Source organism: Salmo trutta, chromosome 34, assembly GCF_901001165.1.
Source record: "Salmo trutta chromosome 34, fSalTru1.1, whole genome shotgun sequence".
Lineage (NCBI taxonomy): Eukaryota > Metazoa > Chordata > Actinopteri > Salmoniformes > Salmonidae > Salmo > Salmo trutta.
Genome location: NC_042990.1, coordinates 37,101,460 through 37,171,594, shown reverse-complemented (window position 1 = coordinate 37,171,594; position 70,135 = coordinate 37,101,460). Strand labels below are relative to the sequence as shown.

The following is a 70,135-nucleotide window of genomic DNA, read 5'->3' as shown; positions in this document are numbered from 1 at the left end:
TATTAAAGCACTATCACATACATTGTTATTAGATCTGGGTTATCTGGATGTATTGTTCCTTACATGGGAGCATCAACAGGCAGTTTTAAATGTGGCTTATTATAATGCTCTATTCTCTTACATTGATCTCTGGGGTGAAGAAGCCTTCTTTCTCCCACCACTGGTACCAACTGGTCTCCACATACTCAGGACTGTAGGACGAAGGGAAAGGCACGGTGGTGTCTAAACAAGGGATGGTCAGGGTGAATAAGAAGAGAGGAATTTATTTAGTGAGAGAGTGTGGCAACGGGAGCAAGCGAGTGCTTGAAAAGACTACTTGCTGTATTATTCCAGTGAAACCAGCCTGATCTCTGCGTTCATGATAGGACTAGGGTGTAAGTATTTTAGGACTAGGAATTGCCAGGGACCTCACGGTACGATATTATCACGATACCTTGGTGCCGATACGATATTATCACGATACCTTGGTGCCGATACGATATTATCACGATACTTTGGTGCCGATATGATATTATCATGATACCTTGGTGCCGATACGATATTATCACGATACCTTGGTGCCGATACGATATGTATTGCGATTCTCCTGATTCTATATGTATTGCAGTTCGATACTGTGATTTTCATTGAGATTTGATGTTACAAACATATTGCTCACCATATGTCTGCTGGAGAGAGACAAGACAGAGACATGAGAACGAGTTTTGATCAGTCACGGAAATAAAAGTGCTGAAAACACATTGGCTCCCTATTTAAAAAGAAGATGGAGAACAAACTATGAAGGAAAAATACTGGAGTTTTGCCAACTAGCGCAAAAATATTATTGCGATATTATCAAAACGATACAATATACATCTTCAAAAATAATATCCCGATATGTAACTGTATCAATTTTTTTCCTCCATCAATAAGGACATTCATTACCTTTCTTCTCCCCAGGAGGTGTTGAAACACTGTACGCTATCCTCTCTTTCTCACTCCATTTCATTCCTTGATCTTCAACATTCTGAAAATGGATTTAACTTTCATGTAAAACAAACAAGTCCATGTCTTGGTTTGTTATGTGTAAGAGTTCACTAACTAGGAGTGAGGTCACCTACATTGTGTTGACTGCTCAGTATGGCCTTCTCCTTATCTCTCCTCCGCCTCTCTTTCTCAGCCTGGGTCCGGAGAGCGGGAGCTGATTGAGGAGGTTTTGCTGCATTGTGAGAATAGAGCCTACTTAAACATTTTCTGTGTATTGCCCTCTCTGCTGCCCTCACAGAGAGGCCACAAGCAGACCTCCACATCTCCTGCAAAACAAATCAAGAGAAAATGAAAGTAAAGCAAATAAGGCAGCCACTGATTTCTCATAGACTACATGAGTCTATGAGCCCCTTCATTGGAAACTTTTGAACGACATTTTGAAATCCATTCCAATCATCCATTTCAAACATTCCATGGGTCTAGGCATTTGCTTTCTGTTTGCTAATCACGCTGCCTGGATAAGTGCATGAATGATAATTGTAGCTAGGTGATACATTGGGGTAAAATAGACTCAAGAGAATAATATTTTAAATGCACCTCTTCAGAGACTTCTGTCACTTTGCTACGTTGCTTTTTTATAGCCATAATAATATATGGTGATTGAGCGCTGTTAACTACATTATTCCAATGAATGATAAATAATATGTGCTCTACCTTCAAGATGATGTGCTCTTGGGCGCCGACATGTTTAACTAGCTGCGACCTTTCAACTACGACCTAACGGAGAATGAACTCATTTGTTCACTATATCTTAATTGTAATTTGTTTGACACTTTATCAAACACTTTATGAATTATGTAGAACTGATAACCTAAACAGATTTTACAGTTTCTCATTGACTAGTTATGTCTTTCGTGTCACAAACATAGCAAAAGTGCAACAAGCTCTATGTTTCCCACCGGACTCGTTTGTTCGGAGAGCAACCGGAAGTGGTCCGTCTGGGAATTCCTTCCCCAAAAATCTTCTCGTCGAACATCCAACGACTAGTCAGAGTATCTCGACAGAGTTGATCACGTTTAATTCGACTCATCGTGTCGGATTGAAGAAACAGAGTGATTGTTGTTGATAAAATAACGTCAGTTGACATTTCGCTTGTTGACAGCTGGTTTGAGCTCAAAACCGACAGGTTAATATCAGGATGGCGGAGGCGCCAGGTTCTTCTAGCGAGACGATAACGGAGACCGTTCAAGTTGACACACCGCCACCGCCCCAGCAGGTAAGCTAGCTATAGAAACTGCTATAATTAGCGAATGATATGATGAAGAAAGATAACAACTAGGTTGATATGCATCGTGTGGCCGCACCAAAGATTGGAGTTAACGTTAGCTAGGTATTTTAACTAACTACAGTTAGCTAGTTACCATTAGCACCACAGCCATTATAACCGTTAGCTAGCTAGAATCATGGCGAAATGATTTGATCTTACTTCACTTGATCTAGCCTAGCTGTCAAGTTTAGTACATTGCCAGTAGTACACGCAAATGTGATGTTGACTGGTTACGTGACCCTGTTGACAAGAGAAACACCCAATGCCTGTTATGTGTATGAAGGTGAATCTCAAACACAGGCTCCTCTCTGCGTGTCTCTCAGGAGGGACGTAGCCTGACCATCAAGCTGAGGAAGAGAAAGACTGACAAGAAGGTGGAGTGGTCCAGCGACACAGTGGACAATGAGCATCTGGGAAGGAGGTCCTCCAAGTGTGAGTGTCCATTTCCCACCTGTTTCCCAACTGTTTAGGTGCAGTCATCTGTTCTGTCATCTTCCCAGCTGGCTCTCTGTGATAGATACCTGGGGGTGATGTTATCAACACATAAACCTGTACATTTTGCAGTTCTAGATATTATTGGTGGCTGATGACTGAGTATTCTTGACACCCCCCCAGGTTGCTGCGTCTACGAGAAGCCCAAACAGTTTGGGGAGTCCTCCTCTGAAAGCGAGGGAGATGATGGTGACGAGGGCTGTGGAAGTGCACACTGCATTCTAGGACATGGGAAAGACGGCAGGCATGGACACAGAGGAGGGGGTGGGGGGAGTACGGTGCCTCCGAGCTCTGGGGGATCACATGCCCACTAATGATTAGGAATGGTGCTGAGGGAGGAATGGAGCGTAGGGGTTCTTCAGTCGATGACAATGACACATTATACTGCTACACACACGCTCTCATTTAGTTCAGTCACTGCAGTACTGAGAGGAAAAGGACGAGACAGATATAAATGAGGGGGGGAGAGAGCCTATATTTCTGTCAGTATGATAAGAAAAAGGGTTACAATCATTTTCCTTATTTTTATAAATAATAATTTTCCTTATTTATTGATTTGTCGTAATACTTGATTTTACTTAATTATGTGGCAGTATCTTAGCCTGAGTGCCATACAGTGTTCCTTCTTGTCAAACAAGGATTTGGAAAGATGATTATGTAACGTTGTAGAGCGCATAAATAGTCTAGTACCCAGGCTACCACTAGGTCTGTGTCCCAAATGACACCCTGTTACCTATATAAGTCCCTGGTCAAAAGTATTCACCCTTGTCATTTTTTCCTATTTTGTTCCATTACAACCTGTCATTTAAATGGATTTTTATTTGGATTTCATGTAATAGACAAACACAAAATAGGCCTAATTGATGAAGTGAAATGAAAAAAATTACTTGTTTCAACAAAAAGAAAACATAAAAAGTGGTGCATATGTATTCACCCCCTTCGCTATGAAGCCTCTGAATAAGATCTGGTGCAACCAATTACCTTCAGAAGTCACATAATTAGTTAAATAAAGTCCATATGTGTGCAATCTAAGTGTCACATGATCTGCTGAGATCATACACCTGTTCTGAAAGGCCCCAGAGTCTGCAACACCACTAAGCAAGGGGCACCACTAAGCAAGTGGCACCATGAAGACTAAGGAGCTCTCCAAACAGGTCAGGGACAAAGTTGTGGAGAAGTACAGATCTGGTTTGGGTTAACAAAAAAAATATCAGAAACGTTGAACATCCCACAGAGCACCATTAAAATCATTATAAAAAAATTGCAAGAATATGGCACGACAACAAACCTGCCAAGAGAGGGCTGCCCACCAACACTCACAGACCAGGCAAGGAGGGAATTAATCAGAGAGGCAACAAAGAGTCCAAAGATAACCCTGAAGGAGCTGCAAAGCTCCACAGCGGAGTTTGGAGTATCTGTCCATAAGACCACTTTAAGCCGTACTCTCCACAGAGTTGGGCTTTACGGAAGAGTGGCCAGAAAAAAAGCCATTGCTTAAAGAAAAAATAAGCAAACAAGTTTAGTGTTTGCCAAAAGTCATGTGGGAGACTCCCCAAACATATGGAAGAAGGTACTCTGGCCATCAAAGAAAATGCTATGTCTTGCGCAAACCCAACACCTCTAATCACCCCCAGAACAACATCCCAGTGAAGCATGGTGGTGGCAGCATCCTGCTGTGGGGATGATTTTCATCGGCAGGGACTGGGAAACTGGCCAGAATTGAAGGAATGATGGATGGCGCTAAATACAGGGAAATTCTTGAGGGAAATCTGTTTGTCTTCCAGAGGTTTGAGACTGGGATGGAGGTTCACCATCCAGGAGGACAATGACCCTAAGCATACTGCTAAAGCAACACTCGAGTGGTTTAAGGGGAAACATTTAAATGTCTTGGAATGGCCTAGTCAAAGCCCAGACCTCAATCCAATCGAGAATCTGTGGTATGACTTAAAGATTGCTGTACATCAGCAGAACACAACAAACTTGAAGGAGCTGGAGCAGTTTTGCCTTGGAAGAATGGGCAAAAATCCCAGTGGCTAGATGTGCCAAGCTTATAGAGACATACCCAAAGAGACTTGCAGCTATAGTTGCTGCAAAAGGTGGCTCTACAAAGTATTGACTTTGGGGGGGTGAATAGTTTTGCACGCTCAAGTTTTCTGTTTTTTTGGTCTTATTTCTTGTCTGTTTCACAATGAAAAATATTTTGCATCTTCAAAGTGGTAGGCATGTTGTGTAAATCAAATGATACAAACCCCCCAAAATCCATTTTAATTCCAGGTTGTAAGGCAACAAAATAGGAAAAATGCCAAGGGGGGGGAATACTTTCGCCAGCCACTGTATAAGGCCCTGGTCAAAAGTAGTGCACTTTATAGGGAATAGACTGCCGTTTGGGACTTAAGCTTCTGTTGTTGTTTTTTCTATGTTTCAAAGTAATGATTTTAAAAACCTCCATTAATACTTAAACAGCAAACACTTCTTGTTTTATGGACACGTTGTTTTACATAAACAGTAGTCTATCGGTAAACATTAAAGATGTTTAGGGGAGTATTTAGGACAGTTTTTATTTATTTTTTATATGTTTTTTGTGGGACACTGTTTTAAGGAGAAGTTTTGAGATAAGCTGGTCTTGTTTTTCTTATTTTCACGTGAAATTGCTGTAGTCATTACGTATCACCTTTTAGTTGAGTGCAGTGGAAATGTGTTGATGCAGAATACACTGTCCATCCTTTACAGACAATCCTCAGGAGTGTTGAGCATGTCTCAGCACTTCAAATAAAAATAGAATTGGTGACAAACTGCCTTATATTCTGAGATGTCAAATATTCTAAAAATGGTTCAGAGAAGATGTTGAAAGGATAACATTTTATTTTGTATTTATGAGGTTGAGATGAGATATGTCAACTTCTAAGAATCAGAAAAAGCTCACAAATCACACATCCTTTTTGGTCATTTAATGAATTATCACCCCTCTGAGAAGGAATGCACTAGGGCAACGTTGGCACTAACTAAAGCTGCATGCTGATTAGTTATGGAAAGAAAGTTGCCTTTGGAAATTATAGGCTTTGCATCATACCTATTGCGCTTTATCTGCTGTGATCAGCAGAAGAAAATTATTTTTTTTCAATGAGATGAGATGATAAATTGAATTTATTTGGTGCTGCTGCGTACATTCCGTAGTACACTGAACATATATTAAGTCAGACAACACATGGTATACAGTCAAGGTTCTTCCCAGGATTCTTTTAACAAAGTGGTGCTGCTGAGTCCGTTTTTTTTTTTTGTTGAACACCTGTAACTGCCATTTCCTGCAATCAAGAACAAAAACATGCCCTTAAATGATAACATATTGGATAACCCTGTATGCAGTAGTCCGGATCAGACAGTTCAACTAAAGGCATGGCAGAGATAGTATTTTATTGAATAGGGAGAAGGTGCATGATGAATTGCTCGCTCAGGCTGTGTTCATGAGTGTCTCAACTGACAACATTTCACTGTGTAGGGCTTCATCCTCCGTTGTTCCAAACACGATACTACTACTACTACTACTACTACTGTGCTTGATCTGTGACAACATAACCTATGTATAAAGCATTACACACTATCCCACCACAGCCACCATTTTCTATAACAGATACACACGTACAATGTTACTGTATTGGTGAAACACCTTTCTGTACATAAAATTAATCATATGAGAGCAGATTTAATGTGAATAAAAAAAGGTTTGAACTGTGTTGAAATCGCTTTGTCCCAGTGTCTTACGTGAGATGAACACGAGATGTATGTGCATGTTATAGATTCTTACATTTACATTTTAGTCATTTAGCAGACGCTCTTATCCAGAGCGACTTACAATAGTGAATGCATACATTTCATACAATTTCATACATTTTTTTCTGTGCTGGCCCCCCGTGGGAATCGAACCCACAACCCTGGCGTTGCAAACACCATGCTCTACCAACTGAGCTACAGGGAAGGCTGTAGGTTGTAGCTTCTTCAAGGCTGCATGAAAATGTCAACATTGGGTTTATTATTCTATTAGTTGTGGACCTTCTCCCAACAACCCCACCTACAGTACTGAGATATTTCAGGCCAGGGGTATATTCACTAGGAACCAAATGGGAGCAAACAGGCTGAATGGGGGAGAGACTACCAGAACATGTTCAATAAGAAACGCTTAATTTTCATTGCAAAATGTTTTGCTACAATGCGCACTAATGAATAAATCTCCCATAAACCCCACCTACAAGATAGTTCAGGTTTCCAGTACACAAAGTAGGTCAACACAGAGGAAGACTGATTTAGTGGTTGGTGGCCATGGAGACAGTAATAAAAATAACTAAAATAATCAGGTCAAATTCAGGGACCTGCTCTGATGGCATCAGTGAGGTTATTCTGGTGTTTCTGTCCTGCTGCGAAAAGTATGAATCCTATTGACACATGGCCTTGGATCCATCCCAAATAGCACCCTATTCCCTATAGTGTATGCCAAATAGTATCGTATTCCCTATTGTGTATCCCAAATAACACCCTATTCCCTATACTGTATCCCATATTGTGTATCCCAAATAACACCCTATTCCCTATACTGTATCCCATAATGTGTATCCCAAATAACACCCTATTTCCTATAGTGTATACCAAATAGCACCCTATTCCCTATAGTGTATACCAAATAGCACCCTATTTCCTATAGTGTATACCAAATAGCACCCTATTCCCTATAGTGTATCCCAAATAGCACCATATTCCCTATTGTGCACTACTTTTGAGCAGGTCTCTGGTGCACTATATAGGTAATATGGTGTCTTTTGGGACGTCCACCTTGTTATTAGATAGGAGATCCCCACGGTTACAAATGTGTTATGTAATGAGTACCATGCGTATTAAAAGCTAAATTAGCACACACATGGCATGGCCAATGAAATCAATTCTGAGATTCAGCGATGCCACATCTTTATTTATTTACCCAGTGGAAATATTTCAGGCTGAGTCAGTGTACAGTACAGCAATGGGTATAGACATCTAGAAGGACAGTATCAGGTCCGAAGTTTATTTTCTCAACACGTTGTTTACATTACACATCCATTCCCTTACAAAAAACACAACATGACATGGAATGGATTCAGAATGACCCGTCGTGGAACTTTACGATAGAAATACATGTAGAACAAACATGCCTCTCTGAAACGTAGAACAAGGAGTCATGGCAGCTCTATTCGTCACATTTCTATCTGCAACGTTTGATCAACTGAACGTGGCCCTGGTGGGTTTGAATGTTGTAGTGTTGCTGCCTTATCACTGTTTTGACAGTGATCCACTTGTCTTGGGAGGGGGGGCATTTGCACATTCTCATTACAAGACATCTTTCTTTATAAACAACACATGGAGTAACAAGTCAAAACATGACACTAAAACACACAAGATAAAAGGCAGAGAGGAATCACCGATGTGGCATCACTGTTTAAAGGTCCCATTATCAGTACACAATGAGTATATCATAACTTTCTGCATCCCTGTGAAGTTGTGATAGCTGTATGTTTTGCTACAAATACAAAATATCTGGAAAAGGCCATTGTAGAAACTAGAAATGTTCTACAAAGCTTTTATAATACAGGGGCATTGTGGGTGAGAAACAGTGGAGGCTGGTGGGAGGAGCTCTAGGAGGACGGGCTCATTGTAATGGCTGAAATGGAATTGTGGAATGGAGTCAAACGTGGTTTCTATATGTTTGATACGTTCCATTTGAATGAGCCTGTCCTCCTACAGCTCCTCCCACCAGCCTCCACTGGTGAGAACCCTCTTCTTACACATGCATACTGTAGATTGTGACATGCTGAGAGACAAAAATCTTGCAGGTAGAATTAGTGTTCCTGAGCATCACTGTTGGTTGTATGTGATTGTGCAAAAAACTTGCTACTGGACAATTGTAAGATATATATATATATATATTTTTAAACAGTTGTGTTTCTAAGGCTGTAGCGTACCTTTCAAACAGGAACATAGGTGTAACAAGACAGATAAATACATGTTCAATGTGTAGTTTACTTACAATGCAAATAACACTATGATTATGATGGAGAAAGACAGGGATAATATACTAAGGCGTACTACTACACATGACATTATTAAGGCACAGGAAATGAAATACAAGGCAAATAAACCTTATGTCCCAAAACTAACAGCAACACAATCTGCTTGGAATAAGCTTTGAAAGAAACCTGGGGGGGGGGGGGGGGGATAGGTGCTGGTATCTGTAAAGTAGATATTCAAAAGTTAATCTGAACAAAACAAAATGAATATAAAAAAAATAGTCTAACTAGAGGGAAACAGGATTCTGTAACAATAGAACTGTGCTAAGACGACAACAGTGGTATCATTGGGCCCCAGGCGACAACAGTGGTATCACTGGGCCCCAGGCGACAACAGTGGCATCATTGGGCCCCAGGCAACAACAGTGGCATCATTGGGCCCCAGGCGACAAGTGGCATCATTGGGCCCCTGGCGACAACAGTGGTATCACTGGGCCCAGACGACAACAGTGGTATCACTGGGCCTACATGACCAAGATTGTAGTGGATGTGCATTGCTTCAGCGCCACTGAATATCACAGTAGTGAGGTGAAGTATAAGCCTGAAGTCCTCCAGCCTCTGCCGTTCCTCATTGCAGTGTCAGCTGGGCTCAGCTCTCCTCATGCGTCTTTGTCTTTGCATTGGTAGGCTCTGGAAACAACTTCCCTCAATCCCTGCATGTCAGGCTTTCAAAACATCCCTCTTCCCTCCAACTTTCCTCCATGTCAGGCGATTGTCTGTGGGGGGAAAAAAAGCTAATGATCAGTAAACAGTTTGTGGTTCAAATGCTTTTAAATAGCCTCAAGTTAAACATGACAAAAATCACATGGGAAAGTCATTAGGATGACAACAGCAGGACAAAAACAGTGGGCCTGTAATTTTGGCCTGCTGTTGCTGCTGCTTGTTATTGCAGCACCCCTTCAGGCAAATAAAACCCCATCCTTCCTTCATACAGCACTGCTCTCTCTATGTAAACTGTAATGATATGCATTCCAAAAAAAAGCCTTTTTGATATTTCATTAGTTCAAGCTGGTTTCACACCACTGAGAGAATGTCAGTTCTTTTTCTCTGGTTTCAAGATTAAAAATAGCTCCAAGCGGAGCAGTTTGTGGTTGGCTGTAGATTAAAATATCTTCAAGCAGAGGTGTTTGTGGCAGTGGGAACATTGCCAACCTAGACAAGAACAATCTGCATAGTCTGTACAGTTGAATAACCATGGAAACCACAATAATATAACCTCATGAAACTGCGTCAGTTCTACACTGAACAAAAATATAAAAACGCAACAATTTCAAAGATTTTGCTGAATTACAGTTCATATAAGGAAACCAGTCAATTGAAATAAATGTATGAAGCCCAAATCTATGGATTTCACATGACTGGGAAGGGGCGTGGCCAGCCAATCTCAATTAGTTTTTCCCCACAAAAGGGCTTGAATAAAAAGACAGAAATCCCCCTCCCCTCTCTGACAATCCTGCAGGTGAAGAAGCCAGATGTGGAGGTCCTGGTCTGCGGTTGTGAGGCCGGTTGGACATACTACCAAATTCTCTAAAACGACGTTGGTGGCAGCTTATGGTAGAGAAATTAACATTAAATTCTGTGGCAACAGCTCTGGTGGACATTCCTACAGTCAACATGTCAATTGCATGCTCCCCGAAAACTTGAGACATCTGTGGCGACAAAACTGCACATTTTAGAGTGGCTTTTTATCGTCCTCAGCACAAGGTACACCTGTGTAATGATCATGCTGTTTAATCAGCTTCTTGATATGCCACACCTGTCAGGTGGATGGATTATCTTGGCAAAGGAGAAATGCTCACTAACAGGGATGTAAACAAATCTGTACACAAAATATGAGAGAAATAAAGCGTTTTGTGCATATGCAACATTTCTGGGATCTTTAATTTCAGCTCCTGAAACATGGGACCAACACTTTACATGTTGTGTTAATATTTTAGTTCAGTGTATAAGCATAAGCTTTTTTTCTCCCTTTCTTAATATGAACTACAACAAACAGGTACATAATGAGTGGTGAACAACAAAAACAATCATGAGGTTAGGAGTGGAGTCCTTGTACATGCTAGGTACATTTAGGCTGTAGTACAGTCAGGAAAACTGTGCACATCAGGACAGTGAGAGACCAGAAAATCCAACAGAGAGAGAGAAGAGATTGACAGAACTTACCAAAACAAACTTTCACTCAAGGATCATCTTTCCTTTTTGTAGTCAGGTACATCTCTGTAACTTCCCCATCGTCTCTCACTTCCACGTCCTCCACCTCCTCATCCCCCTCTCCTAGGATCACACTCTGCTGGATGCTGACAGAGATGACCAGTGCTTGCACGATGCCATACAACAGAGCAAATTGTAGAAGATACTCTTGGACCAACCAAAGCAGTCCCGCCATTCCAACAGTGGAGACAGAAAACATGGCCATTCCATGGAGCCACAGCTTCAGTCCTCCTTGGACCCCTAGAACCTCAAGGACCAACTTGGCAGGGGGGGACACAGTCCACAGGAAGCCCACCACCAACAGGTCAAACAGGTGGCGAAGGAGGTTGAAGCAGATCTCATAGTGTTCCGGAACTATCTCCCCATTCCAGGCGAGTGCAAAGAACCGGAAGGCTGATGAGGAGCTAGGTGTGGGAGATGGTGGAGGGGTTCCATAGTCAGAATAGTCCCCATCGTTGTCAGAGTCCCATCCTCCACCGACACACTTCTTCTGACTTAGCCCACCAGGTTCAGCTGTTCTAGGCCAGAATAAGTGTGAGGATGCCAGAACCTTATTCCACCATCTGGAGTCACCATGTTCTGCTTTCCCCTCAGCCTCCTGCTTTCTCGTCCCCAGCTCTTCAATTTCCCTGGACTGGATTTTCTCCTCACTTGCTTCCCAGTACTCGTCAATCAATGTTTGTTCACTTGTTTGTCTTTTCTGTCCGGCTCCCCAAACCCAGGTTGTTAACCCCCCCAAGCCCCAGCTGCCTCTTGCCTGCTGCTCGTCCGTCACTGGCTTGTCCCTCATGGTTTTGCCAGGTCCTTCTTTGCTGCCCCAGGGCCGGTAGGAGATAGCTGGACGCACCCACCCCCAAACTCTTCCTACTACAGCTGTCATGTCAACTCCCTTAGTTCAGCGCCCTTAATTATGTCTGGATTTTACACTAAAGGACTTAGAGACTGCAATGATGAGTTATTGAGAACGCAATAATGGGTTAAACTGTATATATCATTTCTTTCCGTTTTAGGATTTTGTTGGCGGTTTTGTTAAGACTATAGCCTAGCTATAGTACATTAGATGAATGAGTTAAATGAACTCTCCTTGCCGTGAGATCACTGGGAATGATAAAAGGGAAAGGGTGAACCACAGGACAAGTCACACCTGTTGGTGTTAAATTGAAACCAACCACTGTTCCTACAAAGCACAACACTAAACGCCCAACGGAAAATTCCAATGATGATACTCACTAGCTACATGTCGTCCTCAAGATTTTTCACCTTGCTTTACCTAATGTTGCTCTTATAACAGTGAGGGTTTAATGCTAACGTCAAACAAATAAACCATACCAAATGATTACCTTTGGTTTAGGAGTGATAGATATAGTTAAGAATCCCTAATACCCGGACATGTAGCTAATGGCTAGTTTAGTAGGCCTAGTCTACACATAACATATACATAAATGGCTAAGTATATTTAAGGTTCTTTATAAAGTACATGGCCAGCTAACATTACAGGGTAAAGACTATTGCTTAGTCGAGGAATGAAACAAGCAAATCTTCCAACTCTTGACCATGAATGTTTTTCTGGAGTTCCTCAATCTAACGAAAAGCAGAACATAATTTATCTTCAAATGTAACTGCGTGTAGTCTCTTTTCCACTTCTTGGTCTGGGGAGGGGAAACATTACAATATGAGTCGATAAATTATAAAAAAGTTACAGCTCTTCCTAAGATAATTAGCTAGCTAAGTTAATTCACCGCTAACCAGCTAGTTACTATAACTTGCTACTTTTTCCTGACATTAGCCTGGTATAGGAGCTAGAAAATCTTTGTACACATAAAAAAAAATTCTGGCAAAAGTTTGACAACTAGTCTTCTTAAATTAAGTTATTCAGTTGTCACTTAAATCAAGTCGTGAGTTGGAAAAAGCGGCACTCACCTTGGTCTCTTTAGACAGTTTGTGGCTAGCCTAGTCAGCTAGCAAAGACCTCCACCACGTAAACGTTAGCTATCGAAAAAAAACATGACAAATCAAATGAGTATCTTAACGTTGTGGAGTCATCTAACGAATCCACTGGGATAGTTTACAGGTGTCCATACGACATTAGCTAAGTAGCTAACAAACCTTTTACGTCAAACCGGCCAAGTCGCATACTGGTTATGTGCATAGCTAGCTGGTAAATGACGCTAGCTAGCTGGTAAATAACGCTAGCTGGCTACAATAGAACCTGAAACCGGAAACGGCTTCCCTACTTCCGAGATGACAGAAACAAAAAGACAAAGGGCCAAGTTCACTGCTCGTCTGTTTCAGTATAGTTTAGTCCGAACCCATTCTATCCTCTGATTAAATAACTGTCTACTGTACCTTGTGTGAAAACCAGTCTATAGCTGGTAGGAACCTAATACACATATTCCGTCTAGCTGTATTGTCTTTGTAAACCACTTAGAAGGCAACCTTTCAATATAAAGCTGGTTGCATATTCATAAGGTCACTTTCGATACCACCCCTTCCATGTGGACCTGAAAGCAACTAGCCTGTGGGATTTTAACCGAGATCATTCTTGACAGTCGAGCACATATAGCCAGGCCTCAATTGTTCATTGACTAGTACCATTCATTCTCGCTGTCGATAATTCTGTTAACAAGAACTGTATCCACTTGTTGAAATGTAGGTGGTTTCTATAATAAAAATTAAATCACAGCATTGCTGCCTGCCAGCAGTAATCTTTCAAGCAGCGATCACTAAGAAACGCAACGCATGTAAGTTCATGCACACCAAAACAAGCTTTGTAAATGCTCCCACATATGAAGGAAAATGGAGGATGCAGGCACATGGGGACTGAGGGGGGAATCTTTATATGCATTCCTTTGTACCCGTTACCCCTCTGAGTCTCCCCCTTGTTGGTCAAATATACTTAACAATTTGTAAGCGCAACCCACAACCATGTCCCCACACAAAATAGTACAAGGATGACCATTCATTCTTTATTCAAATGCTGCAATCACAAATTGCTTTATTGGTGGCAATTTAAACTTCATTATCCAAAACATTTTGTATTATTTTTTATTTTTTTCCATCAGCAGTTGTCAAAGTATTTTACTTTGGGGAACTGTAGTAGGAGGGGGTCCAGGGACAACACCAAGAATACCACCAACATTACTTGACTCTTGGCGACCAAATCAAAGTTAATTTGTCATTGGCACAAAATACGGCCAAGGATACACAGTCCACACAACGAAATGCCTCCTGGCGAGCAGGTCTATTCATGATTGAAGCTCTTCAACAAGCGTCGGCATCATCCTCAAGTCCTAAGAAACATTTTCACAACGTTACAATCACATTGCAATTTGTCATAAATTATTCATATGCACTGTGAAAGAGGTTCATAGTAAATCAGGGACTCCAGTATATTCATCACAAAAGCCACAGCATAGCTACAAGACAGTACAAAAGACAGTTCTGACTGACCTGTCAACATCCTAAAGTGATCCTGGTGTCATCTGTAGTCTCCGCAGGGGAATACCTCAACATCGCAAACCTGCAAGTAAAATTTCAGCAATTAGTACCATTACAAAGTACATATGGAATAATTCAGCAACACCTCCCTTAAGAAACTGATGCCTGAAACGTAACCAAGTCCTGTCTTTCCATTGCAAATCATTAAGGGGAGGTTATCAATGACAACTAATCTTTGCGTTAACACTACTGGATATGCTTAATTAACATCTCATGTCTGTGTACGCGCCACAAAAATAAGTAAATAATTAAGGAACCGAAATAGCAGTCATAGACAACGCTCTGAACAGCTTCTACCGCCAAGCCGTAAGACTGCTAAAAGGCTAACCAAAAGCTATGCAGATAGGGACCAAACATAAAAACATCTAATTTAACGAGCCACGTTGGCAGGTGTTCACACGGCACGCTACAGTGAGAGCATTTCATAAAAATAGTCAGAAGTGGGCCATGAGTTGTGATTTATAGCTAAATGGATGCAGCAGTAACAGTGGTTCAGCCATTTTGTTTCATATCTGGGTTTTGCACAAATATGAATCTAATGTTATCACTAGCCCACCTCACAGCAACACTGCCTGTCTGGGCTACTGAGTGACGCCAACTCACATTTCACACCAGATTATTTCTTACGCATTGAAAATTAAGGCAGCATTCAGCATGAATTTTGGTAACTGCATTAAACAGATTATGAAACCAAATGTAAAATGGATTCTATTGGGGGGGACAATGTGTTGTGTAAAGTAGGGCAGGTTTAGGCTGTCATTTTATATTCCGATTTAGTTATTGGTTTAATCTTTCAATATAGCTGATAGTCAGAACAATTCCCATGCCCTACAATGGGCTAAATTAGATATATTCGAGTTCGTCTCAGCAACACTTATTCCCAATACCCTTCCTCCCCCCCCCCCCCACTTACACTATTAGTTTATATCTGTTTGCAAACAGCTAGTTTGTCTTCTCTTAGCAAGTTGTGGCTAAAATAAATATTGTTAGCCGCTAATGCTAACCCTTGGTTAGCTGGTTTAGTCAAAGCAAACGTAGCTAGCTAATCCAGCCTGGTACTAGTCCTGGCCTAGATTAGCATGTTTGTGCAACATTATCTAAAATCAGAATAGGTGATGCATGAATATGTTCAGTACAAAGCCTGAGTAGGATAAATGTTATGCAACGTTAGGGTCCACACCTACCCTGTCACAATAACCCCTCCCTGGCTTTTTAATTCATTATCATGTCTAACACTGCAATTTAAAGTGCCCACTACAGTCCAACTTTTGTTAGAAGTTTCATTGAACAGTATAAATCCAATTAGAATGGACAAATACCCATTAGAAACAGTGTTTCCACCCTAGGTTCATGCACCAACAAAAAAAACAAATCAGAAGTGTATTATTCAAAAACCTAAATCATACATTTGAAAAACATTGATGTTATTTTGGCCTGGCTGGTCTGTTGTGGAATTCATAACATTGTTTGACAGGTTTTAAAAGCTCTTTGTATTTCCCCCCCGTAGTCCAATTAGACATTAGGAGAACACTCCTTGAGAACGCCTGAAGCTTTAACAGAGTATGGGAACACGCCCAGAAAGTGCAACATTCAACATTTATAAGAGTAGGCCTACTTAAACATGGGTAGCATTTGGTTTCTGATCGATTATATTGTGTTTGTCCCATAAAGGCATACTAAACTTGGATTGTAACTCAAAGCACTGCTTTTAAAAAGAAAATCTGAAGAAAATACTGTGATAAACAATTTAATTATTAAACAACCCTATTTAAAAAATAAATAAAAAATTTAATCACACACCTCAAGTGATGATGTACTCCTTGATCAGTCAAAAGATGGTTATTAATTGGAAATAAATAAATAGGCCTTCACTCACCCAGCAGAACTTGCTTTGCCACAATGGCAGCATGACGGCCCAGTAGATTAACATCCGCCAGCAGGACCTGGGAAGGTAAGAAACACATCCAAGTCAAGACAATTGCCACAACCCGGGGTTCAGATGATTCAACGAGGTTGCTTTATGTCTCAGATGGTAGTGCATGTAAAGTATTCTCATGGTCGTTAAACTCAAATACATTACTGTGGTAAACATCACTGACAAGCAAAAAATAGGTACTTTGATAAATACATTTATCTACGGTTTAGGGAATTATTGCTTCACGGCTAATGGTACACTGAGGCATGAAGTCACTAAACCTCAAAGGCGATTACTTTAATGCTCACCAAATATCAAGGGGGTTGGAGCCTTGCAACAGAATGTATCCATCTTCCATCCCACTTTCTGTCTACAAAGTCATGAAAAGCATTAGAATTCAATAGGAACTTTTACTTCCTAAACGGTAGGATACCCAGCATGCATTTTCAGTGCACTGTGAAGTTAACTTCATGTTGTATTCAGAGACTCTAGTCTAGGAAATCATCATTAATGCACACTGATGGAAGTAACTTCCATGACGGCTTTGTATTACTCTTCTCCCATCAATTATCTGAAAACTTACAGGAGTTCGTCATCTCATTGGGCTCCAGCCATATGTTCTTCCCTCAGGGCAGGACGCTGTAGACAAGTCTCTCTGGGAGACGGAGCACACTGTGATAGAGATGGAAAGAGTCAGCACATGACAATATGTATAACCATCTAACTTGAATGTCTAGTGTGAACAGAGGTTAAATCAGATAGCCAAGAGAAACATGACATCACAAAATGTCAGCTTAGTTTGCGAAACCATTCTCAGAATCATCATGTTTAACCCATAACTCTGTTGATCGTTAGTCATACTGATGACCACCTAGAATGCAACTGAGCTAGGAGTCAACTATTCATGGAAATGTCATCAAATACCATCCAGACAAATTGCTATGTTTGACAAACTGAATTTCTCAACACAAGTAACCAGCTGGCAACCATAAAGCAAGTGCCTGGGAACTATTTTCCCACCCAGAGATGTTAGAACTCACCATCAACGGATGCAGTTTTAGATGCACACCATTGGGACGTCATCTTGTCCATTATCCTGAAAGACAAACCAATTGACATCTTGAATGTGACGTTCACAATATGAGAACAGGAATACATCTTCAAGACGACTCAATTCATTTACTCTCGACATTTCTCACGTCAGTGTCTCAGTGCGCTGCGAGAAAGCATCAGTTTAATTCAGGAACCGAAATCGCAATCATCATAGACACTGAAGATACTAACGGCATTATTGCATCACAGCCACTTGTAATCTGAAGCATATTGTCACGAACAGCCAAATAATTTAATGCTTACCAAGTATAACTTTGGTCATCAATGGGCTGGAGTCTTACAACAGAATATATCCATCATTCTCAGTCTGCAAAGTCATGAAAAGCATTAGAACTCAATAGGAACTTCCACTTCCTAAACGGTAGGATACCCAGCATGCATTTTCAGTGCACTGTGAAGTTAACTTCATGTTGTATTCAGAGACTCTAGTCTAGGAAATCATCATTAATGCACACTGATGGAAGTAACTTCCATGACGGCTTTGTATTACTCTTCTCCCATCAATTATCTGAAAACTTACAGGAGTTCGTCATCTCATTGGGCTCCAGCCATCTCTTCCCTCAGGGCAGGACGCTGGAGACAAGTCTCTCTGGGAGACGGAGCATATTTTGAGATAGAGAAAATTAACATGACATTGTGTAACAGACCTTACTATATATAATTTAAAGTGTCTAGTGTGAACAGAGGTTAAATCAGATAGCCAAGAGAAACATGACATCACAAATGTCAGCATAGTTTGCGAAACCATTCTCAGAATCATCATGTTTAACCCATAACTCTGTTGATCGTTAGTCATACTGATGACCACCTAGAATGCAACTGTGCTAGGAGTCAGCCGGACATGGAAATGTCATCCATTACTGAGCTAGGAGTCAGCCGGACATGGAAATGTCATCCATTACTGAGCTAGGAGTCAGCCGGACATGGAAACGTCATCCATTACTGAGCTAGGAGTCAGCCAGACATGGAAACGTCATCCATTACTAGTGCTGAGCGGTTAGTGCTTTCTTATAAAAATCATTAAACGACGCATCATGTGGATTGAATGTTGTAAACAGAATAAAACCTAAGTTCCACGATGGTAGTGACCATGACCGCTTATCATTTACTAACTTCACTTTAATAACATTGTTCAGCTGTTCTATATTCCATGTGTTTTCTTTGATGACAACTATTTACAGTCCAAGTCATCTCATCTCTACAGAGCTGTTGTCCATGCGGTCAGATTAAGTCCTATTTTAGTAGTTGTTTCAAAGTAAAGGCAAACTTATGACTGCAGAAAACCAGTTTCTCACTATGTAACCCCCCCTTTGATCACACATTGTTAAGTATCTTACGTAGCAGGTGTAAAAAGTAACAGACCAGACAAATAAACGTGCGATGGATTATGATCATTGTAGTTAATTAGCATGTTTTCTGCTCTAAACTACGTAGAACATCGGCCAGCTACATCACACAGAACGGATTGAGCCGACGTCTCGAGAAACTGCAGTGTACTGGAAGCATTGAGCGCACAGAAAAAAACAAGTGAAATTAAAACAGACATCGATAAACTAGTTTAAAAACAACTGACATTTCAGTTAATCGCTCAGCACCTTGTTGATATGCCACAATGTACAAATCCAGTAACCAGCTGGCTAATGAAGTGGCTGGGAACTCGTCTCCGTCCAGAGATGTCGGAACTCACCATCAAACGGATGCAGTTTTAGAAGCACACCACATGGACGCCATCTTGTCCATTACCCTGAAAGGAGACAAAAACACACCCTTCTTAATTAACTAATTAATTAACTAATTAATTAACTTCTCAATATGAAAACAGGAATAAAAAAAATGTAATGACTTCACTCGCTAACTCTTCACATCTCATGCAAGTGTCTCAGTGCGCTGCGAGAAAGCATCAGTTTAATTCAGGAACCGAAATCGCAATCATCATAGACACTGAAGATACTAATGGCATTATTGCATCACAGCCACGCTGATGCATACAGGCACAAATATTTTGAAGATAATTTATGCTTACCAAGTATCATTTGACATCAAAGGAGTTGGAGTCTAGTAACAGAATGTACCCATCGTCCATCCATCATTCTCAGTCTGTAAAGTCATGAAAAGCATTAGAACTCAATAGATCCACTTCCTAAACGGTAGGATACCCAGCATGCATTTTCAGTGCACTGTGAAGTTAACTTCATGTTGTATTCAGAGACTCTAGTCTAGGAAATCATCATTAATGCACACACTGATGGAGCTAACTTCCACGACGGCTTTTGTATTACTCTTCTCCCATCAATTAGCTGAAAACTTACAAGAGTTTCCCATCTCTTCTTCACACAGTGCAGAACGTTGGAAGCAAGCCTCTTCTGGACCATGCTGTGTTTGAGATGGATAAAGAGGTCCATTACCTTTTGTATAACAAATGTACAGTCAAACTTAAAGTGTGTCTAGTGTGAACAGCAGTTAAATCAGATAGCCAAGAGAAACATGACATCACAAAATGTCAGCGTAGTTTGCGAAACCATTCTCATAATCATCATGTTTAACCCATAACTCTGTTGATCGTTAAGTCATAATGAGGACCACCTAATGCAGAGGGTCAAACTTGTAGTCACTGTTCCAACTGAACTCTGCTCTACCCAGAATACCCCCCTCATGTGCATTTTACCAGTAAGTCTATGGTCTAATGGGTCCTCCAGTACAGCCTGTGGATGGGTCTAGTATCCCTGGTTGGGAACCACTGAATTAATGGAACCAAACTTCCCAAGACTGTATTATTTGTCTCCCTCCAGATGCCAAAAGAACTCACCAGATGCTATAAGCCAGTTTGGAACTGCCCTCCACTTTCCTGAAAAGAGAAACCCCCCCAATGTGTTACATTAGTTTCGTTTAATATGAAATGAAAGGAATAGGTAACGTTAATTAAACATTATTGAGGGCAGTGTGTGTCAGTGCACTGTGAAAGAACATCACTGTAAATCAGAGACTCTAGTCTAGTAAATCATCATAAACACGCCCGTCTCATTTCATTATTTCAGTGCTAGTTAACAATCTCACCTTGAATACACTAAATTCCCGATCCTAGACTGCATGCTGGACGCATTTCAATGTTGGCTGATGCATCAGTCTAATAGAGAAGTGTGTGGGGGGGTAATATTAATGCAATGCCAAAACAGTTGAATGTGTACCAGCACCATACATGCAGTAATGTGCATCTATCTATAAACTGCATTGCCCTGGTATGATTTATGCAGGCAAAATATATATATATATATATATATATTTAGACAAGTCGGCACCGCATGCGCACATGGTATTTCTGCTAGGTAGCTAAGTAGTTGCTAAACTTACCTTACAAACTTCTTGTGACTTGGGCAACCTCTCAACCACATTCGCTGTCTTTACAACACATATTGCCATCCCATCTGGGTTGTACTTTTACCGACATAAAACATTTAATGCCGTTCATATTGCGCTTATCTTCTTCACCCACTCACGCAAGCGTCTTGACAGCAGAAAGACCTCAGGAACGAGGGTGCGTTCAATTTATACTGCTGGGTCCTTACAACTTTATGGCTAGCATAGATAATGCCTGTTTTTATATTTCCATTCATACATATCCCGTAATGATGTTTATATACATAATATTGTGGTCTTTATAGTATTGTCTATATTTACAGGTTTGTATTGGTGGAAAATATTTACAACGTGACAGAAAGAAACTGGAAAATATAGACAATTTCTGAGATTTCTACACATCCGACAAAACTACTCATTATGGGCACTAGTTCACGGTCCAAACACTTAAAAAAGACACACCCTATCCCCTCCGCCCTCAAATTAAGTGGACACTTCTGATGACCTATCATACACTTGCAGGCCGAGGAAGGAAGGAGTTTAAATGGGCCGCCCTTGGCCGGAAATGATTGTTTTCAGCCACCGGTAGTTTATGGGTGCTTTACATGCGCTTCAGTCAATTATGAGTGCATGTCTACTTATATTAAAATATATAAAATTATTAATATACGCTACTGTTTGATAGCTAGTAAATTAATTAGCTAACTAAAGTTAGTCTGCCTAGCTGGAACTTCTGTAGAAGGAAAATGTTTTATTTTTATTTCTACATTTTCTAAAAGATAATTAAACATAAACATGTTTACTTTCGGTCCAAACACTTAAAATACACACCCTCATCCACTTCTCGCCTTAAGCCCTTGGGGGAATGAATCCCTGTTGCCGTCTTGGCGGGCGGTTCAAACTATTAGCCAAACAAGGGAAGTTTGCAACGTAAACTCCTCAGCCCTCGTTTTTTAGTCGGCTTTGCGAGTGTACAAGTATGTTCACTCCGAGGCATGAAAATACCCCATAATTAAATTCGCGACGATTGTACATCCGCTAAGAAAAGTCCGCGAAAACTTAAACAACATTAATGGAGAAGTAAAAACGAATACAAATAATTTACAAATGGTGCTACTAATGCACACGACGGCACAAACACGTCTCGAAAAAGAGTAAATATGCTTTTGTTTGGTTATCTTTTGGAAATAAAACATTTTCCTTCTACATAAGTTCCAGCTAGGCAGGCTAACGTTAGTTTGCTATTTAATTTGCTAGCTATCAAACAGTAAGCGTATATGAATAATTTATATATTTCATATAAGTAGACATGCAATCAGACTGTTGCGAATATAAAGCACCAACAAACTACAGGTGTCTGAAAACACAATCTTCACGGGACGAACGAGTGACGAGTTTCCGGCCAAGGATGGTCCACGTAAAAACCATTCCTTCCTTCCTCGCCCTGCAAGTGTATACTCGTCAGAAGTGTCCACTTAATTTGAGGGGATAGGGTGTGTCTTTTAAGTGTTTGGACCATACTTTAGGTCGCGTATTTTTCCCAAGCTAACATTCCCACCTTTCAAAGTGTGTTTTATTATGAGGATACAAATTGTCCTAATTTGCACCTACATGTCGATGACATGAACTTGACAGAAAATAATGTGATCAAAGGTCATGAAGTTTTGACTGAAGTCAACTGCAGTTGCTCTTCTTGTTTCGACCTGTGACATGACTACTGCAATATACAATTTTGCTGCAAAATTCATTATGTATCAGTCAGTGTTGTAGTACTTGGTCTCGAGACCCCGTATAGAGTTTCGAATACATTTGTACTCGGTCTTGGACAGTGAGGACTCCGAATTTATTCTCGAGACCAGCAGAGTAATTTTTTTTTTAGCACAATTATTAGCTTCCAGTCAGTCAACGCATAAAACTACTTCGCCAGGCCACATATATATATATATATATATATATATATATATATATATATATATACATACATACATATACATACATATACATATATACATATATATATACACATATATATATACATACATATATATATACATACATATACATATACATATATACATATATATACATACATATATACATATATATATACATAAATATACATATATACATATATATACATACATATACACATATATATATATACATACATATATACATATATATATACATACATATACATATACATATATACATATATATACATACATATATACATATATATACATATATATATATACATACATATACATATATACACTCCTTTCTGCAAACATGAATATCTCAACAGCCTTTATATTTATTATAGACATGTTTGCGCAGTGGTGAACCTATAGACCTTCAGTGGTGAACCTATAGACCTTCAGTGGTGAACCTATAGACCTTCAGTGGTGAACCTATAGACCTTCAGTGGTGAACCTATAGACCTTCAGTGGTGAACCTATAGGTCTTCAGTGGTGAACCTCTAGATCTTCAGTGGTGAACCTATAGACCTTCAGAGGTGAACCTATAGACCTTCAGTGGTGAACCTATAGACCTTCAGTGGTGAACCTATAGACCTTCAGTGTGTGAAAGGTTCGTGATTCTGGAAGGACATCAACCGTAATACCAGCGCACTTGTGCACTTTTTATAAAACACAAAGGGCCAGTGGTATAGTGGAGGTACAACTTATCAACGATGTAGTATAGTATAGAAATCATGCACGAAGTAGCCTACACAATCGCAAAGCACGTGAAATCTATTCACATGCACGCTCCACACATAGTCTAGTTTCAGTGGAATATCATTTGCAGACAGCAAGAGTGTGCAGCTCTCAACTGGTTTTGGCATGGAGCAGCTCACAGAAGAATGACATCGGTAGCCTGTAGGGTAGGGGAGACATTTCAACTTATGATATACCAGTAAATGCAAACTTGGTATTGAAAAAGTTTAGTCCGAAGTGTTGATTAGTAGGCTATTTGTGATGCATAAATTGTCATCATGCTCAGTTTGCATCAGGGGCGTAGACATGCATGGGCCTGGGTGGACAGAGGCCCACCAACTGGGAAGCCAGGCCCTGACAGGCCCACCCACAGGGGAGCAAGGCCCTAACAGGCCCACCCACTGTGGAGCCAGGCCCTGACAGGCCCACTCAACAGCCTTGAGTAACCAAGGCTGTTGAGTCTGCCGATAAGAATGTGGTGATTGACAGAGTCGAAAGCCTTGGCCAGGTCGATGAATACAGCTGCACAGTATTGTCTCTTATCGATGGCGGTTATGATGTCGTTTAGGACCTTGAGCGTGGCTGAGGTGCACCCATGACCAGCTCTGAAACCAGATTGCATAGCGGAGAAGGTACGGTGGGATTCGAAATGGTCGGTAATCTGTTTGTGGACTTGGCTTTGGAAGACCTTAGAAAGGCAGGGTAGGATAGATATAGGTCTGTAGCAGTTTGGGTCTAGAGTGTCTCCCCCTTTGAAGAGGGGGATGACCGCGGCAGCTTTCCAATCTTTGGGAATCTCCGACGACACGAAAGAGAGGTTGAACAGGCTAGTAATAGGGGTTGCAACAATTTCGGCAGATCATTTTAGAAAGAGAGGGTCCAGATTGTCTAGCCCGGCTGATTTGTAGGGGTCCAGATTTTGCAGCTTTTTCAGAACCACAGCTATCTGGATTTGGGTGAAGGAGAAATGGGGGAGGCTTGTGCGAGTTGCTGTGGGGGGTACAGGGCTGTTGACCGGGGTAGGGTAGCCAGGTGGAAAGCATGGCCAGCCGTAGAAAAATGCTTACTGAAATTCTCAATTATCGTGGATTTATTCTTAGAATGATGGAGGCCAATGTGTTCTTAGGGGACCTTCAATTCTGCAGACATTTTTTGGTATCTTTCCCCAGATCTGTGCCTCGACACAATCCTCTCTCAGAGCTCTACGGACAATTCCTTCGGCCTCATGGCTTGGTTTTGGCATCATGCAGCCTTAGAATGTATTAAAAATCAAAACATATAGCCCAACATGTGTGTCACAACTAAAGTTACATAAACAAGCTCTAAATGAAGCATATAGGAGGACCTGTTTCTTTGTTAACTGCTCAACACAGAATAGCCGTATGTGCGCACTTCCTCAAATTGTTTGGAGAAAATATCCTTTCTATTTTAGTCAGCTTTGTTCAATTGTATTCTTCATACTATAAAATAATTTAAAATAATGTCACGGAATTCTAAGCAAATCTTGTCTGCTAAATGAACTAGTGTAGCCCACTGCCAAATGGCATAGCCAGATCAGGAACTAACCTAAGGACAACTCAGAGGATGCTATTCTGTTCTTCTGAAATACACTAGATTTCCTTCATATCATGTTTCTTTACACCTGTGTAAAATAAATAACGGATTTATTGTGATGGTGCAGACTATATTACGTGGATTTATTAGACTTTTTTAAAATGTAGATGTTCCAAAGGTCTGCATTAGTGTGTTGTAGGCTATGCGTGGAAGCCAGGAGATGCTGAATGTTTTTATGTTAATTAACAGTCAATTACCGTGAGACCGGCAGTTATTTGCTTGACAATCACCGACTAACAAAATGTCATGAATGCCACAGGCCTAGTCCAAACCCATTCGGGTGTGGAAGGGAATTAAATTGTAGACCAGACAGCAAAAAGTGCTTTAAAAAACGAGATATAATTGATATTCATGTTCCACTGGATAAAGATGAGGCCAAATCGAAGATCAGAGCTATTTTGATAGATGTGTGGCAGAAGAGATGGTACTCTGAGCAGAAGGGCACAAGGGCCGGCATATGCCCTCCAAAGAAAGGTCAGTGGACCAACATTCAAAGGTCAGATTAGGTCGATTGGGACATTGCACATTGAACTCGTCATTACATCTGGTTTGCAAGCATGTGAATGGATTATGTCTGGAGTGTACGATCGATGAAACGGTGAAGCATGTGAATGGATTATGTCTGGAGTGTACGATCGATGAAACGGTGAAGCATGTGAATGGATTATGTCTGGAGTGTACGATCGATGAAACGGTGAAGCATGTGAATGGATTATGTCTGGAGTGTACGATCGATGAAACGGTGAAGCATGTGAATGGATTATGTCTGGAGTGTACGATCGATGAAACGGTGAAGCATGTGTTGTTATGGTGTTGTAAGTATGGAAATTATATTGTTGTAAGAGAGCGAAAAGATTGAAGTGTAGGGCCATTGAGGTTGGATGGGGTTAGTGAGGTTTGGAAGTGATTTTTGGGGACGGTCCTTTAGGAGTTAGTAGGGTTCTACTGAGTTAGGTAAGAGGATTTAGAAATGAGACATGCTAGCTTGGTAGCTGGTGTGCCAGGAGGAATCCAGGACAAAGAGAGCGCGCTTGTTTGAAATGGGTGAGCTTGAGTCGGATAAAAATGGCGGAAAAAAGGGGAGATGGTTTGTTAAAGAAGAATGGTAGGAAGTGTAAGCAGAGGGAGTTGAAGACAGGAGGAGAAATGGAAGTGAATGAGGGTGGAGTATCTGTGGTGAAGTTCTCAGAACCTGAGGCTTGCTCCGAGGGTCAGGATAAAGATGTTTCTGTGACAGTAGGAGTGAAGTTTTTGGAAAAAAGTGAACCGTTGTCTATTGGCTGATCCATTTGTGGTTTCAGGGTGGGTGAAAACAGAGTTGGGTGCTGTGGAATAGGTGAGGGTAACCAGAAGTGGTGTTGTGATAACTGTTTGTGTTTCTGCTAGTCAGAGACAGCAGGCACTCCGTGTTAAACAAATGGGGGAAAGAGATGTGAATTGTTTTGCTCCCAAGAAAAGGGCGCCATTGAACGGAATGATAACTGGGGTAACTGTAAACTGTAAATGGGAAAGCTGACCAACTGAAGGGGAAGATTCCCGGTGTTTGTGATACTCATCGTTTGGTGCGACGCAAACAGGGTGACGTGAGCGGTGAAACAGAATAATTATTGTCTGTTCTTTTGAGTTTTGAGGTTGAGTCTTTGCCCGACAAAGTGATGTTAGGATATATAAGTCATCCTGTACAAGCTTTTGTGCCGAATAAATGTACGTTGTTACATGTGTCAAGCTTATGGGCATGTGGCAGCAGTGTGTAGGAGGGAGGTTCCTAGGTGTGAGAAGTGTGCAGAAGGACATGAGACAAAGGAATGTGTAGTATTGGGGGAAAGTAGTGGTATGTGTTAATTGTGGGGGTACGCATGGGGATGTGGATCAGAAATATCCTGTGCGAGAGAGGCAGGTTGAGGTTTCCAAGGTTAGAGTAGTGCAGAAGTTGTCATATGCTGAGGCAGTAAATAAAGTAGAGGAAGATGGGTCAAAGGGAGGGATCCTGAGAGGAGTGGTGTGTGTGTGTAGTAGATCTGTACCAGAACAGAGGGACAGGCCAACAAGTGATATATGTTTCAGTAAGATTGGATTTTTGGCATTTATAGCAATGGTTATCAACTGTACTGGGCCGGCAGGTAGCCTAGTGGTTAGAGTGTTGGGCTAGTAACTGAAAGGTTGCTATATCGAATCCCTGAGCTGACAAGATAAAAATCTGTCGTTCTGCCCCTGAACAAGGCAGTTAACCCACAGTTCCTGGCCGTCACTGTAAATAAAAAATGTGTTCTTAACTGACTTGCCTAGTTAAATTTAAAAAAATACTGCAGGGATGGAACGTCAGTCGCAGGAAATAGAGGTTGTGCTGGCGGCTGCAGAGAGGTATTTGGGTGTGCGAGACTTGACGTCAGAAGAGTTACAGGGTGTATTAGGTGTTGGTGTCCCATCTTTTCAGACTGTTGTGCCTGAAGTAGGGCTAAATAGATTTAAATAGTGGAGTATGCTGTTTATTTATTTTATGTTTATTTTTTGTCAGTGTAGCGTTAGATAGTAGGGTATTTTGTTTTATTTTTTTTATTATTTTTTTTTCAAGCAAAGTATTATTTTTTTTAACTTCAGTTTATTTTAGTAAATACTTTATTAACAATTTTTTCCCCCCTAAAAACTACATTGTTGGATAAGGGCTTGTAAGTAAGCATTACACCTGTTGTATTCAGCGCATGTGACAAATAAAATGTGATTTGATTTGAGTTATACTCCAGTCTAGTAGGTGGCGGTAATGCAACATTTATTGGATGCCAACCGCCGTTAAACCTCATCCAAGAAGAAGGATTTAGCAACGTGAAGCTCATGTTGTAAACCATCATTGACCACACACTCCAGCACAGTAGGTGGCGGCATGCTTCTTAAACGTTTGTTTCCGGACCGCCATTATGTCGTAGAAGAAGAAGAAGAAGAAGGAAGAAGAAGAAGGAGCAGCAGCAGCTCAGGTCGGATCGCTATAAGAAGTGAAGATGGCGATAGCCTACGAGAGGTTCAATTTGTAAGTATTGCGCTTCACTTTTAAATGTATTTAAACGACACCAATCAAGTATAAGGAATATCAAGTCGACGTTTTCAACTGCAGAGATGTACAATGGACATTTGTCATAATCTTGTCAATGATTGTCAAAAGTCGGGTTGTCATTAGCAAGCTGTCTGAATGTTAGCTAAGTCAACAATCCCTTCAAATGTGAAATGCATTCAAGTGAGAAGTTGTGGGTGGGAGAGTTACTCATAAATATACATTTTTGGGGTGGTTAAACGTAGTTATACCTTATCCCAACACTTTCTTACTAAAGCCTACTACCTGAAGTAAACTGTCAGGCTCAGGACAGTTGGCTCACTGTTGTAAGGCACCAAGTTCTTGACATCTATTGCCATTTGCGGTGTAAGTTTGGGCGCAAAACAAGTCTTTAAAATGTGGACTCGCATTTATTGCGTAATTCTGTTGGGAAGAAAAGTGCAGTCATCGCCTTGAAAATGAAGATTAGGGGCTCAATTCAATCCAACCCGCAGTGCAGTATTTACCCAATAGCACTTTTTTTTTCAATGGTCAAATTAACTCAGATTGTTCTTGTGTACTGTATTAAAAACCTACAACCACTATCAGGGCGACCCTTCTCACAGGTATTCTTTCACTTTTCAGAATTAGAAGTGTGGGCACAGGATGAATATTTATAAATAAAGGTAAAAAAATCTGTCCCCAACCTGGTCTCAAAGCATTTCATATTATTCTGTACGTAAATCCCAGACGCTTCATTTAGTTTGATACAGCATGATACATTTTGTATGGTATGTGTTAATTTGTGAACGTTACAATGTGTATGATATGTTAGGTGCGGCAGGAAGCCTAGCTGTTAAGAGCGTTGGACCAGTAACCGAAAGGTCACTGGTTCAAATCCTGAGCCGACTAGGTGAAAAAAAAATATTTCGATGTGCCCTTGAGCAAGGCACTTAGCCGTATTTGCTCATTTATGTTGCTCTGAATAAGAGCGTCAGCTATATGACAAAAATGTATGATATGTGTTATGAATTCCAGTTTGTTGTTGCTAACAGCTAGCTGGGTTAAGGTTAGTAGTTAGGTTGGAAGGGTTAGCTAACATCCTAAGTAGTTGTGAGGTTACTGAAGTTGTCCGTGATGAGATTTGAACACGCAACCTATTGGGTTGCTAGATGTTGGCGTTATACGCCTACCAATCACCCTCCTTTCGGGTTTTGCCTTAAGTAACATTCTGTCTTATGTAACCATACCCAATGTAACACATCATACTAATTCGAGTGGCCTGGATTTATGTTAACCAATTTTTTTTTAAATGTATTTTATTTCACCTTTATTTAACCAGGTAGGCCAGTTGAGAACAAGTTCTCATTTACAACTTCGACCTGGCCAAGATAGAGCAAAGCAGTGCGACACAAACAACAACAGAGTTACACATGAAATAAACAAACGTACAGTCAATAACACAATAGAAGAGTCTATATACAGTGTGTGCAAATGTTGTAAGATTAGGGAGGTAAGGCAATAAATAGGCCATGGTGGCGAAGTAATTACAATATAGCAATTAAACACTGGAGTGATAGATGTGCAGAAGATGAATGTGCAAGTAGAGATACTGGGGTGCAAAGGAGCAAAAAAATAAATAACAATATGGGGATGAGGTAGTTGGATGGGCTATTTACAGATGGGCTGTGTACAGGTGCAATGATCGGCAAGCTGCTTTGACAGCTGATGCTTAAAGTTAGTGACGTAGGCATGAGTCTCCAGCTTCAGTGATAAAAAAAAAAATGCTATTCGTTCCAGTCATTGGCAGCGGAGAACTGGAAGGAAAGGCGGCCGAAGGAGGAATTGGCTTTGGGGGTGACCAGTGAAATATACCTACTGGAGCGTGTGCTACGGGTGGGTGCTGCTATGGTGACCAGTGAGCTGAGATAAGGCGGGGCTTTACCTAGCAAAGACTTATAGATGACCTGGAGCTTGTGGGTTTGGCAACGAATATGAAGCGAAGGCCAGCCAACGAGAGCGTACAGGTCGCAGTGGTGGGTAGTATATGGGGCTTTGGTGACAAGACGGATGGCACTGTGATAGACTGCATCCAATTTGCTGAGTAGAGTGTTGGAGGCAATTTTGTAAATGACATCGCCGAAGTCAAGGATCGGTAGGATAGACAGTTTTACGAGGGTATGTGTGGCAGCAGGAGTGAAGGATGCTTTGTTGCTAGCCGGGCGGGTGCGTGCAGCGATCGGTTGAAGAGCATGCATTTAATTTTACTTGCATTTAAGAGCCGTTGGAGGCACCGGAAGGAGCGTTGTATGGCATTGAAGCTCGTCTGGAGGTTTGTTAACACAGTGTCCAAAGAAGGGCCAGAGGTATACAGAATGGTGTCATCTGCGTAGAGGTGGATCAGAGAATCACCAGCAGCAAGAGCAACATCATTGATGTATACAGAGAAGAGAGTTGGCCCGAGAATTGAACCCTGTGCCACCCCCATCGAGACTACCAGAGGTCCGGACAGCAGGCCCTCCGATTTGACACACTGAACTCTGTCTGAGAAGTAGTTGGTGAACCAGGCGAGGCAGTTACGTCTAGTCGATGAGACCAGGCTGCTGCACGATGTGGGATGAGAATTGGCATTCATGAAACTGAGGCAACTGTTTTTAGCGGACAGCGCCACAAATCAGTCATAGCGGTTTGAGAAAAAATACGTTTTGACATGACCACCATTGTCATCTATTTCTTTTTACGATCGATATAGCTATATCGTACGTTGTGGGTGGTTAAGTGCATTGCTCAAGTCCACAACGGCACAGTTGTCATTATCTACATTTTATTGTCTGCCTGTAATAAACCTCAGGATTATTGTCTCATCGCTGTAATGTGCTGCATCTCAGGTGGCAGATTGCCTTTCTGTACATTGTGTTCCCAGATTGCTTTTCTTGTCACTGGACGTTCTCTGTGACATGCTCCGGGGTGACCCAAGATCAGCGTCTAAGGGAAACTTCACCTTACTTCACAACATACCTGAACCTCTCCATTATTTTTCTACCCCACAGGCACACTAGCCCAGAGAAGTTCTACATTGAGGCCTGTGATGATGGGGCCGATGCAGTCCTGGCCATCGACAGGGTGTCCAATGAGATGACCCTGACTGGTAAGATTCCGTGAACACCGTAGCAAAACGTTTTGTAACAGGAAACAACAACAAGCATTTGTTATTGGATGAATTCAGGTAGGTTCCCAGAGAGGCTTTATAGCTTCCTGATGGAGTAACTGAAGTGTGTAAGTTGTGAATAATTAATGTGGTTTTAAAACCTACAACTGCATAAAATGCTAGCAATGTTTCTGCCCACTACTCTGAAGTGCAGAAAAAATATCTAGGTCTACAACTGAAGATCACTTACAGAATTTGCTTGGCCTAATCATGTGGGTCGGTACAGGAGCTGGCTGTGTGCGGTCGGTACAGGAGCTGGCTGTGTGCGGTCGGTACAGGAGCTGGCTGTGTGCGGTCGGTACAGGAGCTGGCTGTGTGCGGTCGGTACAGGAGCTGGCTGTGTGTTAACCATTGTGATTTATAGAGTGTTTGTCCTCCATCTTGTTTCTTTAGGGAAGAAGGATGTTCCTCCGTCAACCAACACCAGACCCATCTGTGGCATCATGGGGACCGTCCGCTTGGTGGCAGGTAGGTCCACAGCCTGACCCAACACTGGACTGGTCCTTATCACAGGATGTAGGCCTACCACTCGGTGCATCCTGACAATATCTCCTTTCTCCCGAAGTGTGGACTCGTTCACTGATTCCCGCAAATCTAAAAGCATTGGGATTGGTTTATGTACGGGCTAGAGCAGGGGTGTCAAACATACGGTCTGAGGGAGGTTTGAGTAAAAAATAAACTGTGTATAAATCATAACAAACCTACATTCATACAGTTCGTTGACTTCATTATCTCTCTCGCTAATAATCACAGACGTGGAAAGCTAGACAGTCAGGGAGCATCAGATACCAAAAGTACAGGTATGTTATGGAGCCAGAGTGACATTCAGATCAGTGAAGGGAATTGAACAAGTGCCCACTTGGGGAGAAAGGAGAGATTTATTTGGACATAACCCCTATCTTGTCCTTCAGGATGTACCCCTGTAACTAACATGTTACTGTTTTATATGTTGTGCTGAAAGGTTCACTGTGGTTCCCCCTTTTCACAGGGATGTACCTGATTGTCATTACCAAGAAGAGGAATGTGGGCAGCCTCCTGGGTCACGCTGTGTGGAAGGCAGTGGATTTTGATGTCATTTCCTACAAAAAGACTGTGCTTCACCTCACTGAGGACCAGGTGACAAACAAACGAACACACTCATACACTTTTGGGATATAAAAAATAAATTGTGTGTGTGTGTGTGTGGGGGGGGGTTGAACCCAGTCTCTGGTGGGGGATGTGACCAGCCGGGAGCGTTGCCACTCGACAACGGCTTCTCCACTAGGGGGGGGGGTGTTCTTAGAAGTTTTACACTCCTCCCTATTCTAATACTCAACCCAGTCTGCTGGTTCTGGTTCAACCTCTTCCTGGTTACAGTAACTATGGTACGGCTAACAGACAGTAGTGTTGAACTAGAGGGGACCTAGTTACAGTAACTATGGTACAGCTAACAGACAGTAGTGTTGAACTAGAGGGGACCTAGTTACAGTAACTATGGTACAGCTAACAGACAGTAGTGTTGAACTAGAGGGGACCTAGTTACAGTAACTATGGTACAGCTAACAGACAGTAGTGTTGAACTAGAGGGGACCTAGTTACAGTAGTGTCAAATCCAATGTTAGGTACATTCCAAGAATTCAATTCCCAATTCGATATTATCCCCAACAATTAAAAAAAATTCCAATTTGAATTAAATTCCTTCAGGTGTTCAGTCTGATCATGTGACTGCTCAGACAGCCCGGCTAAACTGGAAATATACCAATTGTTAAAATTATTTAAAAACAAATCCTCTAGTCGATGTTTGATACTAAGTGCTTTACTGTAACTGGCAAATGTGCATAAGTAGTGCACTATAAAGGGAATAGGGTTTCATTTGGGACTCAGCCAAAGTCATTGTAACTGACCCCAGGGAGTTTAGAGATGCACCACAGCACACAGCCAGAACAGCGCTGGCTTGCAGCACGGCTGACTAAAGGTCACAGTGGATTGCCTTTTATTATAGGAAACGGAAGCTGTCACACTCTCTACTTGATACGTACAAAGAAAGACTTGTACATTTTCTTAATAGAATTATCAGTGATTGTTTTTGATCTAAATGCTTCGAGTACTTATCGTGGTTCAGCGGGGGTGTCTGTGGTTCAGCGGGGGTGTCTGTGGTTCAGCGGGGGTGTCTGTGGTTCAGCGGGGGTGTCTGTGGTTCAGCGGGGGTGTCTGTGGTTCAGCGGGCGTGTCTGTGGTTCAGCGGGCGTGTCTGTGGTTCAGCGGGCGTGTCTGTGGTGCAGCGGGCGTGTCTGGGGTGCAGTGGGCGTGTCTGTGGTGCAGCGGAAATTCACTTGGAGGTGTTTAGAAACCATGTGTCATTTTAAAAATGGCTCCCTATTTCTTATACAGTGACTAGCCCAAAGGTAGTGCGCTACCAAGGGAATAGGGAACCGTTTGGGACATGAGGCTTGAATTGAATGTATTTGGCCGTCAGTCAACCAGAGAGAGAGGGACTACGTTCATTGGCAAAAACGGGGAAATAAAGTGCTGACATAATGCAGGGAAGCAGCTGCGGCCTCGTAGGGAGGAGGTAAAGAGTCAATCTCATTTGTTTTTCCTATAATTCCTTGCATCCTCTCTCTCTTTGCCTTCAGAACACATTGGAGAAGACATGAGTTTCAAAGTGTAATGTCACAAGTACAGTGAAAGGCCTGAATCGCAAACTCAAAACACAACAATGCAACAATTAATAACAATGTATTACTAGAAAAAAATAACACGAGAAATAATAAATATTAACTCGACTAAGTAAGAAAGCATACTATATATAGGACATATTTAAAAAGTCAGTTCCAGTACCATATTTACATGTGCAGGGATACTGGAGTGATGGAGGTAGATGTGTATAGGGGGAAGGAGACAGGGATACTGGAGTGATGGAGGTAGATATGTATAGGGGGAAGGAGACAGGGATATTGGAGTGATGGAGGTAGATATGTATAGGGGGAAGGGGACAGGGGACAGGGATACTGGAGTGATGGAGGTAGATATGTATAGGGGGAAGGGGACAGGGATACTGGAGTGATGGAGGTAGATATGTATAGGGGGAAGGAGACAGGGATACTGGAGTGATGGAGGTAAATATGTATAGGGGGAAGGGGACAGGGATACTGGAGTGATGGAGGTAGATATGTATAGGGGACAGGGATACTGGAGTGATGGAGGTAGATGTGTATAGGGGGAAGGAGACAGGGATACTGGAGTGATGGAGGTAGATATGTATAGGGGGAAGGAGACGGGGATACTGGAGTGATGGAGGTAGATATGTATAGGGGGAAGGTGACGGGGATACTGGAGTGATGGAGGTAGATATGTATAGGGGGAAGGGGATACTGGAGTGATGGAGGTAGATATGTATAGAGGAAGGGGACAGGGATACTGGAGTGATGGAGGTAGATGTGTATAGGGGTAAGGTGACTATATACAGGGTCAGTACCATATTAACAACATGCAGGGATACTGGCGTGATGGAGGTAGATATGTATAGGGGGAAGGGGACAGGGATACTGGAGTGATGGAGGTAGATATGTATAGGGGGAAGGGGACAGGGATACTGGAGTGATGGAGGTAGATATGTATAGGGGGAAGGGGACAGGGATACTGGAGTGATGGAGGTAGATATGTATAGGGGGAAGGGGACAGGGATACTGGAGTGATGGAGGTAGATATGTATAGGGGGAAGGAGACAGGGATACTGGAGTGATGGAGGTAGATATGTATAGGGGTAAGGTGACTATATACAGGATCAGTACCATATTAACAATGTGCAGGGATACTGGAGTGATGGAGGTAGATATGTATAGGGGGAAGGAGACAGGGATACTGGAGTGATGGAGGTAGATATGTACAGGGGACAGGGATACTGGAGTGATGGAGGTAGATGTGTATAGGGGGAAGGAGACAGGGATACTGGAGTGATGGAGGTAGATGCAGTGCATTCGGAAAGTATTCAGACCCCTTGACTTTTTCCACATTTTATCTTACAGCCTTATTCTACATTTTACGTTACAGCCTTATTCTAAAATGAGTTAAATTGTTTTTTTCCCCCTCAATGTACACACAATAGCCCATAATAATAAAGCAACATTTTTATTTGTAAAAAAACAACAGAATTATGACATTTACTTTCAGACCCTTTACTCAGTACTTTGTTGAGGCACCTTTGACATCGATTACAGCATCGAGTCGTCTTGGGTATGACACTACAAGCTTGGCACACCTGTATTTGGGGAGTTTCTGAAGCCACTCCTGTGTTGTCTTGGCTGTGTGCTTAGGGTCGTTGTCCTGTCGGAAGGTAAACCTTCGCCCCAGTCTGAGGTCCTGAGCACTCTGGGGCAGGTTTTCATCAAGGATCTGTCTGTACATTGCTCTGTTCATCTTTCTCTCGGTCCTGACTAGTCTCCCAGTCCCTGCTGCTGAAAAACATCTCCACAGCATGATGCTGCCACCACCATGCTTCACCATAGGGATGATGCCAGGTTTCCTCCAGATGCGATGCTTGGCATTCAGGCCAAATAGTTCAATGTTCGTTTCATCAGACCAGAGAATCTTGTTTCTCATGGTCTGAGTCCTTTAGGTGCCTTTTGGCAAACTCCAAGCGTGCTGTCATGTGCCTTTTACTGAGGGGCTGCCGTCTGGCCACTCTACCATAAAGGCCTTATTTGCTGGAATGCTGCAGAGAGGGTTGTCCTTCTGGAAGGTTCTCCCATCTCCACAGAGGAACTCTGGAGCTCTGTCAGAGTGACCATCGGGTTCTTGGTCACCTCTCTGACCAATTCCCTTCTCCCCCGATTTCTCTGTTTGGCCGGGCAGCCAGCTCTAGGAAGAGTCTTGGATGTTCCAAACTTCTTCCATTTAAGAATTATGGAGGCCACTGTGTTCTTGGGGACCTAAAAATGCAACATAAATGTGTTGGTACCCTTCCCCAGATCTGTGCCTCGACACAATCCTGTCTCGAAGCTCGACAGACAATTCCTTCGACCTCATGGCTTGGTTTTTGATCTGACATGCACTGTCAACTGTGAGACCTTATATGTGTGCCTTTCCAAATCATGTCCAATCAATTAAATTTACCACAGGTGGACTCCAAGTTGTAGAAACATTTCAAAGATGATCAATGGAAACAGGATGCACTTGAATACTTCTGTAAGGTATTTCTGTTTTTAAGTTTGAATACATTTCGCGAAAATTTTGTAACCTTTCTTCGCTTTGTCATTATGGGAGTATTGTGTGTAGATTGATGAGGAAAACAATTATTTGAATCCATTTTAGAATAAGGCTGTAACGTAACAAAATGTAGAAAAAGTCAAAGGGTCTGAATACTTTCCTGAATGCACTGTATGTATAGGGGTAAGTTGTCTCGGCAACAGGATATAACAGTCAGTATAAATGTATCTGAGTATTATGTGAGAGTGAAAAGGGAGTTTGTGTGTGAGTGTGTAGGGCCGTGTGAATGTGCAGAGAGACTGTGCAAATTCTGAAATAAGAGGGGAGGAACCTTGAAATTTAACCTCCAATACTGTTGAGAAAGAGATGAGCAGAAAGACACATTGAGAAGTGCGTACTTCAGGATAAAAGAGAAATTGTGGACGTAGAGTCATTCATGTCTGTCTCTCTCTGGCTGTGGTCCAAACACTTAAAAGACACACCCTATCCCCTCAGCCCTCAAATTAAGGGGACACTTCTGACGAGTATACACTTGCAGGGCGAGGAAGGAAGGAATGGTTTTTACGTGGACCATCCTTGGCCGGAAACTCGTCACTCGTTCGTCCCGTGAAGATTGTGTTTTCAGACACCTGTAGTTTGTTGGTGCTTTATATTCGCTACAGTCTGATTGCATGTCTACTTATATGAAATATATAAATTATTCATATACGCTTACTGTTTGATAGCTAGCAAATTAAATAGCAAACTAACGTTTGCCTGCCTAGCTGGAACTTCTGTAGAAGGAAAATGTTTTATTTCTACAATTTCCAAAAGATAACCAAACAATAACATTTACTTTTTACATAGTAGCAACATTTCTAACTTATTAGCATTCATTTTTTACTTGCACTTGATTTCTCCATGTTGAGGTTTTATGTTTCGTCTTTTCTTAGCAGATGTGCAATCGTCGCAAATTGAATTATGGCGAGTTTCAGGCCTCGGAGTGAACATAATTGTACACTAGCAAACTTGATCAAAAACGAGGGCTTGAGGGGCTTACGTTTCGAACTTGTTTGGCTAATAGTTTGGACCACCCGCCAAGATGGCGACAGGGATTCCCCCCAAGGGCTTAAGGCAATAAGTGGATGAGAGTGTGTATTTTTTAAGTGTTTGAAATGCAACTTCTCTCGCTCTCTCATACACCCAAAATGCATCATAAGGGGATGCTGTCATTTGGGACGCAGATCATTGGAGGTTGTGCACCCCGACCTCTATGTGCAGTAAACTCTGGGAGGGAGGTGAAGTGGACAAGGTTTAGAATGAAACACATCGACTCGGAGGGCTATTGTAATATGTAAGAGATGATTTCATCCATTTTTGAAACCACTGGAGTCACTTGAAGCTGTAATAATACTTCAGAACATCTGTCAATCTGATTCAGATGTATTTAATTTTGGGCTCCTGAGTGGCGCAGCGGTCTAAGGCACTGCATCTCAGCGCTAGAGGCATCACTATAGACCCTGGTTCGATTCCAGGCTATATCACAACCGGCCATGATTGGGAGTCCCATAGGGCGGCGCACAATTGGCCCAGCGTTGGCCGGTGTAGGCCGTCATTGTAAATAATAATTTGTTCTTAACTGACTTGCCTGGTTAAATAAAACATGTGTTTATTGGTCACCTAGTAAGATTCACTGTTTAATTTCATATGAAAAGTCCCTGGTTTAACAGCCTCTTTTCTCACATTTCACACACACAACCTCCTACTACAAAACTGCACTGTCATGATTGGTGCCCAGCCAGCTAAAATCAATTTTCTCCCCTCCCTCTCTCCAGACACAAGACAACAAGACATTCCTGTCCATGATTAACAACGTGCTGACGACAGATGGATTCTACTTCTGCACTGACTATGACCTGACCCACACCCTCCAGAGACTGGCCAACGTCAGCCACGACTTCCAGGAGATGAGCCTGCTGGAAAGGGTGAGGAGGGGGGGTGTGGAAGAGGGTAGGAGAGAGGGGGTGTGGGAGTTGGTAGGGGGGGAGAGGGGTTTGGAAGAGGTGTGGGAGTTGGTAGGGGAGAGAGGGGTTTGGAAGAGGGTAGGAGAGAGGGGGAGAGGGGTTTGGAAGAGGGTAGGAGAGAGGGGGTGTGGGAGTTGGTAGGGGGGAGAGGGGTTTGGAAGAGGGTAGGAGAGAGGGGGTGTGGGAGTTGGTAGGGGGGAGAGGGGTTTGGAAGAGGTGTGGGAGTTGGTAGGGGGGAGATGGGTTTGGAAGAGGGTAGGAGAGAGGGGGTGTGGGAGTTGGTAGGGGGGGAGAGGGGTTTGGAAGAGGGTAGGAGAGAGGGGGTGTGGGAGTTGGTAGGGGGGGAGAGGGGTTTGGAAGAGGGTAGGAGAGAGGGGGTGTGGGAGTTGGTAGGGGGGGAGAGGGGTTTGGAAGAGGGTAGGAGAGAGGGGGTGTGGGAGTTGGTAGGGGGGAGAGGGGTTTGGAAGAGGGTAGGAGAGAGGGGGTGTGGGAGTTGGTAGGGGGGGAGAGGGGTTTGGAAGAGGTGTGGGAGTTGGTAGGGGGGAGAGGGGTTTGGAAGAGGGTAGGAGAGAGGGGGTGAGGGGTTTGGTAGGGGGGAGAGGGGTTTGGAAGAGGGTAGGCGAGAGGGGGTGAGGGGTTTGGAAGAGGGTAGGAGAGAGGGGGTGTGGGAGTTGGTAGGGGGGAGAGGGGTGTGGAAGAGGGTAGGAGAGAGGGGGTGAGGGGTTTGGTAGGGGGGAGAGGGGTTTGAGAGAGGGGGTGTGGAAGAGGGTAAGAGAGCAGGAGAGACTGGGTGTGGGGGAGGGGAGACGGGGTGAGAAATGACTATTGTTCTCTGTAACAAAGACCAATCCTAGACCCTACCTCTCCCTCTAGGCTCTTGTGTAGGTAGACCTGGAAAGATTGCCATACTGCTCAGATCCAAACTGTCTACCTCTATCAGAGGGCAAGGTGGAGCTACCACCGTATTGCTTATAACTAACCGGAATCTTTCAAATCTACATGAAGTGAAGATTTTAGGAGCATAAGTTGTTTTTGGACAGGGCCAGAGTTCCCTCCTATTGTGCACCGAGCAAGTCAACCATAAAGACTGAGCTCAGAGAGTATCATCCCATTAGATGAGGATGATGTTGATGATATCCCTCATCTATATTAGAGGAGTGTCACTGTGGTGTTTGGGCTCCTGCCATTCATGGAAACCACACTAGTCACCTTGCCCTAGTACGCACGCACGCACACAGATGCATTTACTCATGTAAACATACACAAACAGATGGACCTTTTCGCCCACTGTCTCATCTGAGGCATTACTCTGTAGTGCTGAGTGTGTGTAGTACCATGATGTACAGTATATCTTCACTTCCTCCTATACTGAAACCTTGTCTGACTGGTTTTAATGGTGAGAAGGTCGTGTGACATGTTTACTCCTCTTCCAATTCAAAACTGTCTGTCCATACTGTCATTCCATTGGCCCTGGTCTAAAGTAGTGCTGTGTCCATACTCTCACCCTATTGGCCCTGGTCCAAAGTAGTGCTGTGTCCATACTCTCACCCTATTGGCCCTGGTCTAAAGTAGTGCTGTGTCCATACTGTCATTCCATTGGCCCTGGTCTAAAGTAGTGCTGTGTCCATACTGTCATTCCATTGGCCCTGGTCTAAAGTAGTGCTGTGTCCATACTCTCACCCTATTGGCCCTGGTCCAAAGTAGTGTTCTGTATAGGGAACAGGGAGCCACTGCACAAACTGATGGAGATGTATTTACTACAGGCTGGTTTTTGTATTTGTTATTTGAATTTTTGTATTTATTTAATTAGGCAAGTCAGTTAAGAACTTATTCTTATTTACAATGACAGAAGGAAGCCTTCACAAAATAAAAAAATATTCCAAAACAAGCATTCTGTTTGCAATAAGGCACAAAAGTAATACTGCAGAACATGTGGCAAAGAAATTAACTGTATGTCCTGAATACAAAGCGTTATGTTTGGGGCAAATCCAACACATCAATGAGTACCACTCTTCATATTTTTAAGCATGGTGGTGGCTGCATCATGTTATGGGTATGCTTTTCATCGGCAAGGACTAGGGAGTTCTTTAGGATAAAAGAAACGGAATAGAGCTAAGCACAGGCAAAATCCTAGAGGAAACCCTGGTTGTCTGCTTTCTATCAGACACTGGGAGACAATTTCACCTTCCAGCAGGACAATAACGTAAAACACAAGGCCAATTATACACGAGTTACTTACCAAGAAGACATTGAATGTTCCTGAGTGGCCTAGTTACAGTTTCGACGTAAATCTACTTGAATATCTATGGCAAGACTTGGAAATGGCTGTCTAGCAATGATCAACAATCAACTTGACAGAGCTTGAAGATTTTTTTTTTTTTTTTTTTTAAAGAATAATGGGCAAATGTTGCACAATCCAGGTGTGGAAAGCTCTTAGAGATTTACCCAGGAAGACTCACAGCTGTAATCACTACCAAAGGTGATTCTAACATGTATTGACTCAAGCGGTTGAATACTTATCTAATCAAGAGATTAGTGGGGTTTTTTTTCCCCCATTAATTACACAATGTTATTTTTTGTAAAAAAAAAAAATGTTTTACTTCGTTTGTTTTGTAGATCGTTGACAAATAATTGAAATTTTAATCCCACTTTGTAGCACAACAGAAGGGTTGTGAATACTTTCCGAAGGCACAGTAGATTGAGGGTTTGATTTATCGGTTGGTTCTCCTGTTTCTAGGCAGATCAGAGGTTTGTGTGGAACGGAAGCCTTCTGAGAGAGTTCCTTGCACAGCCAGAGGTGAGTGATATGAAGATGACATCACAACACATGTCCACAGTCTTCGTTCTTTGTTTCTTATTCTAATGTACCGGAGGTAAAGGTATTAGAATATGGACAATATAACATGAATCTTACCCCCTCCAGAAATGAACTATGTTTGAACAGTAACTGTAGATGACCACAGTATTCGTTCGTTCTTTCTTGTTCTAATGTATCCCGTTTTTAAATGTAATAATTGTATTCCTTTTCAGCTCCACAAGTTTGCGATCCCTGTTGTCCATGGATGTATCCTTTTTCATGGTTTTGCTTTGCTCACACTGATCTGAGTGTAGTAATAATCAGTGGGCCCACATCACTACAGAGAGTTTAAATGGGCCTCTGAGTGTTCTCAAGAACCAATTTCAACTGAAATCATTCCCTCAGGGGACACTTTAGAAAGTCATTAACAGGAGAGAAATCACAACATCCTCCACTTAGAGTACGTCTCAAATGGCACCCTGTCCTTTATATAGTGCTCTACTTTTGACCAGAGCCCTATGCGTCCTAGTCTAAAGTAGTGTTCTAAATAGGGACTAGGGTACCATTTGGGACACAGGCTTAGGTCCTACTTGGCCCTGTGCTGTAGCAGTGTATTAGGTGAGGTCCTTGACGTCCCGGATCCAGTCGTCATGATGAAGCCATGCCGAATCAACGGGAAGATCTTTGAATGGATCCTCATATCCAGGAGAAGCTGCTTCAGGGCCGGGGTCAGATACTACGTCAGAGGTAAGACACAGGCAGGCGTCTCAAATGGCACCCTATTCCCTATGTAGTGGACTATATAGGCACCCTATTCCCTATGTAGTGGACTATATAGGCACCCTATTCCCTATGTAGTGGACTATATAGGCACCCTATTCCCTATGTAGTGGACTATATAGGCACCCTATTCCCTATGTAGTGGACTATATAGGCACCCTATTCCCTATGTAGTGGACTATATAGGCACCCTATTCCCTATGTAGTGGACTAAATAGGCACCCTATTCCCTATGTAGTGGACTATATAGGCACCCTATTCCCTATGTAGTGGACTATATAGGCACCCTATTCCCTATGTAGTGGACTATATAGGGAATAGGGTGCCATTTGGGATGCAGACCTAGTACTGTACTGCGCAGCATTACTGACATGTTGAATCATTATTTGTTTTTCCTCAGGTATCGATTCAGAGGGCCACGCTGCTAACTTTGTGGAGACGGAGCAAATAGTCCTATACAATGGTGGGAGGGCTTCATTCGTACAGGTGAGTTTTGAAAAGTAGAAGACGGTGGTGGCGGACAGGGTAGTAGTCGTTATTGATTAGGCGCAAGCCTTGTTAGTTATTTATTTATTTATTTATTTAATATATTTTTTCCTGAAAATGTCTGTTTCCCTCCATAGACACGAGGCTCCATGCCCTTCTTCTGGTCTCAGAGGCCCAACCTGAAATACAAGCCCAAACCACTGATCAGCAAGAACACCAATCACGTAAGGGCTTTCACATCTTCTGTCTGTTTCCATCTTTCTATTCCATTGTCAGTACAACAGGTCGAAGGTCAGGTAAACCCACTCTGTGGATCTTTTGTTTACCAAATCACCAATTGCCTTGTTAAATAAAATGCATTACATTTTTTTGTTCTCTCAACTGCTTCCTAGATGGATGGCTTCCAGAGGCATTTTGACTCCCAGGTCCTCATCTATGGAAAGCAGACCATTCTGAACCTGGTAGGCCCCCTCCATTATTTAAACCTCACAATGGCTAAAACATCACAGCATTGTGAGAGAGAGGCATTAGAGAGATGGATATAAGATGGTGTTGTTCTTCTAGGTCAACCAGAAGGGTTCAGAGAAGCCACTGGAACAAGCCTTTGCCAAGATGGTGACTGGCATGGAGAACGGCATGATCAAGTGAGAACTAACCACTCCTCTCCTGAACACCCATCTGGCTTATCATTTCAGTGATTTATACCTTTTAGATCAGGCCTGGGTAGTTCCAGTCCTCAGGGGCCTGATTGGTGTCACAGTTTTGTCCCAGCTAACACACCTGACTCCAATAATCACTTACTCATGATCTTGAGTTTAGAATGCAGTTAGTTTTAAATTAGCTGTGTTTGCTAGGGATGGGGGGGAAATTGTGACACCTCATATTGTTATTTTATTGCCCTTTTGCACCCCAGTATCTATACTTATCATCTGCACATCTATCACTCCAGTGTTAATGCTAAATTTTAATTATTTCGCCGCTATGGCCTATTTATTGCCTTAACTCCCTAATCTTACAACATTTGCACACACTGTATATAGATTTTTCTGTTGTATTATTGACTGTATGTTTGTTTACTCCATGTGTAACTCTGTTGTTTTTGTCGCACTGCTTTGCTTTATCTTGGCCAGGTCGCAGTTGTAAATGAGAACTTGTTCTCAACTTGCCTACCTGGTTAAATAAAGGACTTGTTCTCAACTTGCCTACCTGGTTAAATAAAGGACTTGTTCTCAACTTGCCTACCTGGTTAAATAAAGGACTTGTTCTCAACTTGCCTACCTGGTTAAATAAAGGGGAAATATAAAAAGGCCCCGCGAGGACTGGAACTACCCAGGCCTGTTTTTAGATGGATCTAGTACATCCACTCACACAGCCATGCTGTTTCTTCTATTGGCTGCAGGTACGTAGCATTTGACTTCCACAAGGAGTGCAGCAGGATGAGATGGGATCGTCTGAATATCCTGGTGGACAATGTGGCTGAGACACAAGATGAATACAGGTATTTGACTCTCCATATAGACTCCTTTATGAATAGCTGCTAGTCTACACCCACAACCATACAAGACTCAAGTTAAGTTCCTTACGTTAGGTTCTAATTCTCAGAGTAAATAACTCAACGGACACTAGATAAGCTTAACCACGTTTAATTCTTCCCAAAGGGTCGATACAGCTGCGTTCAGACATCACATGTTTCCACCACCACAAGTTATATATATATATATATATACTTGTGGTGGTGGAAACATGTGATGTCTGAACGCAGCTGTATCGACCCTATATATACTCCAATTTAGGCACTCCTCCTCCTCTCCAATCCTTACATCTATTATGGTTCGACAGGAATACAGGAATAAACCATAATTTCTCCCTTCGGGGGATCTGTCCTGACCTCAACCCCCTCATTCGCCTAATCCACAGATGTCCATCCGTTTCCACTATATCAACCCTGTGACTTCCTCCCGTCGACCCAGCACATTCCAAAGCCATCTGTCTCCTACAGATAACCATTACCTTCTGATGTAAAAACCAGTCTCTTTCACCCCATATACTATGCTTCTGAGTATAACAATGTTCCAAGGTTAACCCAGAATATAACACTTAGCAAGGTTAACCCAGAATATAACACTTAGCAAGGTTAACCCAGAATATAACACTTAGCAAGGTTAACCCAGAATATAGCACTTAGCAAGGTTAACCCAGAATATAGCACTTAGCAAGTTTAACCCAGAATATAACACTTAGCAAGTTTAACCCAGAATATAACACTTAGCAAGTTTAACCCAGAATATAACACTTAGCAAGGTTAACCCAGAATATAACACTTAGCAAGGTTAACCCAGAATATAACACTTAGCAAGTTTAACCCAGAATATAACACTTAGCAAGGTTAACCCAGAATATAACACTTAGCAAGGTTAACCCAGAATATAACACTTAGCCAGGTTAACCCAGAATATAACACTTAGCCAGGTTAACCCAGAATATAACACTTAGCCAGGTTAACCCAGAATATAACACTTAGCCAGGTTAACCCAGAATATAACACTTAGCAAGGTTAACCCAGAATATAACACTTAGCAAGGTTAACCCAGAATATAACACTTAGCAAGGTTAACCCAGAATATAACACTTAGCAAGGTTAACCCAGAATATAACACTTAGCAAGGTTAACCCAGAATATAACACTTAGCAAGGTTAACCCAGAATCTAACACTTAGCAAGGTTAACCCAGAATCTAACACTTAGCAAGTTTAACCCAGAATCTAACACTTAGCAAGTTTAACCCAGAATCTAACACTTAGCAAGTTTAACCCAGAATCTAACACTTAGCAAGTTTAACCCAGAATCTAACACTTAGCAAGTTTAACCCAGAATCTAACACTTAGCAAGGTTAACCCAGAATATAACACTTAGCAAGGTTAACCCAGAATATAACACTTAGCAAGGTTAACCCAGAATCTAACACTTAGCAAGTTTAACCCAGAATCTAACACTTAGCAAGTTTAACCCAGAATCTAACACTTAGCAAGTTTAACCCAGAATCTAACACTTAGCAAGTTTAACCCAGAATCTAACACTTAGCAAGTTTAACCCAGAATCTAACACTTAGCAAGTTTAACCCAGAATCTAACACTTAGCAAGTTTAACCCAGAATCTAACACTTAGCAAGTTTAACCCAGAATCTAACACTTAGCAAGGTTAACCCAGAATCTAACACTTAGCAAGTTTAACCCAGAATATAACACTTAGCAAGGTTAACCCAGAATATAACACTTAGCAAGGTTAACCCAGAATATAACACTTAGCAAGGTTAACCCAGAATATAACACTTAGCAAGGTTAACCCAGAATATAACACTTAGCAAGGTTAACCCAGAATATAACACTTAGCAAGTTTAACCCAGAATATAGCACTTAGCAAGGTTAACCCAGAATATAGCACTTAGCAAGGTTAACCCAGAATATAGCACTTAGCAAGGTTAACCCAGAATATAGCACTTAGCAAGGTTAACCCAGAATCTAACACTTAGCAAGTTTAACCCAGAATCTAACACTTAGCAAGAGGATAGGCATACGAACATGGAGAGGCTAATTTGCTTCCTTTCTGCCCTTTTTATCTCTGGTCTGTCTTCAGGGTAAAATACCAGTGAGTACATTACAGTAGTCGGTCAGTGACGTCTGGATTAACCTCTGGGCAAATGTGTTCAGGTTTTGCATCCCAAATGGCACACTATTCCCTACATAGCACACTACTTTTGACCAGGGCCCAAGTAGACAGTGCACTATATAGGGAATAGGGTGCCATTTCAAATCAAATTGTGTTCGTCACGTGCGCCGAATACAACAGGTGTAGTAGACCTTACAGTGAAATGCTTACTTACAAGCCCTTAACCAACAATGCAGTTTTAAGAAAAATACCTCCCCTAAAAAAAAAAAAAAAAAAGTAACAAATAATTAAAGAGCAGCAGTAAAATAGCAAGGCTATGTACAGGGGGTACCAGTACAGAGTCAATGTGGAGGCTACATACAGGGGGTACCGGTACAGAGTCAATGTGGAGGCTATGTACAGGGTGTACTGGTACAGAGTCAATGTGGAGGCTATATACAGGGGGTACCGGTACAGAGTCAATGTGGAGGCTATGTACAGGGGGTACTGGTACAGAGTCAATGTGGAGGCTATATACAGGGGGTACCGGTACAGAGTCAATGTGGAGGCTAAAGAGAGGGGGTACCGGTACAGAGTCAATGTGGAGGCTATATACAGGGGGTACCGGTACAGAGTCAATGTGGAGGCTATATACAGGGGGTACCGGTACAGAGTCAATGTGGAGGCTATATACAGGGGGTACCGGTACAGAGTCAATGTGGAGGCTAAAGAGAGGGGGTACCGGTACAGAGTCAATGTGGAGGCTATATACAGGGGGTACCGGTACAGAGTCAATGTGCGGGGGCACTGGTATTCAGGTAATGTTTCCACTTTAATTATTAAAGTGACTATGCATAGATAATAACAGAGTAGCAGCAGTGTAAAGGGGGGGGTGCAATGCAAATATTCTGGGTAGCCATTTGATTAGATGTTCAGGAGTCTTATGGCTTGGGGGTAGAAGCTGTTTAGAAGTCTCTTGGACCTAGACTTGGCGCTCTGGTACCACTTGCCGTGCGATAGCAGAGAGAACAGTCTATGACTAGGGTGGTTGGAGTCTGACAATTTTTAGGGCCTTCCTCTGACACCGCCTGGTATAGAGGTCCTGGATGGCAGGAAGCTTGGCCCCAGTGATGTACTGGGCCGTACACGCTACCCTTTGTAGTGCCTTGTGGTCGGAGGCCGAGCAGTTGCCGTACCAGGCAGTGATGCATCTAGTCAGGATGCTCTCGATGGTGCAGCTGTAGAACCTTTTGAGGATCTAAGGACCCATGCCAAATCTTTTCAGTCTCCTGAGGGGGAATAGGTTTTGTTGTGCTCTCTTCATGACTGTCTTAGTGTGCTTGGACCATGTTAGTTTGTTGATGTGGACACCAAGAAACTTGAAGCTCTCAACCTGCTCCACTGCAACCTCGTCGATGAGAATGGGGACGTGCTCGGTCCTCCTTTTCCTGTAGTCCACAATCATCTCCTTTGTCTTGATTACGCTGAGGAAGAGGTTTGTCCTGGCACCTCACGGCCAGTTCTCCACTGTGTCATCAGGAAACTTATTGATGGTGTTGGAGTCATGCCTGGCTGTGCAGTCATGAGTGAACAGAGAGTACAGGAGGGGACTGAGTACGCACCCCTGAGGGGCCCCGGTGTTGAGGATCAGCATGGCAGATATGTTACCTACCCTTACCACCTGGGGGCGGCCCGTCAGGAAGTCCAGGATCCAGTTGCGGAGGAAGGTGTTTAGTCACAGGATCCTTAGTACCCTCAAAGCTCATCACTAAGCTATGGTGTTTAACGCTGAGCTGTAGTCAATGAATAGCATTCTCACATGGCTGTTCCTATTGTCCAGGTGTGAAAGGGCAGTGTCGAGTGCAATAGAGATTGCATCATCTGTGGATCTGTTGAGGCGGTATGCAAATTGGAGTGGGTTTATGTGTTGTGAGCCATGACCAGCCTTTCAAAACATTTCATGGCTACAGACGTGAGTGCTACGGGGTGGTAGTCATTTAGGCAGATTGCCTTAGTGTTCTTGGGCACAGGCACTATGGTGGTCTGCTTGAAACATGTTGGTATTACAGACTCGGTCAGGGAGAGGTTGAAAATGTCAGTGAAGACACTTGCCAGTTGGTCAGCGCATGCTCAGAGTACACATCCTGGTAATCCATCTGGCCCGGCGGCTTTGTGAATGTTGACCTGTTTCAAGGTCTTACTCACATCACACAGTCATCTTGAACAGCTGATGCTCTCCTGCATGTTTCAGCGTTACTTGCCTCGAAGCGAGCATAGAAGTAATTTAGCTCGTCTGGTAGGCTCGTGTCACTGGGCAGCTCGCGGTTGTGCTTCCCTTTGTAGTCTGTAATAGTTTGCAAGCCCTGCCACATCCGACGAGCGTCGGAGCCGGTGTAGTGCATTTGGGATTCACCCCTAACCTTGTCTTATGATCATAAACCCTCTGTCTCCCTGCAGCGGAGGGGTAGGTGGTGTCCCAACATTACAGTGCTGTTACTGGCTCTGTGGATATGTGTTCTCCTGACTCCTCTGTTGTCTCTCTGCAGCTACTTCATGGTAGATACGGAGGGGAAGGTGTTGTCCCAGCAGAAGGGGACGTTCCGCAGTAACTGCATGGACTGTCTGGACCGCACCAACGTCATTCAGAGCATGCTGGCCCGCCGCTCCATACAGTCCCAGCTACAGGTAGGAAGTCCTCCAGAGCTGGCCCGCCGCTCCATACAGTCCCAGCTACAGGTAGGAAGTCCTCCAGAGCTGGCCCGCCGCTCCATACAGTCCCAGCTACAGGTAGGAGCTAGGAGGGTTGCACTCATTATCACTTGAAGACAATAAAAACCTGCCCACCGCTCTGCAGTAGTATTCACAACTCATTATCACTTGACAAATACTCAGCGACCAGGCAGAGTACCTCAAACCCCCTTGTTTCACACACTGTGGGAGTTATCATTCTGACAGTTACAGAAGAGAAGCAACTTAAGAAAGTTAGAGGTAGGAGGCAGAGAGTTGAACCAAGGGTTGAACAAAGACAACTAGCTACTGTTTCCCACAGTTGAATAACTTAACTATTGACAGTTTTAATTTTATTTTAGAGAACAAGCTGAATGACTGAGCCCTAACCCTAGTTCCTATCCCCTTCTAAATGGACTTATCTATGCTTGTTTGGTGGTTGTCCACAGAGGATGGGTGTCCTGCATGTAGCCCAGCGGATTGAGGAACAGGCCGATTTTGAGAAGATCTACAAGAATGGTAAGTGGTCCCCGCCCCTCTATAGGCCATCAGTGGCAGCTACTTTAGGCCTTTTCACACTATCATTTTAGCCCTGGGCTACCACTAACCCTGGGTTAAACACTGCCCAGGGCTACCACTAACCCTGGGTTAAACACTGCCCAGGGCTACCACTAACCCTGGGTTAAACACTGCCCAGGGCTACCACTAACCCTGGGTTAAACTCAGCCCAGGGCTACCACTAACCCTGGGTTAAACACTGCCCAGGGCTACCACTAACCCTGGGTTAAACACTGCCCAGGGCTACCACTAACCCTGGGTTAAACACTGCCCAGGGCTACCACTAACCCTGGGTTAAACACTGCCCAGGGCTACCACTAACCCTGGGTTAAACACTTCCCAGGGCTACCACTAACCCTGGGTTAAACTCTGCCCAGGGCTACCACTAACCCTGGGTTAAACTCAGCCCAGGGCTACCACTAACCCTGGGTTAAACACTGCCCAGGGCTACCACTAACCCTGGGTTAAACACTGCCCAGGGCTACCACTAACCCTGGGTTAAACACTGCCCAGGGCTACCACTAACCCTGGGTTAAACACTGCCCAGGGCTACCACTAACCCTGGGTTTAACACTGCCCAGGGCTACCACTAACCCTGGGTTAAACACTGCCCAGGGCTAACCCTGGGTTAAACTCTGCCCAGGGCTACCACTAACCCTGGGTTAAACACTGCCCAGGGCTACCACTAACCCTGGGTTAAACACTGCCCAGGGCTACCACTAACCCTGGGTTAAACACTGCCCAGGGCTACCACAAAACCCTGGGTTAGACTCAGCCCAGGGCGACCACTAACCCTGGGTTAAACACTGCCCAGGGCTACCACTAACCCTGGGTTAGACTCATCCCAGGGCTACCACAAAACCCTGGGTTAGACTCAGCCCAGGGCGACCACTAACCCTGGGTTAAACACTGCCCAGGGCGACCACTAACCCTGGGTTAAACTCTGCCCAGGGCTACCACTAACCCTGGGTTAAACACTGCCCAGGGCTACCACTAACCCTGGGTTAAACACTGCCCAGGGCGACCACTAACCCTGGGTTAAACACTGCCCAGGGCGACCACTAACCCTGGGTTAAACACTGCCCAGGGCTACCACTAACCCTGGGTTAAACTCAGCCCAGGGCTACCACTAACCCTGGGTTAAACACTGCCCAGGGCTACCACTAACCCTGGGTTAAACTCTGCCCAGGGCTACCACTAACCCTGGGTAAAACTCTGCCCAGGGCTAAGGAGGATTGTCAGTGTGTGAACGTAGCTTTTAAGTGTCATATGAGGTTGATCTCTCTAGTCTGTCACACTGCTCTGCTCACTAACAATGTCTTGTCTGCTTTCTGTGATAGCTTGGGCTGACAATGCCAACGCATGCGCCAAACAGTATGCTGGTACAGGAGCCCTGAAGACTGACTTCACCAGGTATAGAAATGGGTGTGGGTTTGCTGCTGACCTCTGAACTATACAGTGCCTTCAGATATTTTCTACACTCCTTTTTGACTTTTTCAACATTTTTGTTGTGTTACAGCCTGAATTTCAAATTGATTAAATTTATATTTTGTGTTACTAGCCTACACACAATAGCCCATAATGTCAAAATTTATAATTTGTGGTTGAAATTTTTACAAATTTGTTAAAAAAAATGAAAAGCTGAAATGTCAAGAATTCAACCCCTTTGTTATGGCCTAAATAAGTTCAGGAGTAAACATTTTTCTTAACAAGTCACATAATAAGTTGCATGGACTCACTCTGTGAGCAATAATGGTGTTCAACATTATTTTTTCATGACTACCTCATCTCTGTACCCCACACATACAATTATCTGTAAGATCCCTTGGCACCAATTGGTAGATGTGTAAAGAAAAAAGCAGACATTGAATATCCCTTTGAGCATGGTGAAGTTACTAATTACACTTTGGATGGCGTATCAATACACACAGTCACTACAAAGATACAGGCGTCCTTCCTAACTCAGTTGCTGGAGAGGAAGGAAACCGCTCAGGGATTTCAACATGAGGCCAATGGTGAATTTAAAACAGTTACAAAGTTTAATGGTTGTGATATGAGAGAACTGAGGATGGATCAACATTGTAGTTATTCCACAATAATAACCTAATTGACAGAGTGAAAAGGAAGCCTGTACAGAACAAATATATTCCAAAACATGCATCCTGTTTGCAACTAAGCACTAAAGTAATATGGCAAAAAAATTATCTATGTCCTGAATACAAAGTATTATGTTTGGGGCAAATTTAATAAAACGCATTACAGAGTACCACTCTCCATTTTTTTTTTTTCAATCATATTGGTGGCTGCATCATGTTATGGGAATGCTTGTAATCGTTAAGGACTGGGGAGTTTTTCAGGATAATAAATAAATGGAATATATATATACAGGCCTGCATGTCGGTGTGCTGCTGACATCTGGAATATATATATATATATACAGGCCTGCATGTCGGTGTGCTGCTGACATCTGGAATATATATATATATATATACAGGCCTGCATGTCAGTGTGCTGCTGACATCTGAAATATATACAGGCCTGCATGTCGGTGTGCTGCTGACATATGAAATATATACAGGCCTGCATGTCGGTGTGCTGCTGACATCTGGAATATATATATATATATACAGGCCTGCATGTCGGTGTGCTGCTGACATCTGGAATATATATATACAGGCCTGCATGTCGGTGTGCTGCTGACATCTGAAATATATACAGGCCTGCATGTCAGTGTGCTGCTGACATATGAAATATATACAGGCCTGCATGTCGGTGTGCTGCTGACATATGAAATATATACAGGCCTGCATGTCGGTGTGCTGCTGACATCTGGAATATATATATATATATATATATATACAGGCCTGCATGTCAGTGTGCTGCTGACATCTGAAATATATACAGGCCTGCATGTCGGTGTGCTGCTGACATATGAAATATATACAGGCCTGCATGTCGGTGTGCTGCTGACATCTGGAATATATATATATATATACAGGCCTGCATGTCGGTGTGCTGCTGACATCTGGAATATATATATATATATACAGGCCTGCATGTCGGTGTGCTGCTGACATCTGAAATATATACAGGCCTGCATGTCGGTGTGCTGCTGACATCTGAAATATATACAGGCCTGCATGTCGGTGTGCTGCTGACATCTGGAATATATATATATATATATACAGGCCTGCATGTCAGTGTGCTGCTGACATCTGAAATATATACAGGCCTGCATGTCGGTGTGCTGCTGACATATGAAATATATATATACAGGCCTGCATGTCGGTGTGCTGCTGACATCTGGAATATATATATATACAGGCCTGCATGTCGGTGTGCTGCTGACATCTGAAATATATACAGGCCTGCATGTCGGTGTGCTGCTGACATCTGAAATATATACAGTCCTGCGTGTCTCCAGAGACTCTGCTTGTTTAGTTGGAGGTCAACTGTTGGTTGTGTGGCTTCAATTTTGAGGTCACCTTTTTTTCCCATTTCTTTGTAAACTGTCTAGATACTATCTGGTTGGTAGATAATGTCTGTATGGCCATGAGATGTTAATGGGGGTTATTTCTCCTTCACCTGTCATTAGCATTGTTACCTACATGATGGTAGACAATCTGACGACTTGCTTGTTGGTGACTGTATCACTCGTCCTTGTTGGGAGAGTTGAATGTGTTGACAGTGTGTGTTATTGATGGTTGTTATTTCCTGTCTTGTTGAATGTGTTGACTGTGTGTGTGTGTTATTTCCTGTCCTTCGTCAGGACAGGGAAGAGGACCCAGATGGGTCTGGTGATGGACGGCGTGAACTCTGCCATCCGCTACTACAAGAATAACTTCTCTGACGGCTTCAGACAAGTACGTCTGATTTTTCAATTTTAAAAGGCCTAGAAAAATGACACATTTTGAACTACATAAGGTAGGAATAATGTATTACTGTCATATATCTGCTGTGTAGTTGGATCAATTTCCTGCTTAAGACCAATATTGTTTTCCTCCAAAATCATAATTTTACAAAAACTGAACATTAATTCTTCATCCATGTGTTTTAGAGAAACGTAGTTATTTCGCTGTGTTTTTTGTTGTCAGTCCTTTTTTAAGCAATAAAAGGGTATGTGTGTTTTCTTGTCTCCAGGATTCCATTGATTTGTTCCTTGGAAACTACGCTGTTGATGAAACAGACGGACCAACTCCACTCCGCATCCAGAAAGACTGGAAGTTCATCACGGTCAGTTGCCTCTCTCCATCTCACTGTAGTAATGGGGATGTTTCATGGTCTGAAGTGGGGCCCTTTTTGGGATGTCCTGCCACCAGTCAGGATGTCCAGACTGATCGTCATGTTTTGTGATTCACTTTACATGACTACGTCTCTGGTCCTCTCCTCCATTTTTAATAAATAAAGAAATAAATACAAATGTAATACTGAGTTCTGCTTTCCACCCCAAACTATGAGTCATGTATTTTTGGTGTCTTTTGTCTTGCAGCTGCCCATTATCATGGTGGTAGCGTTCTCCATGTGTATCATCTGCCTCCTCATGACTGGTAAGAAAACCCCATCTGACCACCACTTGTCTAAAAGAACATTCTAGCCTTTTTAACTTTTAGCTCTGTTAACCTCAGGACACAAGGACATGCTAGTTCTGTTTCTGTCCTTAACAATTTGTTGTGATCTCTGGTCACAAATGTATATATTTATGGTCTCTGACAAGTCTCCCTCTCTCTCCATCTTTGTATCCTTGATATTTGTCGTTCTCTGACGAGTGGTGTCCCTCTCTCTTTCCCAGGTGACACGTGGACTGAGACCCTGGCCTATGTGTTGTTCTGGGGCACTGCTGCTGCCATCACCGCTGCCGTCATCATCTTCAACGGCCGTGACTTCGTGGACTCCCCCAAACTGGTGCAGAAAGAGAAGATGGACTGAACGTGTGTGGAAAGCAGCTCGGCCCAGCGTACTCCTATACCTCTTCATCCAACTCTTCTTCCTCCCGGCTGCTTGAGGCTCGGACACTGTACTGACCTGCACTCCACACTGTCCTCCTAGGGTGTGTCCCAAATGGCACATTATTCCCTATATAGTGCACTGGAATAGGGTTCCATTTGGGACGTAGCCCTATAGTTTCTACAGGGGTTTTTCTATAGGGTTTTCTACTCTGACCCAGAACTCCTGTTTATCAGTCAGCATATCTACTGAAGCCGCTCTGAACTCTACAGTCTCCTATCAGACTCTGTCCTCCTTCACTTCCTTACTATCCCACATTCCTTAGATCATGGTGTATACTGACCTTTTTTTTAAATTATGTTTAATTTCTCTGTGTTGGACAAGGCTGGTGTACCTCGGTGATGGTTTAACCACTTTGAAGGCACCACACGGTAATGGCTATTACAGAGGTCTCAGAAAACATTTTGATGGCACTTTAGTGAATTGCAGCGTAATTCTTCATTTTTCACGAAAGCAACTTTTTTTAAAACAAGATGATATTCAATATTCTTGTTGTACATTTAATGAATGGTTTCTTTTGGTTTAACTTTTCTGTTTACTGTAATTCGAATGTAATGTATTTTTAAACTATAGGAATCTACAGAGAAATGGTTGGCACTTTAACATGCACTAGAATGACTGGGGTACATTGTTTAGAAAGATAACATGTTTTGGTTGTTCTCTTGAATGTAATACGCCTTACTATACTACTAGTTTAAAGAACACACATGTATAAATAAACTAGCTCGTTCTCCTGGAGACGAATGACGTGGGGATTGGGGCGGAGAATGTATTCCTACTACGAACATAAATCATGCAAAAATATTTGATTCTGTTTTTAAGTAAAGGTTTCTTGCTTAGGCTTACCATCTCTTATTTTTTTGCATTTTGGGTGAACATGAAATAAGTTGCACATGGTATGTGATGTGAGCGGTGGGAGATGTTGGTTATAGGGTAGTCACTATACCATAGTTCTGTCATAACCTTGACTTGTCAGTGTTTTCTAGTTTACCTCTCACAGTATTTTGGGATTGTTATGCTCCAGATACACAGAATTTAATTACAATTTAATTTGAATTTAAAACCACACTTTAGACCTGCCTTACAAGCTTGCCCCCCCACCCCCCCCCCCACCCCTCCCCCCCCTCCATGATTTGAGTGAGTGGACATAACCATTCCTTGTTATCGTGAATATGATTTCTCGTCTTAATGGTTTTGAGGATTTTTCTCTATTCAGTAGATTTGTTTTGTGGACAGTTTGTTGCTATGCCTTTGTGTGTCTACTTTCCTGTTCTAAGGATTTCCATCTTGCATATGCAGTGTTGAGCACTTATTCTAATTACAGAAGTAGAGGTCACAGCGTTAAAATATTTTATAACATCAGTACAATTCCATTGTTCCTTTTAGAATGTATTGTCATCTGCCAGTGATTTACTACATTTTAAAGCTAAATTAGAATGTATTAGTTAATATGCTAGAACTAATATTTCTTCTAGCTGGGCAGTGGTAACTACAAAGGAGGGAGGACCAACTCAAGCTTGTCGACTGTTATGGGTTTCCATGAACATATCCTTGTAATTATATATACTGTATATTTTACAATGAGATTGTATGCTGAGCACTTATTTGCAGAGTCTATACTAAATGTAAAGATCAAGCAGTGATTTTTTTGTTGTTGTTTTTATCGGGTTGAGAACTTAGTGATCTTTTGTGAGTCAACAACCACATTTAAAGGTGTATGATTTGCCTTGTGAATATTTTTGCTTTTTATGGGGATTGGAAACAATCTTGGGCTTATGTTTTGAATATTTATCTCAGACACTGGAGGTTGGTAGCACCTTAATTAGGGAGGACGGGCTTGTTGTTATGAGGGTAATGGTACAAAACACATGGTTTCCATGTGTTTGATGCCTTTCCATTTGCTCCATTCCAAGCCATTATGATGAGCCTACCTCCCCCTCAGCAGCTTCCACTGTTCTCAGAATATTAGATGTATTTTGGAATGTGGTTGTTTTTGTGAATGCGTTGATAGTGGATGATTTAATTTTTTCAAACCCATTCCCCCCCCCCCCCCCCCTCACCATTCCTTTGTTGGTATTCAAAACCCTGAACATTCCCATATGACCATAATACATGTAACTGGGCTGTGATGTTGCCAGGTCCCAGATGTGTTTGTGCCATCATGCCATTTCTTGTCATGACAAATCAATGAGTGACATGGAGTTGGCATGATGGCACAAAGAGACTGGAACCCAGGATAGCTACGAACACCCTGGCCACTATATCAACTGACTGAGGTTAGTTGTAGACTTTTACATTTTATAAGTGGTGGGCTGTTTACTATGAAACTAGTTCTCGATTTTGATTGGTTTACCAGAAAGGCCATGTTACCGGTAGGTGCGCTGAAAGATCATAGAAACGACTATTGAATAAAAATATCAAAGTACTGGCAAAGACATGTTACTGAGTGGTTTAGGGGTATGACCGGATCAGTAGCTTGCTACAGTCATTTTGATTGTGAAACTTGACGTCAAATGATTATACTTATATCCAATCAGATTGAATGAAGTAAACAACACCATAGTGAATGATGTAAGATCTAACTCGCAATGTCATTGGCTGTTGTGCTATTTCATCATGAATAGGCCATCCTACCTATCCCTAGCCCAATATTGGACTAAAGGAGCTTAACGTTACTCCTTAGGCTTAGTTCAAGGACCTGACATGTTCTGTTTTAAAGGGCGAATTGGCTATGGATGCCAAAACAGCCAAATACTCCCTCTAAACCTGAATCGATTCACAATTGCGGTACAGTTGTAGAAACAAATCCCTCGACTTTTTCATATCACATCAAAAATCATTTAAACAAATGTTTAAATTAACACGTACTGTAGACTGTTTTTAACCGGTTGTAACACAGTTGCATCCAACAGTAATTTTCAGTGACAAGTTTGTGGCGTCTGTCTTCCGTTTACACACAGGTGTTGGGAAACGCAGATAGCTAATTAGCACAGTCCACTCTGTCTTCCATATGTGAGCTGTAACATGGCCAGTAGGAACCCTAATCCTGTAAAGATATCAATTCAACCGTTTTAGTTTTTTTTGACAATTATTTCTCGCTGATATGAAAGATAAGGTCCTTATGCTTCCAAAACCATATTGCAAGCGATCCACGTTAATGTTCAGACCGAGCGTCGCGGTTCTTAACTCCCCCCTACAGAAGACTCCTTTTACCCCAATGATCCTGATGTGGAATGTAACTGATCTGAGTCATGATCAAGGGCTAACTTTTCCCCAATGATCCTGATGTGGAATGTAACTGATCTGAGTCATGATCAAGGGCTAACTTTTCCCCAATGATCCTGATGTGGAATGTAACTGAACTGAATCATGATCAAGGGCTAACTTTTCCCCAATGTCCTAGGACTAGGTAATAACCTTGCTCTAAATTCAAATAAAACTGTCAACTAAACACATTATTCCCCACTTGTTTGATTCCACGTAAGAGGTTTATGGATTTGTGCTGAAGTTGCTATTTATTGAAATATATTTTGGGGGCGCATAACAAGGAGTGGCACAAACCGATCTGCGACCAGGCTGGAGGTATTCTGCGCATGCGCAGCAACGTCATTCCGATACGACACGTACAAGGGGTTTGTGTGTTTTCATTTAAAACTAAATCTATGTAAAGAAAGCTTTTTATCATTTCAAATCCAAAACATGAGCACACTATGGATGGGAAACGTGAGTATCGAACCATTTTCAGTCGATATATATATTTTTTTTAAATACTTGTGCTTATTTGCTAGCATACTGAGGATATTTGGTTAGCAAGCTAACGTTAGTGGCTACATAAATAACGTTAAGTGGCTAACGTTAGCTAACTGACTTGGTTTATTAGTGCTAAGCTAAAGCTTGATGCAGATGGTACATTTTGACCCCTAATTATTAGCTAAACAGTCTTTTTTTCTAATATTTGCAGGTGACGTGTGGTAGTTATGTTATGATAAGGTCTTTACTGTGTTTTGTTGTGGTAGTTAGAGCCCTACATGGACGAGAAGTTCATTACCCGAGCCTTCGGCACCATGGGGGAGTTGGTGGTGGGTGTACGGATTATACGCAACAAGATGACTGGGTGAGTATTTTCTAGTAACGTTAAACTACAATAAATAACCACACCAATCTGTTGACATGACAAGACGTAGCCAGGACAAACATATTTAAACAATTTCACTGATTTAGTCGAGAGCACGTTTTTGGCTCATTCAGTCATTTTTACCTGATAAAGTAGATATCTGAAAAAATGTTTAAAGTACAGTTTATATTGTTAAATATACATTAAATGATCATTTAGCTGCTTCCTGTTGTCATGGATTTTTTGATTTCTGGCGGAGTGTCAAAACACCGGTTTCGCTGTACAAATTAATAATCACTATGCTGAAATAAATTGTGACCAATACATAAATTCCTCCCTACACACGTCACACTTTTTTTGTTCAGATTACTTGTATTTTGCTAAATTAGTACCTTCTAAACTGCACACTCACCGGTATTTAAGGCACTTAACCCTGATTTGTATGTCGGATGTAAGACGCTTTGGATAACCGCTTCTGCTAAATGACCTAAATGTAATGAACTTGGGTATACTACATCTATCTGTTTATAGATGACAACCTGTAATAGCCATTTATCAAGTTCTATATCTGAGAAGATTATTTTTGATAGATGGACAATACGGAATAGGAAACGCAACATTTTTTTTTGACTGGATAATTTAAACGAATAACCACCTCACATCAGTTTCTAAATAGAGGCAGGGGTTAGGTTTCTTTTAAATGATAGTTTAACTCTCAAATCCATGAATTCATGTGAGACCAGAGACCTTTTATAGGAGCAGCCCCCCACTTACACTTACCATAAGTACTCCGTTGCGATTGAAGGCTGCGTTGCGAGACTGGCTCCGTTGCTCATACTTTGAATTTTTGTCCAAACTCAGTCTTCTTCAGACTGGTCTGTCTGTCAAAGAACAGGAAGTTACCAAACTACAGAAGTAGATGAAAAGATGTGGTTTTTGACAATGGGTTTATGGGATTGCTAGTGACTTGTAAACAATGACCCATTCCTTTAAGTGAGTACCGTTCCTGTTTTACTTTATTGTGATGGTAATGACATTTCTGTGTAACTGAGTGTTTATGGGTAATATGAATAAGGCTTAAGTTCCACTACAGACTGGATTGAGTATGGGGGGGGGGGGGGGGACAACAAACACTGATCAAAATAAACAGATCAATATCTTTGCTTTAATACTAATCGATTTTTGTGAGATCGTGATCACTATGAACTTTTATGCTAACATCACCGATCTGAGGTAAAAAGGATTTGTATTTCCTGTAATTCTTGTGTAGTGAAAACGTTAGTCTGTGTGATGTAATTAGACGTTCTGTCTGCCATAGGGAAATTAGCGTACTATAACATAATTTAAATGTCAAAGTAATTCAATATATGATAGTAAATGTAACACACACATTTTTACAACAATTACATCTAATTCTTCCTACTTTAACAGTTTAAAAATGCTCCTGAGCATAATTTAACCAGGTACTCTAAACTTGAGCGTCCATCGGGTCTGTGCAGCAGGCTGAATGTTTGACCTCCCTACAAGGAGTGGCACGATGGCACAAACCGACTGGTACCCAGGCTATAGCTACACACAATACACCGCTAAAAGAAGCCATCCTTTTGAATGCAACATTGGACCGATATGCCTTCTCTGTGTTGCTCATCAGTAGGGGTGCAGCAGGCTACTGCTTCGTGGAGCTGACAGATGAAGCCACAGCTGAGCGGTGTCTTCGTAAAGTCAATGGAAAAGCACTACCAGGAGCCACACCGGTAAATATACCGTTTAACAAGGCTACTTGGATGTTATCGATTCTAGTAAGCATCCCGAATGGCACCCTATCCCCTATATAGTTCACTACTTTTGACCAGAGCCCTATGGCACCCTATTCCCTATATAGTTCACTACTTTTGACCAGAGCCCTATGGGATGCAGACCTAAATTGTAACAGTTTATTAATGCTCCCTTTTGGTGACTTGAGCCAAACACAAGATCTGTATGCAATTAGCCACATTTTAGATTTTGTAATAGGTTAATGCATATTGTCATCATATTGTAAATGATAATTTTTTTAAAGGATGCCTTTTTGTACTTAACAGCCTAGAAGATTCAAGTTAAACCGGGCCACCTTTGGGAAGCAAGGAGAAAGCGGGTATATCAACCAGCTTGATTGTAAGTCAAACTGTATGTCATGAGATGCCGTATAGAAACATTGGAAATTAACGGCAAAACTCCTTTCCCCCCCCCCCCCCCCCCCTTCTCTCTGCTGCAGTCCACTCTATTCTCTGTTTGTTGGAGATCTCACACCTGAAGTGGATGACGGGATGCTGTACGAGTTCTTCTACAACCGCTACCCTTCCTGTCGTGGGGGGAAGGTGGTGCTGGATGGCACGGGGAACTCCAAGTGAGTCCAGCAGGATGTTATAATCACTATGCTGGGTTTCCATACATCCAGGTTTATGTGATTTAAAAAAAAAAAAAAATTATTTAACCTTTTATTTTACTAGTCAAGTCTGTTAAGAACAAATTCTTATTTAGTGACGACCTACCAAAAAGCCTCCTGTGGCGACGGGGGCTGGGATTAAAAATAAATAAATGAATCAAATAAAAATATAGGACAAAACACATCACGACAAGTGTTGAGATTTCTAGCTCACTCAGGAAAAAAAAATAATATATATATATAGATAAAATATAATTAAATGGGGAACGAGTGATTTCTTTAAGTTTCTTAGATGCTCAGATATGTTACGTTATGTGCGCATGCGCAACTTCACTAGAGACTTAAATTACAGCACCTGGTAATCACTTCACCGTAGACAATCATCAGGAGCACACAGCCCGTTGGTATGTAACTGCGAACTACTCAGTCTAGCATTGATGTTTAAGTCACTTATATGTTTGTGCACTGAACGTTTACCTCACTGTGTCGGTGTTAGTTGGCCGGGAGTAACTTGTAGCTCGCTGGGTGCGGTAGCGCAGCGACCCAGATGCTATATAGCATTAGGCTATTATTATCAGCCATTTGCATTGTGCTGATTGTTCGGAGCACTCTGCTGGTTTCTGGTGGCGGTGGTTTGGTTCGGTGATCCATGGTGGAGTGCTACGTTATGTTGCGTTTGTGTGTAAATCCTTTGGACGAGGCATGTGGTGGCAAGGGTTCTGTGTCCTGTGACAGCGTCCATAGCAACCTGTGATGGCAGAGTCACTGTGCGCATGCTCCTCTGGCGCTGGGCATTCTGGGTGATGTAGTCGATGCTGTTTTAAGCCAGATTCGCCACATCTTTGATGGTGTTGCAGGCTTATTTGATTTATTATTTACATTATTATTATATTACTTGAATAACATACTAAATAATATCTGAATAATATATTGTCATTACTTGTTTGTTGTATTTCAGGTTTATGACCTGTGGTCATTTGATTTAAAATAAAATTAAGGACAAAACACGAGTCATGACATTGTGTGCTTCCTGGTGAGCCTTTTCGGAGGGCTAAATAACGAAAATCCGAACAACAAGAGACAACACTACATAGAGACCTAAGATGACAACATAGCATAGCAGCAACACATGACAACACAGCGCGGTAGCAACACAACGACAGCACAGGGTACAGACATTATTGTGCACAGACGACAGCACAAAGGGCAAGAAGGTAGAGAAGACGATACATAACGTCAAGTAGATGGCATGACAAGGTTATTACCACAACATCTACTGTTGCTAGTACACTAAAGGATATTATACTATTAATTATAATACGGTCACTACTTCTACACCAGGCCTGGGCAGTTCCAGTTGTTGGGGGCCTGATTGGTTTTGCCCCAGCTAACACACCTGACTCCAATAATCACCTAATCATGATCTTCAGTTTAGAATGCAGTTTGATTAATCAGCTGTGTTTGTTAGGGATGGAGAAACAGTGACACCAATCAGGCCGTGGAGGACTGGAGTTGTCCAACCCTGTTCTACACCAACAGTTTAAATGTCTAAACTTCTTCCACTACATGTACCAAAAAAAAAGTCTTCACAGCTTAAGCTTTCTAGTTATTTACTTGCTTTGTTTGAATGTTTCTTTTGTTTCCAGGGGTTGTGGGTTTGTCCAGTTCCCAGACCAGAGGCTTCAGAAGCTGGCGCTGGAGGAGTGTCAGGGAGCAGTGGGGCTCGGGAGCAAGCCCCTACGACTGAGTCTAGCTGCTAACAAGTGAGTTATACTTCAGTTCTTACTGTGTTAAAATCCTATAAGCCGTCTCCAGACATGGTTTATATACCGTAGCGTAGTAAGAACTCACGTTCTTCATTTGTAAAACCAGGGTTGTAGCATAACCCATTAGTTTTCCAAACCACCTTTACATGACCATAAGACACCTTCTCGTCAAACATCTCATTCCAAAATCATGAGCATTAATATGGAGTTGGTCCACCCTTTGCTGCTATAACAGCCTCCACTCTTCTGGGAGGGCTTTCCACTAGATGTTGGAACATTGCCGCGGGGACTTGCTTCCATTCAGCCACAAGAGCATTAGTGAGGTGGGGCACTGATGTGGCGTAATTAGGCCTGGCTCACAGTCAGCGTTCCAATCCATCTCAAAGGTGCTTGATGGGGCTGAGGCAGGGCTATGTGCTGTCAAGTTCTTCCACACTGATCTTAACAAACCAGTTTAGTATGGACCTTGCTTTGTGCACTGGGACATTGTCATGCTGAAACAGGAAAGGGCCTTCCTCGAACTGTTGCCACAAAGTTGGAAGCACATGACTGTCTAGAATGTCGTTGTATGCTGTAGCGTTGAGCTTTCCCTTCACTGAAACTAAGGGGCCCAGACCATGAAGAACAGCCCCAGACCATTATTCCTCCTCTACTGAACTTTACAGTTGGCACAATGCATTGGGGCAGGTAGTGTTCTCCTGGCATCAGCCAAACCCAGATTTGTCTGTCGGACTGCCAGATGGTGAAGTGTGATTCATCACTCCAGAGAACACGTTTCCACAGCTCCAGAGTCCAATGGTGGCGAGCTTTACACCACTCCAGCTGACGCTTGGCATTTGCACATGGTGATCTTAGGCTTGTGTGCAGCTGCTCGGCCATGGAGACACACTTCATGAAGCTCCCAACGAACCGTTTTTGTGCTGACGTTGCTTCCAGAGGCAGTTTGCAACTTGGGAGTGAGTGTTGCAACACTTTGTGGCTGAGCCGTTGTTTCTCCTAGACGTTTCCACTTCACAATAACAGCTCTTACAGTTGACTGGGGCAGCTCTAGCAAGGCAGAAATTTGACGAACTGACTTGTTGGAAAGGTGGCATCCTATGACGGTGCCACGTTGAAAGTCACTGAGCTCTTCAGCAAGGCCATTCTACTGCCAAAGTTTATCTATGGAGATTTTATACACCTGTCAGCAACGGGTGTGGCTGAAATAGCTTTATCCACTCATTTGAAGGGGTGTCCACATACTTGTTTATATAGTGTACATTTTTACATTTTAGTCATTTAGCAGACGCTCTTATCCAGAGCGACTTACATTTCATACATTTTTTTTCTGGGCTGGCCCCCCGTGGGAATCGAACCCACAACCCTGGTGTTGCAAACACCATGCTCTACCAACTGAGCTGTGTCTGTATGTATGTCCAGCGTATTGTTTGACTATTCCCCTCGTCAGTCTTTTGCAAAGCTCTCAAGAAGACCTGAGCAGAGTATCTTCTTTTTTTAAACTCATAAAGATGTGGGTTTAATCATTGTCCGATTCCTCGTGTCACCCATAATGTGCTCTCTCTCAATTCAATTTCAATTGAAGGTCTTTATTGTCATGGGGAAACATATATGTTAACATTGCCAAAGCAAGTGAAGTAGATAAACAGTAAACATTACACTCACAAAAGTTCCAAAAGTATAAAGAAATTACAAATGTCATTATGTGCAAATAGTTAAAGTACAAAAGGGAAAATAAATGAACATAAATATGGGTTGTATTTACAATGGTGTTTGTTCTTCACTGGTTGACCTTTTCTTGTGGCAACAAGTCACACATCTTGCTGCTATCCTTCTCCTTTTTTAGAACTCGGCATAATCAATCAGACAACAGGGGCTGGGGGTCACACGGAGGAGGCTACAGACACAACCAGAACCAATACAATCAGCACAATCAACAGCCGTACGGTAGTGGCTGGGGCTCTTGGGGCTACGACCAAAATGGAGGCAACTATGGAGGCTACAACTACAACCAGTATGATTACTCACAGAATCCTGCACAGGTAAGATTTCTGCCTGGCTTCCCCTTTACCGGTGATGTGTTACGTAGCTCGACGTCCCCTTTACCGGTGATGTGTTACGTAGCTCGACGTCCCCTTTACCGGTGATGTGTTACGTAGCTCGACGTCCCCTTTACCGGTGATGTGTTACGTAGCTCGACGTCCCCTTTACCGGTGATGTGTTACGTAGCTCGACGTCCCCTTTACCGGTGGTGTGTTACGTAGCTCGACGTCCCCTTTACCGGTGATGTGTTACGTAGCTCGACGTCCCCTTTACCGGTGATGTGTTACGTAGCTCGACGTCCCCTTTACCGGTGGTGTGTTACGTAGCTCGACGTCCCCTTTACCGGTGATGTGTTACGTAGCTCGACGTCCCCTTTACCGGTGATGTGTTACGTAGCTCGACGTCCCCTTTACCGGTGATGTGTTACGTAGCTCGACGTCCCCTTTACCGGTGATGTGTTACGTAGCTCGACGTCCCCTTTACCGGTGGTGTGTTACGTAGCTCGACGTCCCCTTTACCGGTGATGTTATGTAGCTCGACGTCACTTGTTCTTAGACATACAATATTAACACCTTCATTGCCTTGTGTTTTTCTTCATGTAGTTATGACTTTTCAATATACACCGTCATTTTTATTAAACTCATTTAACATTTCAGGAAAATGAAGCTTTTGAAGATGATGGTCTGGAAGGTTGGTGGAGTTTTTGTTTTCCCTACTTGTTTTTCACCAGACTAGTGTGGACGATGAGCTAGAAGATTCTTGGGGAATTTTAGGTGGTTCATAATGAACATAGATTGATATCCTGCATGTTCAGAGGATTTAACAGTATGTGTAATTTAGCGGAGGTGAGTCGGACTCATGCTTTTGTGATGAGGTAGACCTGCCTGCAACTTCAGAATCACTTGTCTCCCTCGACCCAAGGGGGAATTTCCATCCTAGATCTAATGGTTAAAGGCATTGGTTTCCCCTTTAGAGAGACTAGGGTTCAGATCCCACCCGTGACAGCAGCAGGGATCAAATAATCACTGTGGCAACCTTTCCCTCCATTGTAGATCCTAACCCAGAGCTGGATGTGGTGGAAGCCAACAGGAAGTTTATGGAATACAGTGAGGAACTGTATGACGCCCTTATCGAGTGCCACTGGCAACCCTTGGAATCCTCGGAACAAACCTTTGGAACCACGAGTACCCTTCCAGAACCTGTCTACTGTTGAGGCAATATCCTCTTGCCATTTCATATTATATTCTGTAGGCTAAAAACATATCCCCAGTCCTTGACCATAACTGACATTTGCTTACAAACATTGTTTGTGTTAGTCAACAAAAAATAGTTATTTTGTGCATCTATTAACATTGTTTATTTTTATTTTTTTTAAGTAAACAGTGGACACCTGGCCCGTCCTGTGCCTAAGAATAGCTTCCCATTTTCATGTCTTATGCTTTGTTAAACCGCAAAGATGCCCGTATCCCAAATGGCCCTCTATTCACTATTAAGTGCAGCATAGGTTTTTTTGACAGGTCACTGGTCAAAAGTAGTGCACTATATAGGGAATTAGAGGGCCATTTCAGTGTTTTTAAAAACATTTTTCAGTTAATGTATGTATTTTCCCTTCTCAATTGAGGAGTAAGTGATTGAGTAATCTGCAGTGTTACACTGCCTTCTGTCTGTTTCCATATGTGTTTGTAAAGTAAGAATAAACATATGTATCATGTTGCCAGATAGAAATGCTGAGGTGATTCTTCGAAGAAAAAAAATGTATCTCAATGTTCCAAAACATTGTACACTGCTTAATGTGCCCCGGCCTCTTGAGTGAGAGGGCTCCGCATGGCCGGTTCAATCAACAGAAAACCACATGACAGTCGCAAGGTTTCCCAGTGACTGAAGGGGAGGCATGGGCTGCCATAGCCAGAGGGACCTCCATTGAATGAATCCCATGGTGGACAGGATTTGAGATTATTTTGCATGATTAGGTCTACTCTGAGTTTGTGTGTTTTTTTAGTTTGAATTCCTTTTTGTAAACCTCTTCTGCAGTTGTGAGAGACTTCTTCCTCCTTTTTATTTGACTTATCTATGTACATATTGTTTTTAACAAAATTACGGTACCTTTTTTTAAGCCTTTTTTATAAACTGATTCGATTGACTATCCACTTCATTACCATACGCCTTACTCACAACCAAGGCCTGTATGCAATAACAGATGAGTTTTGGACAATGACGTATATAATGCAGTGTTCATGTGCTAGTCAGAACTAGGAAACTATGAAATATCTGCCTTGGTAACTGGGTGCATGTGTAGAACTACAACCAGATAGCAAGTCGTACATTTCCTAGTTCTGACTGGCACTTGAATGCGGCATTACACACTGGATTACTGAAGCTATCTATTGGCAGTTGAGAGGCGTTGAAGACACCGGTCGGCCATATTGGCACTCCCCAGTGGAAGTCCTCTATAGGAATTAATGGAATTCTACTGTATTTCAATTTAAATGTTTCAAGGACAAAATTACATGTATTTGAAGTTTTTTTTGTAGTGGGGACAATAACATTTATTCTCAACAACAAAAATATTTGAAGGATAAAAAATGACTTGCCTAGTTAAAGGTTACATGAAGAAAAAATGTATGTGTGTATGTATGTGTATATATATATACACACCTTTTTTTTTACATTGATCTCATAACTTGTATGCGTTATGGTGTAATAGAATAAACGTGTCAAAAACCAATGTAGATATTAATAAAGGCATTTCTATAGCTTACAAAATGTTTTACAACGGAATACCAAACAGATTTTAGGGCTCCCGAGTGCCGCAGCGGTCTAAGGCACTGCATCTTTGGTTCGATTCCAGGCCCTATCACAACCGGCCGTGATTGGGAGTCCTATAGGGCGGTGCACAATTGGCCCAGCATCGACGGGGTCATTGTAAATAAGTGTTCTTAACTGACTTGCCTAGTTAAATAAATAAAAAGATGGTTACTCTGTGGCTTTAAACGAAGCGTTCCCTGTCTGCAGAGAGGAAAAGAGGGGATTCAACTCGGTGGAAATCTGTCTCCCTCAAGCAGGTGGCATGTTTTCCCCAACCAGTTCTCGCCATTTGGTAAACAAAACAATTGCTTATTTCCTACGTGAGGTATTAGTTGATCAAATATAAGTTTCGTAATGCGTAAATTACAACGAGTGAACGGATACGTATTATCCGTGACAATACCCGGTCAACTTTGAGGAAAAAGCACATGGGCGTTGTCTGAAGAATGGCTATGCATATTCATGACGTCGTCATTTGAATACAAGCGGTCGACGTCCAACGAGTATCGATTATTTAAAACTCTATGAGACGTATCGACCAATCCGGAGAAAGGAAAGGCGGGAGCTAGACAGCGACTCCCATTGTTTTGGGGAGGAGAGACATTTATCTTGTCAGTTTATAATATCCAACATCTTGTTGTCAGTTATCCAGGGTTTATACACATAATTGTTTTGGGGAGGAGAGACATTTATCTTATCAGTTATCCAGGGTTTATACACATTATTGTTTTGGGGAGGAGAGACATTTATCTTGTCAGTTATCCAGGGTTTACTACACATTGTTTTGGGGAGGGCGGCTTTTTTTTGTTTGTTGACGAAGGTGCAAAGCGGATCTTTGCTACAGCCAGCTAAACAAGTAGGAATGTATTATTATTATTTTCCGTTTCAAGCCAACTACGTTAATGTATAGCTAGCTCATTGTGAATTAAAAAAAAGGGCTAGTTTTGTTGACACGGTTCACCAATTCGCTGTGGGGGTTTATCTTCCTCACCTGATGTTTCTGTGCTAACTAACGATGCTAACTAACTGATATTTACAGCACTTTCAGACTAATATATTATATATATTAGAGCAGTCATCCTTAGATAGCTAGCTACGTGCTAATAAACATAACAGTTATTTGGTTTTATGGATAACCTGAGTTAGGTAGCTTGCTATATTAGTTCAATCTGGTTAGCTATCTAACGTTTTTAATAAGACTAGCTGTAAATAATTTGATTTACCTAACGTTAGACTAGCTACATTATGAAGGAACTAAGGCTAACTCTTGCTTGTGTCCCACTTTGAGCAAGCTAGCCAGAGATTGAGGAGGCATGTGGCAGTCTTGATATTTTGGGAGTGAGTATCTGCTCTTCTCTGCCACCGTCTGTGTTTCTTGGACCCCCCTCCTGTCTAATGGGTTGTGATGAATATAACCACTAGCTAATTGACGTTATCCTAGATACCCTTACTAAGAAAAGCTTTTGTTGAACTGACCCAGACGGATTGCAAAAGTGTGTGTAGTCATTACTTTTAACAGATGCTATTTTAATGTCAAATCATATTACACACTTCATTATGACTCTATGACAGCACTTCTCTCCAGTTAGGATTAGGCATTTATTTAGCTGTTATGTAACTTGTGACATATGTATTAGGCCTATTTTTAGGATAAACTTGTTTGATAACATTATCTCTGTACTCACAGTGATGTATTGATAGCAAAACAAAAAAACGAGTTTATACTTTCTCCTCCCCCAGAGTTTTCACCCACCTACCTACACGACCGTTCAAAAGTTTGGGGTCACTTAGAAATTTCCTTGTTTTTTTTTTTTTTAAAGAAAAACACTTTTTTTTTTTGTCCATTAAAATAACATCAAATTGATCAGTGTAGACATTGTTAATGTTGTGAATGACTATTGTAGGTGGAAACGGCAGATTATTTTTTTTTTTAATGGAATATCTACATAGGCTTACAGAGGCCCATTATCAGCAACCATCACTCCTGTGTTCCAATGGCACGTTGTGTTAGCTAATCCAAGTTGATCATTTTAAAAGGCTAATTGATCATTAAAAAAACTTTTGCAATTATGTTGGCACAGCTGAAAACTGTTGTGCTGATTTTAAAGAAGCAATAAAACTGGCCTTCTTTAGACTAGTTGAGTATCTGGAGCATCAGCATTTGTGGGTTCGATTACAGGCTCAAAATGGCCAGAAACAAAGAACTTTCTTCTGAAACTCGTCAGTCTATTCTTGTTCTGAGAAATGAAGGCTATTCCATGCGAGAAAT

The 70,135-nt window shown here is 42.2% G+C and overlaps 6 protein-coding genes, 1 long non-coding RNA gene and 4 other non-coding genes across 14 annotated transcripts in view; 4 read left to right on the top strand and 7 right to left on the bottom strand.

The window, feature by feature from the left end:
- Positions 1–1,901, bottom strand: part of vars2 (valyl-tRNA synthetase 2, mitochondrial) — a 29,746-nt gene extending 27,845 nt beyond the window's left edge. Inside the window, exons 1-4 of the mRNA XM_029732805.1 lie at positions 1,681–1,901; positions 1,101–1,292; positions 925–1,006; positions 122–222 (exon numbers count right to left, since the gene is read on the bottom strand). Coding sequence (XP_029588665.1) covers positions 122–222; positions 925–1,006; positions 1,101–1,289 — 372 coding nt within the window. The 5' untranslated portion in view covers positions 1,290–1,292; positions 1,681–1,901. The remainder of the gene's footprint in view (positions 1–121; positions 223–924; positions 1,007–1,100; positions 1,293–1,680) is intronic.
- A 48-nt stretch (positions 1,902–1,949) lies between these two features.
- ppp1r11 (protein phosphatase 1, regulatory (inhibitor) subunit 11) lies at positions 1,950–3,419 on the top strand. The gene is made up of 3 exons (XM_029732804.1): positions 1,950–2,242; positions 2,617–2,725; positions 2,909–3,419. The coding sequence occupies exons 1-3, from the start codon at positions 2,165–2,167 to the stop codon at positions 3,097–3,099; spliced, it is 378 nt and encodes a 125-aa protein (XP_029588664.1). The 5' UTR covers positions 1,950–2,164; the 3' UTR covers positions 3,100–3,419.
- Positions 3,420–7,721: 4,302 nt separating this feature from the next.
- Positions 7,722–13,330, bottom strand: c34h6orf47 (chromosome 34 C6orf47 homolog). The gene is made up of 4 exons (XM_029732803.1): positions 13,192–13,330; positions 13,006–13,074; positions 11,038–12,734; positions 7,722–9,590 (listed from the first exon to the last, which is right to left on the bottom strand). Exon 3 carries the CDS (start codon positions 11,963–11,965, stop codon positions 11,054–11,056), a length of 912 nt encoding a protein of 303 aa, XP_029588663.1. The 5' UTR covers positions 11,966–12,734; positions 13,006–13,074; positions 13,192–13,330; the 3' UTR covers positions 7,722–9,590; positions 11,038–11,053.
- Positions 13,331–14,037: 707 nt separating this feature from the next.
- Positions 14,038–21,147, bottom strand: LOC115174116 (uncharacterized). Of its 2 annotated transcripts, XR_003871730.1 has the most exons (14): positions 20,960–21,147; positions 20,666–20,735; positions 20,418–20,456; positions 19,921–19,984; positions 19,635–19,708; positions 19,299–19,355; positions 18,132–18,200; positions 17,855–17,918; positions 17,539–17,594; positions 17,082–17,170; positions 16,807–16,868; positions 16,460–16,526; positions 14,536–14,605; positions 14,038–14,375 (listed from the first exon to the last, which is right to left on the bottom strand). It is a non-coding gene; the product is annotated as an uncharacterized LOC115174116 (long non-coding RNA). The 2 variants fall into 2 exon arrangements; XR_003871731.1 differs by lacking the exon at positions 19,921–19,984.
- Positions 16,603–16,685, bottom strand: LOC115174183 (small nucleolar RNA Z195/SNORD33/SNORD32 family). Its single transcript, XR_003871761.1, has one exon. It is a non-coding gene; the product is annotated as a small nucleolar RNA Z195/SNORD33/SNORD32 family (small nucleolar RNA).
- On the bottom strand, positions 17,249–17,329 carry LOC115174172 (small nucleolar RNA SNORD53/SNORD92). Its single transcript, XR_003871751.1, has one exon. It is a non-coding gene; the product is annotated as a small nucleolar RNA SNORD53/SNORD92 (small nucleolar RNA).
- LOC115174174 (small nucleolar RNA SNORD53/SNORD92) lies at positions 18,300–18,379 on the bottom strand. Its single transcript, XR_003871753.1, has one exon. It is a non-coding gene; the product is annotated as a small nucleolar RNA SNORD53/SNORD92 (small nucleolar RNA).
- On the bottom strand, positions 20,073–20,153 carry LOC115174173 (small nucleolar RNA SNORD53/SNORD92). The gene has a single exon (XR_003871752.1). It is a non-coding gene; the product is annotated as a small nucleolar RNA SNORD53/SNORD92 (small nucleolar RNA).
- Positions 21,148–28,192: 7,045 nt separating the features above from the next.
- On the top strand, positions 28,193–56,355 carry LOC115174112 (phosphatidylinositide phosphatase SAC1-A). Its single transcript, XM_029732799.1, has 20 exons — positions 28,193–28,321; positions 31,372–31,469; positions 31,923–31,997; positions 32,518–32,645; positions 38,531–38,680; positions 41,457–41,516; positions 41,750–41,783; positions 42,162–42,263; positions 42,697–42,782; positions 42,920–43,006; positions 43,175–43,243; positions 43,347–43,426; positions 44,182–44,280; positions 48,974–49,112; positions 49,604–49,673; positions 51,053–51,125; positions 53,482–53,575; positions 53,853–53,945; positions 54,202–54,259; positions 54,502–56,355. Exons 1-20 carry the CDS (start codon positions 28,293–28,295, stop codon positions 54,636–54,638), a joined length of 1,761 nt encoding a protein of 586 aa, XP_029588659.1. The 5' UTR covers positions 28,193–28,292; the 3' UTR covers positions 54,639–56,355.
- A 1,942-nt stretch (positions 56,356–58,297) lies between these two features.
- On the top strand, positions 58,298–66,786 carry LOC115174113 (tRNA selenocysteine 1-associated protein 1). 3 transcript variants are annotated; one of them, XM_029732801.1, is made up of 9 exons: positions 58,298–58,439; positions 58,733–58,830; positions 60,485–60,584; positions 60,912–60,964; positions 61,085–61,216; positions 62,902–63,018; positions 64,865–65,060; positions 65,718–65,751; positions 66,114–66,786. In XM_029732801.1, exons 1-9 carry the CDS (start codon positions 58,416–58,418, stop codon positions 66,272–66,274), a joined length of 915 nt encoding a protein of 304 aa, XP_029588661.1. In that variant the 5' UTR covers positions 58,298–58,415; the 3' UTR covers positions 66,275–66,786. The 3 variants fall into 3 exon arrangements, with proteins under 3 accessions (XP_029588661.1, XP_029588660.1, XP_029588662.1); XM_029732800.1 differs by having other exon boundaries at positions 60,482–60,584; XM_029732802.1 differs by having other exon boundaries at positions 58,301–58,439; positions 58,737–58,830; positions 60,482–60,584.
- Positions 66,787–68,447: 1,661 nt separating this feature from the next.
- LOC115174111 (syntaxin-12) overlaps positions 68,448–70,135 on the top strand; it is a 15,722-nt gene continuing 14,034 nt past the window's right edge. Inside the window, exon 1 of the mRNA XM_029732796.1 lies at positions 68,448–68,722. The gene's annotated coding sequence lies outside the window, so the exon portion shown is untranslated. The remainder of the gene's footprint in view (positions 68,723–70,135) is intronic.

Coding starts and splice junctions, on each gene's coding strand:
- LOC115174112 (XM_029732799.1), top strand. CDS start 28,293: ATGGCGATAGCCTACGAGAGGTTCAATTT. Junction 28,322..31,371: donor GCCTACGAGAGGTTCAATTT/GTAAGTATTGCG, acceptor TCTACCCCACAG/GCACACTAGCCCAGAGAAGT. Junction 43,427..44,181: donor ATGGAGAACGGCATGATCAA/GTGAGAACTAAC, acceptor TATTGGCTGCAG/GTACGTAGCATTTGACTTCC.
- c34h6orf47 (XM_029732803.1), bottom strand. CDS start 11,965: ATGACAGCTGTAGTAGGAAGAGTTTGGGGGTGGGTGCGTCCAGCTATC.
- LOC115174113 (XM_029732800.1), top strand. CDS start 58,416: ATGAGCACACTATGGATGGGAAAC. Junction 61,217..62,901: donor GATGGCACGGGGAACTCCAA/GTGAGTCCAGCA, acceptor TTTTGTTTCCAG/GGGTTGTGGGTTTGTCCAGT. Junction 63,019..64,864: donor CTGAGTCTAGCTGCTAACAA/GTGAGTTATACT, acceptor CTCCTTTTTTAG/AACTCGGCATAATCAATCAG.
- ppp1r11 (XM_029732804.1), top strand. CDS start 2,165: ATGGCGGAGGCGCCAGGTTCTTCTAGCGAGACGATAACGGAGACCGTT. Junction 2,243..2,616: donor CACCGCCACCGCCCCAGCAG/GTAAGCTAGCTA, acceptor CGTGTCTCTCAG/GAGGGACGTAGCCTGACCAT. Junction 2,726..2,908: donor GGGAAGGAGGTCCTCCAAGT/GTGAGTGTCCAT, acceptor ACACCCCCCCAG/GTTGCTGCGTCTACGAGAAG.